Source organism: Nannobrachium achirus (assembly GCF_963921795.1).
Source record: "Nannobrachium achirus genome assembly, chromosome: 17".
Taxonomy (NCBI): domain Eukaryota; kingdom Metazoa; phylum Chordata; class Actinopteri; order Myctophiformes; family Myctophidae; genus Nannobrachium; species Nannobrachium achirus.
Genome location: NC_137824.1, coordinates 5,080,173 through 5,152,261, shown reverse-complemented (window position 1 = coordinate 5,152,261; position 72,089 = coordinate 5,080,173). Strand labels below are relative to the sequence as shown.

Sequence of the window (72,089 nt, the reverse complement as noted above, 5' to 3'; positions counted from 1 at the left end):
TGAGCTGTTGGATTTGTCAAGAGAGATGTAGCTTTTAACCAATCCCCCAGAGCGGCTTGTACATAAAAGCCGTCAACCATAGTGGCCAAAGCTGGAACTGCAGGCGGGGTAAAAATTACATACACGAGCAAAAGAGCGCACATCTTTCTTAAGTTACTCACTTTATCAAAGTCCTTTATCATAACTAACCAGTGATCCACTATAGTTTTTTGAAAATTAATTATATCTGTATATTTTTTTCATAATCGACACTCTGTGTGAGGCCCATGTTCATGATCTTACAACACATTTTAAATGTATTCAAAACTTTCTCTAAAATTACACAAATATTTGTGACTCTTCCTGATAATATTCTCTATGTAATCCACATTTTGGTTTAATCATTAATAAAGGTATGATTTTTCACTATTTGGAATGTCACACCAAATGATTTAGTGTCACACCGTATGATCATATCTTCATGTGTCAAAGCAAACTGTGTTTTAACCTACCTATTAGTGAGTACTGAACTTTACTGATTGATTAAACAATTACCCAGGATAACATGGCCTTACTATTTCTGAACAGGATATTATTGTAGGGCTTTAACATGGGATAAGAAAGAATTGTAGTAGTAGATGGATGATGAGGATGTGCACAGGAATGCTACGCACACCTAAGTCTTCTGCCGGCCCACGGCAGAAGGATCCTAAAGAGACAATAAGGCGCATAGCCACACTTGGAGCCAAGGCAACATTTTATTAACACCAATTAGTGGAAACAGAACTCAGCATTCAGGTAAATTGCTTTTTTCCGAAGTCTCCTGAACTTGAACACAGCATTTTGTGTTGAACAAATGTAATTAGGAATCATGACATTACACCACATCTCCACTAGCTAAAGAGTGCTGGGTTGCGCAACTCCGAAAATAGCTGATCTACAAGCTCTCGCAGCACAACGTGTTGAGAGCTTGTAGATCAGCTATTTTCGCTAGTTTTGTCTCGGGTCCTACACTTACTGCCAATTAAAAATGCCCTCGAGTGGCATTAGTGCCAGCCCTCTCCATAGACTTCCATGTAATTTGTAGTGCACAGATCATGCACACCCATGCACAGATCATGCACCATGTTTGTGCAGGCTGTTCACAGCTTTCAAACAAAAAAAAAAGATTGGAATTCCGTTCAGGCATTCTTGAGATAATAGCCATTATGTTTTCCTAAAATGTAAACAAAGATGGCTGCCATGTTTGATAGATGGGGTTGCTATGGGGGTTAAACATGCAATTTCGCGATTTCTATCATGCCTACTACATTTTTTGGGGTCCAAAAATTTTTTTTTGTTTTTTTTCTAAGTAAAAGTCGCCCAAAGTCGCTTGGCAGGGAAGCCCATAGTGAGAAAGTTGCTCTAAAAGTCGCCTGGCACTGTATGAGTTTGTCCACTGTCCAGTCCAGTGAGTGAAAGTACAAAAGTATTAGATCAGATTAGATTATACATTTAGACTGTATTGTACATCAGCCAGTCGTATTTGGTGAGGGTAGCAAACCGGCTGCCTTGTTGCGGTTCTGCTATGCCACAGACAACCTCCTGCTCTTCGTAGAAAATGCAGTCTCGCCCCTTTGGCTCCTCTCTCCTTGCTGGGTCATTGTTTAGTTTCTCCCTGTACTTTCTCGTTCTCTCAGCACTTGTCATTTTCCAGCTGACAAAAGAAAATGTAATGTATAGTTTAAGACAAAGAGAAAATATTGTTTAGATTGAAACAATATGTTAAGGTTTCTGTGAAGGGGTTTCTGCTCTGTCTGATGAATTTGAAGTATCACTGAATGAAGCTAAATTACATTTTATGTAAAAATGTTTAAAACAAATGTTTAAATGTACAAAAGAAACATGGAACTTTGTTATTTATTGTTATATCTGTAGTTAAATACAGTATAAATCATATGGTGTGACAATCAAGTCATATGGCGTGACAAGCAGACATGTCACACCATTATGATTAAGTGTCACACCATATTACGTTTTCTGCATTTAGGTTTACCTTGAGGCTACTATGTACACATTAGCATGCTAACAGCATGCTAGCTATAACAAAGCAACCTAGATCTACATGGAAATATGACCAAAACTTCAAATAACTTAAGCTTTTTTTAACGAAAAGGTGTCACACCAACAGACATCCAAAGTGGTGAGTTTGTCAAAGTTTCAACAAGATGGCATTTCATGAAAATGTTAAAATCATAACTCACCTCAGACACCTGTCTTGCAGTTGTGCTGGGAGTGCTGAATAGCCTTACAGAAGAAGGACCTCTCTAGCCAATAGGTGTCCAAATAATTGCCTGTTTAATTTGTCCAAACTAGTGTCACACCAAATGATTTTGGTTTGGGGGACAAAATGTTTTTGATCAGAAATTACTGAAAACATTATGCTTTGAATTTGAAAAGATATAGGCTCACAAATAGACATTTTTTTAGCAATTCTTTTTCTTAGTTTTATTCAAGTTCCCACTTTGAGAAACAAGGTCAGGACAGTCACACCAATATGAGTTTTGCCATGTTTGGTTGAAAATTCTGAAGAAATGAGGAATGAAATGTTTTAATCTTGAGTAAGTTCACATAAAGCTTAATGTCCTGCACAATATTCAGAAGGTTTTTGACAAATATATTTTTTATTTATACATGTTTGACACCGAGGACAGCGAAAACGTTACGCCACGTCACCCACCCATATATATATATATATTGTAGGAGCCAAAATATACATTTTGTTTATTTGCTATTGATGTTTTGTTTTTGTTTTGATTTCCCACGCTCTGTTTTGATTGCCTGCTTAATTGATTGACTAGCTGCTGTGTGTCTGGTAATCAGGGGAGTTTATGTCAGGTGTGTGGCTCGGGCCCGAGTCTTACTGTGGGTTAGACAATGGGGGTGAGCTAGGCTCGATATTTTCTGTTGACCGTTTCATTTTGTTACGTTTACATTTACTTTATACACCTTTCATATCATTTTATTCTCAATACAGCATTTTTGGACCTTTATTATTTTGTTCAATAAACCACCTTTAACTGCAAGAAACTCTCTGCTTTTGTTTGGACAACAACGAGTCACAGTTACAGCCGACACTCAGCCTCATAGCGCTACTTTTAAATGGTTTGATAGAAGTAGTCGCTACAATATTGTCAACAGAAAATTCTACCCGCACGCACACACGATCAATCAATGGACCGGGATTCAGCGTTGGATTGGAAATGAATTGACATTTAAGTCACGGGAGTTCTGGATATTTGATCGTTGCGTTTTCGGGTTAAATGAAAGTGGAACAAGTTCTGGAATGAATGAATTTGGATCCAAGCTTTGGAACAAAATGGAAATGGACATCGCAACATTTGGACATTATGTTGCCCCAGTTTGAAGCCACATTCACCGCGGCTGCCGTGGAAAAGTTTGACTGACAGCAGCGCAGCGCATCACAGCCATCTGAAGCGGTGAGCAATATATTTGCATTGCAGTTTCCTTCTGTGTGTTTGCTGGTTGTTGTTTGAACACAGTTGGAAGTGCTGCCGCTTGTCCATTTGGGGACTATTGTTATGGATTGTGTTGTGTGCGCTCTGCGCTGGTTTGACGCTGTTGCGGGAGGCTCGGCTGCTGTGCAGGAATCATTGTGGCTATATTGTGCTCTGTTGAGTTGGAAATCGCATGGCCAATGTTGAAATGTGAATGCATTATAGGGTCCGTGTACCCTCATGTTCACTTGCATGCTGTGTATTCTCGCAATGATCAATGAATTATGTTGGGAAATGGAAATGTCAAAATGAGTGACACAAACGTCACACGGAAGGTTGAACTTGGAAACGAAATGGATCAGAATGATCAAACGGAGGAGGAGGAGTCACGGAGGGTGGTCAAGCTCACGGCCAAAGCGCTGGCTAACAAAATTGAAAAGCTTCAGAAAGACCGCAGCTCATGTGTGAAACAAATTAAAGGGATCACAAATGAAATGAAAGAAAAAATGAAAAACTTTGACAATGCAAAGGATGTGCAGAGCACAATGGAGAAACTGACAAATGTGTATAAAAACGCAAAAGCAGCACATGAATCACTAATTGCATTGATTCCACAGGAGGAACTGGAAAATCAAACTTTGTGGTTTGCACGTGTTACAAAACACAAAACAGATTTCATAAATGATGTGAAACAATGGCTTGTTGATGTTGGAGTGCCAATGCATGAAATAAGAAATGTGGATGAAGCTATATCACCTGAAAAGGAGGTGCCTGTTGTACAGCCACAGGAAATGCCATCCACTACTCAGCCATCACACAAGGCAATATCTGCAATAATTGACCTACAGGAAACAATACAGCCTGGTGACAGTGTGTCTCAAACAAGCAAAAACACAAAAGGATCCAAAGCGTCAAGTACAGCATCTGCACGTTTGAAAGCTGAGGCAGAAATAGCTGCACTCGTTGTTCAACAAAACATGATTAAAGAAAGACATGCCCTGGAAGAACAAATGGAGAAGCTAAGAAGGCAAAAAGAGCAATTGGAGCTGGACACAAGCATGTCTGCTCATCTAGCAAAGATGACCGTGCTAAGTTCAAGGAGATCTGGTGCTTCTGTAAAAGCCAAAGTGAGAGATGGAATGTTGGAGTATTTTGAGAAGGAACGGCAGGCAGCTGTTTCCACACCACAGCCACAACCCAATAGGGGTCAGGCCCCCTCGCAACCCAGTGTTGCCAGGAGGGGACCATCAACACCAACTGCCACAGCCACAGGTGGCGCTGTGGCTCCACTCCATTCACCGACAGCAAACAAAACAACAGAAGGAGCTGTTGGGACATCAGCACCAGTGGTCACTGCCATGGGCGGAGCTGTGGTTCCGGCCGTCCGGCCTCGCACTACAGCACCCTTGGCAAGCCAGATGAACACCAGAGATCCAGTTGAACAAGACAACAACAACATCTACTCTGTCATGGATAAACAGAACGAAATTACAGCTTTGCTCATTAAACAAACGTGTCTGTCTTCTATGCCCAAGAAAGAGATACAGGTTTTTGATGGTGACCCACTTCAATATCATACCTTCATAAAATCATTTGAACATTGCATCGAAACCAAGAACTCAAATCCCACAGATTCTCTCTATTATCTCGAACAGTACACACGAGGACAACCAAGGGAACTTGTAAGGAGTTGTCTACACATGACGTCGGATGGAGGATACAGAAAGGCTAAGTCTCTGCTGAAGGAGCATTTTGGCAATGAGCATAAAATCGCTACAGCCTACATGAAGAGTGCTCTTTCATGGCCATCAATTAAACCCGATGACACCAAAGCTCTGCAAGCATACACTCTCTTCTTACGAGGATGTTGTAATGCCATGCAGGATGTCAGCTACATGCATGAGCTTGATATGCCATCTAATCTACTCATCATCGTTAAGACGTTGCCATACCGACTGAGAGATAAGTGGAGAACTGTGGTATGTGATTTTCAGGAGAACCACAACCGAAGAGCAAGTTTCAAGGACATTGTCGTTTTTCTTGAAAAACAGGTCAAGATTATAACTGATCCCATTTTTGGAGACATCAAAGACACTCCAGTGAATAAAGACACAAGAAGGTCCAGGTCACAAAAAGAAGGAAGTACCTTTGCAACCACTGTGACAGTTGCAGAAGTAAAAGGAACAAAGGAAAAGGAAAGTGTGAGGAGCTGTTTATTCTGTGAAGGTGGACATGCTCTAGAACTGTGTCCGGAGTTGGAAAAGAGGACACATGAGGAGAAATTCACTTTTCTAAAAGAAAATGGAATATGTTTTGGCTGTTTGTGTAAACACATCAGTAGATTCTGCAAGAAGAGACTCAGCTGCAGTATTTGTAACTTCAAGCATCCCAGAATGCTACATATCCCAAGAACAAAAGAATGGAACAAAGACCCAGCTGAAGTGAAGGAAACCACTAAAGACACTGCCATAGCTTCCGTGCTGACAGGTGGTCTTACTGGGGCCGGTGAAGACAACTGCAAGCTTGCAATAGTGCCGGTTCAAGTAAAGGCCAGAAAAGGAAACAAAACGGTGCATACATATGCATTCCTTGACCCAGGCAGCACCGCGTCGTTTTGTACGGAGGGGCTAATGGCTAAACTCAACATTAAAGGAAGAAGATCAAGTATCTTGTTGAGAACCATGGGTCAGAAGAAGGTCATTGAAACACACATTGTTTCAGGCCTAGAAGTGGCTGGAATGAACAGCAGCGACTTTTGTAGACTTCCAGGCATCTATACACAGAAGACAATGCCTGTGAACAAAGGAAATATCCCACAGCAAAATGACATTCGTCAGTGGCCTCATTTGAAGAATGTTCACATACCTGAACTCGATTCTGAGGTGGAGCTGCTGATTGGCTCAGATGTACCAAAGGCACTGGAGCCAATAAATGTCATACGGAGTGTGGGAGATGGACCGTATGCTGTAAAGACCATACTTGGTTGGACAGTTAATGGACCATTGGATAGAAAGACTAAGACTCACGAGCAGTCAGAAATGAATGCCACAGCTGATGAGGAAAATAACGCTTTAGTTGTGAATGTTGAAACCCTGGCCGCACAACTGAAGCAGGAAAACTGTCAGTTGGCAGAAGATAAAGAAAGCTTGTTAGCTAAGCTTCAAGACATGGACAAAGAGATTGCCAGTGTTGCTAAGGAAAAGGAAACTCTTCTAGCTACACAAAGCATGTTGGAAAAAGACATTTCTTTGCTGCACAGTATCCAGGAGAGTAATGATGAAGAACGTTCAAGGCTTCTTAAGGAGATGGAGAAGTTGCAGGCTACACAGAAACAACTGAAGCTTGATGCTAAGTACCAACAAAAGGATAAAGACCTTATGGAAAAACAGTATGGCACTGCCATTAAGGAGGCATCAGCTACAAGCCAAGAACTTTCCATCAATGTGGATAAACTAAGAACTGAGAGAGATGCTCTGCAAATAGAGAGAGATGATGCTACACAGCAAATCGCACAGCTTGAGTCCCAACTGACAAAAGAGAAAATCAGTCTGTTGCAGGAGAAGACTGAAACTCAGGCTTTGGTGGAGCAGCTACAACATTCTAAGAAGGAAATGGAATCTCAGCTGGAAATGTTGAAGCAACAGAATTCCAAGTACCAAGATCATGTCAATGTATTCAAGGAACAGCTTGGCTCTGAAGGCCAGAGGATAACACGTCTGTGTCAGGAGAATGAAGCTCTTAAAATGGAAAAGTCTACAAAGTCCCAGTCCCTGGAGTCTCTGCAGGTGGAGAATAACAGGTTGACTTTGGAGCTTGACAGCAACTGCAAGTTGGAGGCAGAGTGCTCAAAACTCAAGAACGAGTTGCTGAAAGTGCTGAAACAAAGGGAGAGCTCTTTGAAAAAAGATTTGGACAAGGAACAGCAGTCTACGCATAAAAAGAGTGAGTTTGAGACTCTAAAAAATTAGCTGTCTGTATTGCGTGAAAACAGTGCCAAGTTAAGATACAACAGTGTGCTAATCAAGACTTAAAGGATAAGGCCCGTCTACAGGAACACGTTCACAGCCTGGAGAAAAACCTAGATGCAAGATCAGATGCCATCAGTAAATCCACAGGTGATGCAGTCTTGGACCAGGTACACTGTGGTTTTGTGATGGCGAAAGTGGCTCAGTTGAAACCAGCTACTATCCCTAGAATGGAAGTGACTACTGTTACAAAGGAAAGCAGAATGGACACACTATTGAGAAAAGAGCTGCCAATGGAACTGGCAGATTCCGTATTTTGGACCGACAGCACATCCGTGCTCAAGTACATCAACAACAAGACTGCAAGATTTCGAACCTTTGTGGCAAATAGAGTTGCTGCAGTTGTCAAGGTCTCAAATGCACAACGGTGGAGATATGTTGACTCTGTTAATAACCCAGCAGACAAGGACTCTGAAGTCAAGAGCATAACTGTAAATGCTACTCAGATTACATCTGAAGAAGAGGATGCAACAATTCTCTTCACTACTGGACTGGTTTGAAGAAGGCTGCAGCATGGATGCTCAGATTCAAAAGACTGTTTCTCAACCGCAGCAGAGGAAAGAAGAAACCAAGCAAGCAATGTCACAGCTGCGCTGCACAAAGAACTTTCTGAAGAAATCTACTTGCTGAAGGAGACGGAAGAAGATTGAACATTGACTTTGAATGACTTACCCCTTGCCATTGACCTTTGCCCCTTGCCACTGACTTATGCCCCTTTTGCACCCTACACACACCGCGCTATACTGATAGAAGAACGAAGAAAGAAGTTTGCGCAAAAAAAACGCTATTGCTTTGATTGTTGCTTATGATTATGTAATTATTATTTTGTTGCATAATAATTAGGGGCCGGTATTGTAGGAGCCAAAATATACATTTTGTTTATTTGCTATTGATGTTTTGTTTTTGTTTTGATTTCCCACGCTCTGTTTTGATTGCCTGCTTAATTGATTGACTAGCTGCTGTGTGTCTGGTAATCAGGGGAGTTTATGTCAGGTGTGTGGCTCGGGCCCGAGTCTTACTGTGGGTTAGACAATGGGGGTGAGCTAGGCTCGATATTTTCTGTTGACCGTTTCATTTTGTTACGTTTACATTTACTTTATACACCTTTCATATCATTTTATTCTCAATACAGCATTTTTGGACCTTTATTATTTTGTTCAATAAACCACCTTTAACTGCAAGAAACTCTCTGCTTTTGTTTGGACAACAACGAGTCACAGTTACAGCCGACACTCAGCCTCATAGCGCTACTTTTAAATGGTTTGATTTTTGATAGAAGTAGTCGCTACAATATATATATATATATTCTATGCTTGTAACACTTACATAAAAAAAAGAATACCATACATAACAGTAATACCCAAAGACCAGTATCATTAAGGAATAGGGTGTTGACACTAGGATGTTAATGTGTTTACAGTACATTAAATACTATATTCTCATTGCCTTTGAGAATAAATAATGCTCATAAATAGTGCTCATTTATTTTGATTATCCTCTTAAGGTAAACACAACAAAACAGTGCAAGACATGGACACAATTTGACATCATGTATTTTAACATGTGAATGATGTCTACACATACGGTATCTAGATCATAAGGATGTACAATAAACATATTGATTGTACCAGAGATGGTAATGTTGATGGATGGGCTGACTTCTCCTGATCCAGACTGACACCAGTAAACTCCTCCATCTGGACGATACGGGGTTACTTTACAGGATTCTCCTACACACAATGACAATGAAAACAAAGAGAGATCAGTTGTTAGTTATCAATGTTGCATTTATATTGGGCTTTGGATGCATTACATCACCCATTCACACACACATTCATACACCAATAGCGGAGGAAACCATGCAAGGGGGCTCTGGAGGAGCCTGGGATCGAAATGGGAACCTTGCGGTTCTCCATCCAAACACTCTACCGGCCACTCTCGCCCTACCCCACCCTATCCATCCATCCATCCATCCACCCCCACCTCTCTATCTCACCTATGATGGTTCCAAAGTCATTGACACCACAGGTTCCAGTCTCTCCATCACTGCTCTGTCGTCTCACAGACCATCCCACAGTAGAGTTTCCTTCTTCCTCACAGGTCAGTGAGATGATCTCATCTTCAAAGAACTGTGCTCTTTCAGGAGAGACTCTGATAGACACTGGAAGTAGAGAGGTGACAGGGAGAAATAACAAAGAACACATGGATGAGAGGGAGAAATACAAGCAGACATGATGTGTTGAGATCATATGAGCTTCTACTGTATGTGTCACTGTAAATACCATTAACATGTGATGAGAGAACAACTGCAATACAACTGACTGAATGTAACTTCTTGTCTGTGGAAGTGCGTTGAGGATGTCTGCACAGTGCCCATCGTTGTCATGTTTTAATGACGAGTTACATCTTCATCATGAGAAATCAACCTTTGTTTTTTCATAAAAGATCACCTTTACTAACTCATGACATAAATGCAATTAAAGTGTATTACGCATCAACAGCATGGTTGGAACAACAATCAGAGGCATGTCTTACACTACACTACCCATAATGCAATGCACTGAAGTCATCTCACCTTCTGGTTGAACAGGTCCACAACAGAGGCCGAGAGACACCACTGTAGAGAGAGAGAGAGAGAGAGAGAGAGAGAGAGAGAGAGAGAGAGAGAGAGAGAGAGAGAGAGAGAGTCACTGTCTGTCCTGGTCATATTTAATGATGTGTCCTATAGGTCATTATTTAAGTTGCAAAGTAACTCAGCTCTGTTTACACATTTATTTATTTATTCCTGTTGAATTACTATGATGTTTTGTTTTGATTGTTTTGTTCCACTTTTGCTGGGGCATAATTATTCTCTTGCCAATAAAGCAATTTGAATTGAATTGAATTGAATTGAATTGAACGTAAGGCAGAGGGAGCATATAGGGCCTAATTTGGAGGTGTACATAATGGGGGTACATGGACTGAAGGATAGACCTGGGTTCCCAGAACTTTCCACACACCAAAGAACTTCCAAAACCTTTCCAAAGAAAAAACTCCTTCTAAATCCTGACCCAAGTTTTCTGAAAAACTTCAAATATACATATTTTTTGATAAAAAATGTTGATGGAGTATATTGTATATAGCAACAAGTACCCGTCTTGAATGGTAAAACCCCCAAAAGGAGTTCCGGTCCTAAACTGGTTAACCTGATTTCCAGCCTACTGTAGCAATCATTTAGCACAACATTGACCATCTTACTCCAGTATGTGCAATGTCTAAAGACAGGCATAGAATATAGAATACTAGAGGAGAGGTGGGTTTCACCATGGACGACGCATCGAAATGGTGGATCCTCTTTTGTACTCCACACCTTGATTTGATTTAGACCAGTAAATATTAACCAATCAATTAACCAACCAAAAAAAAAATATATATATATCGTTGGACATATCGTAATAGATTACAACTCATTATGCCATAATGAGTTGTAGGCTACTCTATTACGCTATGCCCTAGGATCGTACACAGAAACAGTACTGGCTGATTACGGAGCCTGTTCGGCGTAAAACTAGTTTATTATGTTACGTATTTCATGTTTTGGAAAATGTTTTGATTGTTAACAACATCAATAGCTCAAAACAATGGGTTAATAATGACCTTGTTTGATAAGACATAACTGATCTCTGTTTCATTTAATGAACTGATAGTCAAATCAAATAAAGTAAGAATTTAATATACTCACATGATACGAGGTAGGTTGGTGCAAATGCCATGGTGAAGAACTGCATGAAACAGAAAGACTGACAGACTGACTGCATAGAGGAACCCTCTGCTCTTTGTGTCTAAACGCCTATTTCCTGCTTGCTTGGTAAGACGCTCAGCCACACACACACACACACACACACACACACACACACACACACACACACACACACACACACACACACACACACACACACACACACACAGCCTTGTACGTACTGTATGATATTTACAATTCAATTCACAACTCTTGACACAATGCTGTACCCCTCCAACTTATGTTCTGTTTACACAATGTTCCCCTTTTTCTACTGTTTTTATTGTATTTTGATACTTGCTTTGGCAATGTAAACGTATGTTTTCTCTTGCCAAAAGCTCCTTTGAATTGAATAAGTACCAGTAAGACTCCCTAATCGGGAGATAAGTGACCGTCAGGTCGCAGCGTGATTTTAGGGCAAAATGTGTAGGAGCAGTGTCCAAAAATGTGGTTCAAAAAATCGGCCTGATGGTGGCGCTATATGGGACATCCATATTGATGAGATGAGTGTAGACATACTGTGTACCGACTTGCGTGATTTTAGGGCAAAATCTGTAGGAGCAGTGTCCAAAAATGTGTTTGAAAAAATCGGCCTGATGGTGGCGCTATATGGGACAGATCCATGTTGATGACATGAGTGTAGACATAGTGTGTACCGATTTGTGTGATTTTAGGGCAAAATCTGTAGGAGCAGTGTCCAAAAATGTGTTTTGCAAGAATCGGCCTCATGGTGGCGCTAGAAGAGGGCCATGTGAGAAATGAGGGGTGGGGTCTCCGCATTGCCTTGGCGGACGAATAGGTACTGGCCCCGGCTCTCCCGGACGCTCCTAGCCCGAGTTACGGCATTTTATGTGAGCTGCAGTGGAGGCGGTCCTCCACTGGGGGTGCCACCACTTTGGCATCCGTTCTGGAGCACCAGGAGTCGGTGGTCCCCGGGAATTCCCTGTGAGCAGCCCCGTTGGGGTGTTCATTTGGTCATTTTTGCACATTTGGTCATTTTTTACATCTGGGGGTCCCCCAGGGACCCGCTCCGGGTGTCCTTGGAGGTTGTAGTTTGGCAGGCAAGGAGTGTGTGTGCAAAATGTGGCATGGATCGGGGCAACGGTTGCGGAGATATGAGCAGGGTAATAGTGTGACGTGTGAGGTGTGACAGACAGACTGACGGACGGACGGACGGACGGACGGACGGACTGACTGACTGACTCACAGTTTGTGGAGGTTTTGATAGTAAGTGCGACCTGACGGTCGCAATAAATGACAAGAAAATGTTGAGAAAAATATTAAGCATAGAGGTGGGGTTTAGGAATGTAAGGAAGATCCCATATGGAGAATCATAGCCTATTGTCCCAGACTCCCAGTCCCATATAAACATGCTAGCTAAAAAAAACGAACAAACAAATACAAAAATAAATAAAGGGAAATTCACTAAATTTTAACTGGGGCTGCTCCATGGTCCGACTGGGGATGCTCAGCAAGCCTCAGCAACCCCATGGCGCCGGGCCGGCCTGCCACCCCACGCTTGACTGATGAGTAGCGGTGAGGTGAGTCTGATAGGAAAGGTTAAGCAGGACCCTAGTCAAAGTGAGAGGCTGAATGATTGCATCATTTATGGTCTTCAGTGTGTTGACATTGACCATCGGGCGATCCTCTGTAGGAAACAAGTAAAACATTTTTGTTTACCTTCGAAGTCATTTAGCTGGAAAGATTAGTTCAAGGATGCATCCTAAATAGGAAAAAAGTGTGACAGGGAGTGTATTGCACAGCTTGGGGGCCAGGAGGGCAAACTGTCTCGGACGAGTGGATTTTTGTCCTGGGGCTTTTAGCGAGGGTTCTGTCAGCATCCCTGTGTTGGCTGATCTAAGGGTACGGTCACACAGTCGGCTCTTCGGCTCGTTGAGATCTCGTACTCGCGCCTGGTGTAATTCCATATCCTATCATCTTCGGCTGTTCCTGTGAGCCCCGAGCTGCATTATGGGAGAGTCAACATGGCGCTGGTCAGAAGGACGTGTAGTTCTTTTGACTAGCGCGATTTGCAGAAGGACAGATCAAGGAATATATTGCCCACCCTACAGTACTCAACATGAGAACAGTAGCCTAACCATGGGCGTTGATGTTTCTCTATTCAATGGGGTGCCTACATTTGCATTTCTATGGGAGTGAGGTGTGAAAATCGATCGGCCAGGTAGCAGGAATGTGGATGAGTGTGATGACTCAGATGAGCACTTATATCAATGTAAACATGCATGTGCAATAACAATAATAATATGAATTCCACAGTAGGCCTATCCAGCAAATATAAACATTAGTGCACAACCTGAAACTATAGACCCTTTTCCTTTGTAAATGTCTCCTATTTCAATATTATTTTTTTCCCCCTGTTATTTTATTTTTGTTTTTATTTGTCCCCTTTTGTTACTGACAATTCTGTTCTTTTCGTCTCTTTCAAAGTTATATGAGTACAAGTACAAGTGGCTCCTGTGTAAATTAGCCTAAAAGCTTACAATGATATCCTTTTAGTTGGCCTTGTACCAGTGATTTGTACTGTCATGAACTGTACTGTTTCCTATGCAACCTTCTAATAAATTCTTCAATCAATCAATCAAACCAAATATGAACCCCAGCTATGCATATTCTGGGGGGGAATAAGCAAAAATAGCCAATCTACAAGCTCACAACGTGTCGCCCTGCTTCGCGTTGTGAGCTTGTAGATTGTCTATTTTTTTGTAAAGATGTAGACCTATATAAATAAAGCAGTCAAAGAAATGTGGGTCCGTTTTTACTGAGAATAGAGGGTTTAATAGGCTATGTGATTTACATCATTAATTATTAATGACAGATCCATATGGTTATTTATGACAATAAAATAGATGTTTCGTTTTTATTTGTTTTTTTGTAGCCCACGTTTGTGTGTGATTATGTGTAACTGGAGAGTTAATAAAAATATATATTTTGGATAGTAATAGTCAGTCTACATATCATTCTGCTGTTCTTCCTAATATGCTCACATAAGCTATTCAGTGGGGAGAAAGAGTGGAAATTGGTCTGTAAATTCAACAACAATTGGATGTTTACATTTATTGAAACACTCATGCATGTGTCTGGCCGTTTGTTTTGAGTTATTTTCCATACATTCCCTCTGTATTTGGAGAGCTGGGTGACTGAAAGAAAACTACAAGGTAAAAACCAGCTCCACAGGACGTTCTGTCCCATTGGATAGTGTGCATCACTGCCGGGTGATAGTAGAGCAGTGCTGAACCATGAACCACCAGCTCGTGGCCGGAAACGCTCGGCCGGAAACGCCTCCGACGCGTCCCCGGCGGCGCGTACTACGTCATGTCCGTATTTTCCCTTAACATGGGAGTGAATGGGGGTTACGAGCGAAAGAGCCGACTGTGTGACCGTGCCATAAGTGAACAGGTGGGGGTGTAGGGGTTGATCAGGTTTTGGAGGTATGGAGGAGCCAAACCTTTGGCAGCTTTGAAGGTCAGCATCAGTGTTTTATATTCAGTGCGGGCCGCAACCGGGAGCCAGTGGAGGGAGCGGAGAAGGGGGAGACATATGAGAACGGCTGGTTGAAGACCAGTCGTGCTGCGGCATTTTGGATCAGTTGGAGAGGTTTAGGCTACTGAAGTCACCAATGCATTGTCTATGGAAATACTGAGATCTTGCATGGGGCAAGACTTAGCATACCCGCGAACCTACCTTTTCCTATCAAACCTTCTAATAAATACTTCAATCAATCAAACAATCAATCAATGACATTGATGTTCCAGCAGATGTCGCTGTAACCCTACAAACCAGGCTTTCCAACGCTGAGCACTCCCACACAAAAATACAGTAGTCAAACAGTATGTAGGCCTATACAAAGAAGGGGCAGGGGAGGGTAGGGCTGGGCTGGGCTAGGTTTGTTTGAAGCCGTCTCCTGTCCAGCGCCCAATTTGTAAAGGCTATGCACTCCAGTGAACTGCATTTATAATTATTTTTTGTTATTAAAACATTTTATTTATGTATTTATTGTTTACCCAGAAACATAATTAGCATTGTGTATGTTCGTTTAAATGCTTAATCTATATTTGGAATGTGCATATCATGGGAAAATCTATCGTTTTTTAATCGTTATTCAACATTTTTCAATTGCCTCAGGGGTACTCTTATTTTGAAGAGATCGGCCACCGGAAGTCTTATTGCTGCTAAGTTAGTGCTGCTCACCTCACGTAGGCCGCTCGGTGGATGTAGAAATCCACGGAGGATGAAACCGAAAGTAAAGTACCGTCAGTTTTAGTCTCCATTAAAAGAAAGTTTAATCACAACTATCCACGGATCGAGGAGCAAGAAGAGACAAAATGGCGGCTCGCTCGGGCTCACGTTTGTTCTTCCAAGTCAATCTGTGGACTCTGAAGTCATGGATGGTGGTTTATCTCTACATGATTTGGATCGACTGTTGCACTGCTTCTGACACAGGTTGGTAAAGTTTTTCTTTTACAGCATTCATTGTTGTTAACTTTTAGATTTGCTGAGCCTGAGCTCCTTTCTTCTGAACCTCTCGCTGTCTGATCTGGGAGAGTGTTTTTTGCAGGTCGTCCCCTAGGGTCGATTCAGATAAGTTCCCAAATAAGTTAGGAGTCTAACTTTAGTTCGGTTCGGCACTGTCCAGACCCAAATATGGTTCAACGTGTAAACTAACAACAGGTATGCCAATGTTAGGAATTACATATCCTTTCAATAGCAACGTTACATTAGCAACTGCTTTTCAGAAAGTTTACCTTGAGTTCAGAGTGAAGCGCACAGCTTCCTTTGATTGATTGATTGAAGATTGATTGAAGACTTTATTAGAAGTTTGCATAGGAAAAGGTACAGTTCACTGGTACAAGGTCTACTAAAAGGAGATCCATGAAAAGACTTAAGCTTATTTCCACAGGAAACCATTTTCCTGTTTACTGGTCGTTCGTAAATAAGCCACACTGAACGCACCCTACAACGTCACGCCCACTGCACTCACTACACTGAGGGCGGCTTGCACCAACACGGTTTAAGCCTTTAAATCAAGGTTTATCTTTTAATCAGCTCCAAACCTTAAACCTAGTTTTCATTGATCAGGTTTAGTTTTTAACCCTTGGATGCATGACCAACCAATACCTACACTCTTCCATGAGTGGGGTCAAAAATGACCCCAATTAAAATCAATGCGTTTTTGCAATAAACTACTTTGCTCTCACACATAACTCTGCCATACTTTTGCCTAGCAACGTGATTTCAACTTTAAAACGCTCACACAACTTGGGCCTTTTTTCCGCCAATAGGGATGAGCTGTAATTGTTGAAGCCCCGCCCCCTCTGTCCACTAAACGCGTGCATCAGCCGTCACACTTTGCTGTCACTTTGCTCTCACACCTAACTCTGGCATACTTTTGCATATCAACGTGATTTCAACTTTAAAACGCTCACACAACTTGGCACTTTTTCCGGCCAATAGGGAAGAGCTATAATTGTTGAAGCCCCGCCTCCCTGTCTTCCTATTGGCTGGGCTTTAAACAGCCATAACTCCAGTTTGCAGCATGGTACCGTCTCGAAACTTGGTGTCTGGACTTAGACGGCCAATATGGATGAGCTGTAATTGTTGAAGCCCCGCCCCCTCTTACAAGTCTGTTGTTTCCGCCCGCCCTGACGGTTGCTTCTCGCCCTTAGGGCGTCTTACTGGTAATAGTAGTGATAGTAGTAGTAATAATATAGTAATAGTAGTAATAATAGTAATAATAGTTGCGACCATAGGTCGCAAGTTTAGTATGTGAACGCTCACAGCTTGTCCGTATGTATGTATGTATGTATCTCTGTCACGCCTGACACTGTGGTTCAATGGGTTTGCTGCTCTGACATCATGCTCTGATGTCACTGTGATGTCAGGGGAACCACTCTAACAAAATGGGTTTGCTGCTCTGACATCACACTCTGGCTTCACTGTGATGTCACACTAACAGAATCCCTTTTATGCCCATACATAGAGATCCCTGTCTGTAGAACCAGCCACACAGATATGATTGATTGATTGAAGACTTTATTAGAAGTTTGCATAGGAAAAGGTACAGTTTCATGACGGTACAGTTCACTGGTACAAGGTCTACTAAAAGGAGATCCATGAAAAGACTTAAGCTTATTTCCACAGGAAACCATTTTCCTGTTTACTGGTCGTTCGTAAATAAGCCACACTGAACGCACCCTACAACGTCACGCCCACTGCACTCACTACACTGAGGGCGGCTTGCACCAACACGGTTTAAGCCTTTAAATCAAGGTTTATCTTTTAATCAGCTCCAAACCTTAAACCTAGTTTTCATTGATCAGGTTTAGTTTTTAACCATCCTTTTAATCTTGGTTTGAATTTTCACTGTAAACCTGGATTACTGTTAATCCTGTTGCACCACTACTTTAAACTTTGATTTAAACATCAGTAAGGGATTAATTTTAAACCTGCTGTAGAGGTGGGTGGTTTAAATGCAAACATGCCATTGACATGAATGGGGGTCCCCCTCCTGTGAGGGAAGCCTCACAGCAAGCCCTGCAGGCTTGCAACTGTAAGCTGTGGACAGCGTTTCACAGCTGAAAACAAACATCTCATCATATTGTTGTCTTCAATACATCCTTGTAGTACTGTACATCGGCTATTTTAAATTAGCGAACATTTAAATATTTACAGGGACATAACCAGTAAGACTCCCTAATCGGGAGATAAGCGACCGTTGGTCGCTTATCTCCACAAATATCACAGCCTCCACCTCTCACGTCATACGGGCAGCCATAGTTACACCTGGAATGTTGAATCTCCATATATGGAGATAACCTACCCATCACACAAAGTCTGACCTCACCAGCCCATACCTGGGCATGGACGACTTATATCTCCATATACGGAGATGGCCATATATGGAGATACGATGACATCACAGAGTCCACAGCTGATGATGTGGCGTGATGTCATACAATATACAAACAAGCCCTATATAAAGGGGCAATTCTCACCAGGGAAGAGAGCATTCCCCACTAGCTGAGTATCTTAAGATGGTTGGATGTGATGATAAGCCACAAATAGGCCAAAAGTTTGTTTTACCAATTATCAAGACATACGGGCAGTTGACAGTTTGCCATTGTTACTCATTGAAGTTGAATCTCCATCTGAATCCCTTTTATGCCCATATATGGAGATCCCTGCTCTGAGTATCTGACATCACTAATCCCTTTTATGCCCATACATGGAGATCCCTGCTCTGAGTATCTGACATCACTAATCCCTTTTATGCCCATATACAGTATGGAGATCCCTAACAGAATCCATTTTATGCCCATATATGGAGATACCTGCTCTGAGTATCTGACATCACTGTGATGTCACCTGTTTATGCCTAAATATGGAGATCCCTGCTCTGAGTATCTGACATCACTGCGATCTCACCTGTGATGTCACAGTGACACATCACCTCAGTATCTGTGATGTCACAGTGACACATCACCTCAGTATCAGGCGTTACACGTATACATTGAGCAGGGCAAAGGTGTGACGTGTGTGACGGACGGACGGACGGACGGACGGACGGCCGGTGGAGGTTTTCATACTAAACTGCGACCTTACGGTCGCAATAAAGACATTTGTCATGACATTTGTGGACTTCCCAAGCAACATGGAGACGTTTTAATTTTCGAAATCGCTTCATAATTGACTCAAATGTGAATGTGATCAAAACTGTGGAATTTTCTTGCTTCCTAGATAGCGCATCGCCGCGCCGCACCGCACTGTGTAGCGTCCGAGCGTCAACGTCGTATGACGGAGCGTTATATCGTTTTTTTGTTTTGGCTGCAGGTGCTCTTCTTAACATAGGCCTGCCCGCATTCTCCTAGAAGTGAATAAAAGAGTAACGCTAATGATATTATGCTCAAGAGAGTAGCATATTCCAGTTTGTTTACGTCGAAATCCAAGATGGAGGACATTTAATCCATGAATTAATCACAGTTTATGGTTTTAATCACAGGTTAAGGGTTTAATCACAGATTTGTTAAGCAATGCTTAAATTTAAGTGGTGCAACGCACCTTGGTTTAAAATAAAACCTCAACAAACGCTTGATTAACCCTAAACTAAGATTTATTTAATCCCACTTGGTGCAAGCCGCCCTTTATGTGCGCTGCTGCGCAACTTTCAGACAGTTGAGCGTGTGAGTGTGCTCCCGTGTGTGTGTGGCGTGTGCATGCATGCACTGCCTGCAGCAGAGCGGAGCGGAGGAGATCGTTGAAAAACCATTCAGACACTTTTGTATATCCTAATATATTATAGATGTAGTGTGAATGTTGCAGTCTGTACACCTGCTTCCTGATTTAGCGGCGGCCGTCAGCTCAGCTGTGTTTTCCAGCGAGGCGCCGATGTTTATTTGTTCCATACGGTAATTAGGATCTATCTATCTTTATCTATCTATAAATGCGACAAATCTCTGCGTGCATGCGTGTCTGTCTGTCTGTAATCCGCGTAAACGAGAACCGTTCGTCCCACCGGCTTCAGATTCGGCACGCGTGTTCCCCGCTGCGGCGCGGAATGCAGTGCAGTGCCGGGCCTCGACCCGACGCGCGGTTTTCCAGAACCGGCGCAAAACGTCGGAATCTCCTTATGCAGAGCTGATTGTCAACATCAAGCTGTTCCGGAGGAAATCGGCGCAAGCGCTGACTCATTGTGACATCACTTCATAAAAAGCTCTGACATCACGTACTGGGCCGGCCTTCCAAAACACCTGACCCAGGAACTGGAGTGTCTGCAGAGAAGGTGTTGCCGCATTATTGGGGTACCAACTAATTCCTTCCCTACTCTGGAGGCGAGGAGAGAGGAGGCCACTCTTAGAGAATTCAACCGACTACTGAGAGAGGGGACCAGTCCGATGATACAGAGCCTGTCTGCAAACACAAGTCGCTACAACCTGAGGAACGGGAGGACACTCACACAACCTGTGAGTCACACACAAAGGCACCAGATGTCATTCCTCCCAAGAGCATACAAGCTTTACCAGAAGTAATATAAATGTTTTTATTGTTGTATTTTCATATTTGATGATTTGTTTTTATTTTTTTAATAGAGCGGTCCTCTTGTTTTATTTTTCTGAACTGTAAGAAACATCAAAATTCATACTGTTATGCTATGATGTTTTCTAATAAAACTTGAACTTGTTCTTCCCACCAGCTTCGGCATGCGCGTTCCCTGCCGCAGCAGGGAGTGCAGTGCCTGGCCTCGACCCTACCCAATAAGTGATTTTCCGGAACCGGCGCGAAAGGTTTGGATTCTCCGTATGCGCTGATGTCCGCTAGGCAATAACCGAACAACGGGTATGATGGGTGTTGCCTAACACCCGGAGGAGCATCATTCCCCACGGGTGGCAAAGCAAGCAGGCTGCATATTATTGCAGGGTCCTTAGACAGACGGATACAGAGATATCCATATAGGCATAAAATGGACGCAGACAGAAATATATCTCCATATATGGGCATAAATGGACACAGGCAAACAGATAAATGGGTTTTGCGTTAAAGTGCGAGGCATTCATTCCTATTTACATCGTTCCCAAGTAGGCCGGTCCCCGACTAGACGATTGGCTGCCCGAAGGGCAGAGATCTCCATATATGGGCATAAAATGGACGCAGACAGACAGATATCTCCATATATGGGCATGATATCTCCATATATGGGCATACATGGACACAGGCAAACAGATGGTCAAAACGGGTCCCATGACAACAGGTATAATGGGGTTTGCATTAAAGGGTGGGGCAATCATTCCCTATTTACATCATTCCCGAGTAGGCCGGCACCGGACTAGACGCTTGGCCGCCCGAAGGGCAGAGATCTCCATATATGGGCATAAAAGGGACACGGAAGACAGATACAGAGATCTCCATATATGGCATAACATGGATGCGGACCGACAGATATCTCCATATATGGGCATAAATGTACACAAGCAAACAGATGGTCAAAACGGGTCCTATGACAACAGGTATAATGGGGTTTGCATTAAAGGGTGGGGCATTCATTCCCTATTTACATCGTTCCCGAGTTGGCCAGGTCGCCGACTAGACCCTTCGGGCGGCCGAGCTTCTATATATAAAGACAGTTGGAAAATGGTAGAATTACTCTGTTCTTAACGAATCACCAATATCTTATGAGGAAAAAAACCTGCTGCCGCCTGCATCAAACTCAATTAGTGCCGATCCTGCGATATCTCGCGAAATATTAAAAGGTATCTAGAGTACCGATCGCGGGATGACTCGCGAAATATACTGTATATACAGTAAAGCTGGCACTGAACACCTACCGTCCGGTGAAAAGCCCTGGCACGGGTGAAGTCGCCGATTCATCATCATTGCGCATCCACTTGCACACAATAGTGATCCCGTCCCATAGAAACCAACGGTCTTTCTCATCTTTATCGTCCATTTTCTCCAAAAAACACTTTTGATGCCAAGGATGGCATTGGATTCTCGCTAAAATAGCACAAGCATAAAGGCATCCATCTTCCATCACTGTTTACGTTTCGGACCAGAACTAGTTCCGGGTCAATCTTGAAAATCGTCAAGTAGGAATTGTTAGCTCGATCTACTTCCGGCCTGCAAAATAAGAGACTGGCCGTGGACGGAGAAAGCGACCGGCACGCTGGACAATTAACCCTTTCATGTCGGCGGCACTAAATCGTTTTTTAAGCTAGTTTAGAATGTCGGGCTTTGTCAGTCTCCAATTGTCAATTATGTATCGGGCTTTAGGCCGAGCTCGGGCTGACTTTAAGCCAGGCTGGGCTGGGCTGCTCACATATTTTGGCCCGATTTAAGCTCTAGTCTTAAGTACCAGCTCTTATGCCTTAACTTAACACACGGGTGACTAACCGGTCTTTTAGGCCGATTTTGAGATTGCAAAGTGCAATAACTCTCCCCGTGAAGGTCTCAGAAATGTCCCCTTCCATGACTTTTCCTAAATACTCAAGATATATGTTCTCGTTTTTTTCCCCTTCTGAAACGTTTCCTAATTATGAAATAAAATACAATTATACCACTCTGACGTTAGTTATCGGACACGAAAATAAAGAACCGTAACGGTTCATTATTTCGTGTGCAATGGAGAATGCAGGCATGCAGTGGTGTAAAGTTATGTTACGTAGGCCTACAGTTTTGAGGTATTTAGGACTTGAGTAGGCTATAATATATACAGTATACTATATATAATTCAAGATTAATTTATTTGGTCCCGAAGGAAATTTGTCTTGGACATGCAGGCTGCTACATAACATACAACAGGACAAGACAGACAGAAAGAAAATTACAACGAATAGTGCACAACACACAGTGCTGACATACAGGTCAAGCGCATACATTACATTACATTACACTAGAGTCATCACACCCTACTAACGGCCTGAGTTTAGCAGAGTAACAGATATGGGAATATAATGAGCCAAATGAAACCAAATGGAACCGTACTTTACACTCGCAAGCTCAAGCTAATGGATCATCATTGCCGTTCTCTGTCTGTCAGCTTAGAGACTAAAACAACTAGGCTTGAAATGTTTTATTTCTATATATATATATATCTCGGGACATAAAAGCCTAATAAATGTCAAATCCATATTATCGTCTGTTCTCGCTTATTGATTGAGTCCCGTTCAGCGCATCCAATCTCAAGCGTTGAGCTGCTGCTGAAGTGAAAATCATGGAGGGCTTTTTTTTTTTTTTTTGCGCAAGGTGAAACACAAACAAAGGCCACCTGGCTGGAAGATGCAGGTTGGAACGTCATTTATATGGAACATGTTTCTGGACATAATCTGTGGAGACGGGCGACATAAAGTCGGCAAAAATCTGTCTATCTGCAACACAAACGCACCGACGCACGCAAGCCAGCTGAGTCTCATCTCAGTCTGTGATCAGCCACGTGCACACATAGACATTTAAGGGGGCCTGAGCCCCTGCCCTTGTATCCGTCTGTAAAAAGTGCCCTCTTCAGACCATGAATGCATTTTTTTACTATGGTAAAATAAATGCAAATGTCCCCGGGCCCTTTCCATACCATAACTGAAGGCTGCATTCAAGAGAATGCAGCCTTCAGTTACATTTCTAAAAGGCCCTTTTAGAAATGTCTGCCCCTGCCTCTCTAACATTCTCTGCACGTCCCTGTCTGTGATTATTCTGATGGGCAGCCGAGAGCGCAGGAGGAGGAAAGTTTTGTGATGCGAGCTGTGGTGTCGTGGACACTAACTGGACAGTAACACTCTCACTGGACAGGTTGGTGTTTGTTGTGGATATCACTGTGATTGTTCATCTTGGGACTGAGCTGAAAATCTAACAAACTGCGTGGCTTTGGTGAGCTTGTCCCGTGTCTAATCCAGGGGGTTCTCAAACTTTTTTATACCGCACTCTTCAAATAACAGGAATAAAATCCTTAGCGTTTATATAGTGTAATTTTCACAATCTGGGTTCCCAGAAGTTTTTCCTCTTTTTCCCCACTAAAGCTAGAGTATTTGAGAGGTCAATTGAAATGCTAATTCATATTTGGAAGACAATAGAACCCCCACTGGCAGCAGGGGGAGGAGGTGTTGCTCTCCTGGCCAAAAGGGAGAGAATTTAACAGTCAAAATGAACGATAAATGCAGTGGTAGTTTTTTTTTATTCTCAGTCACCCGAGTGTTAAAGGCCTGTCCATACTGTCTCCGACCATTGAACTTTTCGTCAGAGAGCTCCGACTTTCTGACGTGCAGCTTTCCGAACTCTAATTCGGGGTTATGCTTTTCAGAAGATGTGAGTGACGTAATTTTGTACTTGAACCAGACTTTTTTGTTGAAAAGTATGGACAGGCCTTTAAGTTAAGGCATAAGAGCTGGTACTTAAAGGGCCACTTCACCTCTGGGACAACCCTATCTTATTTTATTGTTGTTTGGGACTCAATCAACACAATCCCGAGTTATTTTTAGTTTTCAATCTGTTTTTTTATAGATATTTTAGTATTTCAGCATGTGTGATGCGTTTTGCATCATATGATGCTAAAAGCATCACTGAGGAATTTTAAGCTCCCGGCAGCCATCGTGGACGCCATCTTGAAAATGGTGCCTTTCCGGTAGTTATTTTTACCTAAACTTTTATTATGTTGTTTATCATACCCAATAGTAACAGAATCCATTGAAAAATCTCTTTCATCCTAACCCTAACCCACTAGGGGGTGAGCGCAACTTGTTTGCGATGTTTTTTGAAAACCTTATACCCATACCTAAATCCATACCAAAAATCAAAAACTCTTCACCAAGTGCAGATTTATTATAATGTTTTACACATTAAAACCCAGTTTATAGGCATTTTCAGCTCCCTGCAGCCATCATGGACACCATCTTGAAAATGGTGCCTTTCCGGTAGTTATTTTTTCCAGAATTTTTAGTATGTTGTTTATCATACCCAATAGTAACAGAATCCATTGAAACATCTCTCTCATCAATTATTTGGGGTTTGAACCATATGCTGATGTATCTAATATTTGATTCATTGCAAACAGACCACTAGGGGGCGAGCGCAACTTGTTTGCGATGGTTTTTGAAAACCTTATACCCATACCTAACACCATACCAAAAATCAAAAACTTTTCACCAAGTGCACAAACTTTACTAGTTCCTCCTCAGCTATTATGGGTCACAAATGGAACAAAATGGACCCATTCCCTTTGTACTCTAGTAATTTAATATGGATTTTATAATCTGTTGTTCCTTATACGTAAAAGTCATGGCATCTGTTTGTGACTGCAGCCTGTTCCTGTTCGCGGATGATTCGGCTCTCCTAGTCTCAGGCAAGGACCACTTGCAGGTTGAAAAGACACTTAACTCTGAACTAAGTAAGATCTGCACATGGCTTAACGACAACAAATTATCAATTCACCTGGGAAAAACTGAATCCATCCTCTTTGGATCAAATCATAACCTCAAACAAGTCGATAACTTGACAATCAAAGTGGGTGACAAGGTCATAACACGAAAAAACGAATATCCCCTACTTAGGATGCATGTTTTCCAGCGAAAAGATGACTTCTAAAGTAATAAATATACTTAAAAACGTTAAGGATGTCCACAAAACGTGTCCAACAACAACACCAGAGGCAGCGCCACAGATCACGTTCAACCCAGAGTCAACTCAAACAAAGGGTCAAACTCGTTCTTCTGCTATACCACAAAAATGTGGAATGCCCTACCGAAGGTCTTAAAGGAGTGTGGATCACTAGCATCCTATAAAATCGCCCTGAAAAAACACTTACAGGCAGCAGCTGTTCGCAACTGGTAAAACAAACCTAGCCCAGCCCTACCATCCCCTGCCCCTTCTTTGTATATACTTACTGTTTGTATAGACTTACTGTTTTTTTTGTTCTTTTTTTTAATGACTATATCTACTGCATAGTACTGTGTTCTATTTGTCTGTCATTCAATGTTATATGAGATACTTAAATGGTTTCCTGTGGAAATAAGCTTAGTCTTTTCTAGGATCTCCTTTTAGTAGACCTTGTACCAGTGAACTGTACCGTCATGAAACTGTACCTTTTCCTATGCAAACTTCTAATAAAGTCTTCAATCAATCAATATCTACAAATGGTAGGTTACATTTGTGAAAACCTGTGAAATGCAGTGGCGGCTCCTGGTTTTCCCTCCAGGGGGTGCGCTATAAAATAATAATAAAAAAAATAATAATAATAAAAACACCAAATGGAACCAGTCAAAAGGAAACTGTCCGTAGTTCACTGTGCCCTTTGCATAAGGGCGTTTTTAACTTCTTGTGAATGAATCAAATGAGTCTCTTAAATACCTCTGTGAAGTTGGCACCCCATATGATGAAAACATAATAATAAAAATCAAACCTCGTTTCGAAGTGAAGCGGTGAACTTTTATTCTATGTGTTCTAGAGCTATGAACTCTGTGATCTATCCACCTGTTTCCGCGGGAGTTTACTGGAGATTATTTGGATCTGTTTGGACCACACTTCCGGTTTAACAGCAGATATACAAGCACACGTTGCGTCGCAGATGCAGCCGTTGTAGATCACACTCTGCTGCGACGCCGGAAGCTCCGTCCAGCTAATGCACAATGCATGATGGGATGTTGGAAACTTGTGGATACATTTTTCCAATTCTGAATGAATGAATGATTTTATCTGGAGGGCCGAATTGTCATGTGAAGCTTGACCAATCCTTAATTCTGGACACACATATTTTTCAAGAAAAAATTAGGGATGAGGCCGAATATTCGGCACCGAAAATTTTCGGCCGAAAATGGCTAAAAATGCATTTTCGGTTTTCGGCTGGATAGCTTTTAAAACCGAATAGTTGAGCACCGAATAGTGTGAAGGACAGGGGTCTAGTTGGGGTCCTCAATAGGCGGACCGCAGTCCATGTCCGGACCGCGGCGCACCTCCGTCCGGACCGCGGCACATTTCTGAGAAATCTCCGCACAGTTGTATCTGACGATCGGACTGACTGTGTGTGATGTGTGTTTGTGTGTGTGTGTGTGTGTGTGTGTGTGTGTGTGCGTGGGTGTGTATGTGCTCATTCGCTCAAACACATACACAGGCTCACAAGACACACCCCTACGCCAATTTGCAAGCCCACAAAGCGTCGCGGGTGCAACGTGCTGTGGGCTTGTAGATCAAAGGTTTTCCTTCCCTCCGAGCTCCGACGCAGTCTGCTCTCCATGCTGCTCCCTCCTCCCCTCCCCTCTTCACACACTCATGCCGCTCGCTGCCTTAAAATAGTTGCTAAAACCTCTTGGAAACCATTGCTCCCACTGGATTAATAACTTAGAGATCTTCTACCTTTGGCTGTTCAATTGGAGAGGACAACAGCAACACATTAATATCCACGATGTAAGGCTCCAACTGCTTGCAGACGAGAAATGGTCGCGAAACTCGCGATGCGTGATGATGCGTCTTTAACAATGTGATGTGTCGTCGCATATTATTGCCAGCTATCCTAGGCTGTTAGGTTAATAACTATGACTCGTTGACCCTGATTTGACTGGTCATTTGACATAGTCAATCAGCACAGTCTGGCTTGTGCAGTACGTGTGTCAACTAACTGAATGTCAAGTAATCCTCTCCCCCTCACGCTAAGTTCCACTTTATTTTCCATTCTGAACGACAAGCCTAATATTGCATTTATGCTCTTTAGTTTCCAATAATTAAACTATAAGCCAGTGTTTTATTGCTACACAATAAATGTAAATAATGTAGCCTACTCTACATGCATAAATAATTATCCATTCATCCATCCATCCATCTTCAACCGCTTATCCAGCATCGGGTAGCAGGGGTAACAGTTCCATCTGAGATTTCCAAAGTTCCAAATAATAATAATAATAATTGCACTATTTTGACTTTGTTTTATGCTAACATTGCAAAGAGAAAATATTTTATTTTGTTATGTGTGCATTCAAAAGTGAGAAATAAATGTTTTATGGAACCATATGGTGATTATTATTTAAGTTAGGTTTTGCCATAATCAGGTAGCTTTACAACAAAGGTACAGCAATGGTACAAACATTTATTATACAAAATAAATTATATACATGTATTATTCGGCTATTTGGTATTCGGTATTCGGCGGAATGTTTCCAGTATTCGGTATTCGGTTTCGGCCAAGAATTTTGTATTCGGCACATCCCTAGAAAAAATAATTGTCATGTGAAAGTATGGTCTCATTGGACATTTGTAATCATCCAATCATCAGACCGGGACGGACGTTACACACATGTTCTGGATGTACGGGACAGATAAAACCTGTTCATTCTGGACTGGAATGACCATATATGGACATTGTACGGGACACACAAAGCCACTCCTTGGAAAACCTGTTCATTCTGGACTGAAATGACCATATATGGACATGAACGGGACACACAAAGCCACTCCTTGGAAGCGGCTTTCACCGCTTAAAAAATGGTGTCATTCTTTAGTGCTGAATTTGTGCTGAATTGTGCCGTAAATGTTATAATTTGTGCTGGTATCACTTTTTAGTTGTTCTACATAACACCACTGTTCTGCTCCTATGTTCTACTGTTAAGCACTGCTGCTCTCCATCGCCCTCTGTAGGCCACGCCACTGTAATGCTGATAAATCTGCTAATTCAGAACCAAATTTAGCACTAAAGAATTACACCATTTTTATATATGTTTTCATCATATGGGGTGCCAACTTCACGGAGGTCAGTCACTAAAGTGAATAGTTAAAGGTAACAGAGTGAAGCTTGACTTTGACACTATTCCTTATAAGCTTCACTCTGTCACCTTTAACTATTCACTTGTGACTGACCTTAAAATGTCTTCTTCAGAATGAAGCCTCTTCTTGGTGAACTTGTAAAAAACAATAAACAATAACTGTGTGTGCTGCTGTCTTGGTGAGCCGTCCACCGGCATGAAGGGGCGAATCTTTTGGAACGGCTCTTTGAAGTGAACGATGGGATCCGGTTCCCGCAGTAGAGAGCCGTTCATTCAACATCTCCTTGCTACTCCCCTGAGTACTGACTGAGTAAAGTGATTGAACGGCGGTTTTAAGTGAGCCAGATCCATGGTGCGGGCTCACTTCAAATAAGCCATAAATCCCACCAAACTGCGAGAGGCTGAGCCGACTCTGCTACAGCACATTGTAACCGTGCGCTTCAAACCAGCGCTCCTCGCCCTCCTATTATCTTCTACTGAAGAGGATTGCATAAGCCAGTACGCAAATAGCGCCATCTTGGATATTGAACAATGCATTTTGGGTATGCGTGAAGGTTTCTGGGATTGTTTGGGTCCATGCACATCCAACACTAGAGGGCGCATCTCAGAGACGCAGTGGGTTTGATAGTCTTGGAGGATGACAGACGCAGATGACCAATTTTTGTCGGTAGACTAAATTAATTTAAATGCATGGAAGAAGGATTTAGTTGCCCGTTGCCGTGCAGCATGTCTTTTCTTTTTAAGTCTGCAACCTAACCAAAACAATATGCTCTATGCTACAGAAATAGAGGACCAGAGGAGGTCCAAACTAGGCTACTTTTTGCTTGTGCGATGCGTTCGTACAGTAGCCTACCAATTAATGATTTGGGCTTTTACCTCATTCAACCGTAATATGCAAAAATGTTTTGTTTTGTTAATTTTATGCCATGATGCCGATGGTGCAAGCAACTTGCCTGCATCGTGAATCTTGTCACCAAGTCACCAACTTTCACCACTTGGCACTAGCCGCAAATTGCAACACTAGATTTTTTTATACTTGGATGAATCTAGGGTTGCAATACCTCCCATAGGCAGCCAGTGCATCAAAACAGTTTTTTTTTGTATTAAACGGCGTCAAACTCATCAATATTGGGGCTCCATGGAAAGCTTGGAATTTACTCTGGCTATCTGCAAAGTGTTTGTTTCTGAAAAATCCATCGTATAATTGTTATGATTTATAAGAAATCCGAGCAGACATGGTTTATTTTCTAAGTGTTGAACTTAAGAGCGCTCGTCTTCTATTACGCAGCGTCCGGCTGCCTCCTGCATTGTGACATTTAGAACCAGGTGGTACACAGAACCGCTGAGTGACTTCCCACAAGCGCTTCCAAACTCCAGCACTTAGAGAAAATAATCACCTGAAGCCAATTTCTTGATAGAAAGTAGCTCCTAACATGTCTACTGTGGATTTTTATGAAACAAACACTTTGCAGATAGAAAGAGGATACTCCAAGCTTTCCATACAGCCCCAATATTGGTGAGTTTGACACCGTTTAATTCAATCAGATAGCAAAAAACTGTTTTGATGCATTGGCTGCCTATGGGAGGTATTGCACCCCTAGATTCATCCGAGTATAAACAAATCTAGTGTTGCAATTTGCGGCTAACTTGGCACTTAATCCATTGCTACGATCAGACAGTCACTGTGCTTGCTCATATCCAAGTTATTCCACGACCCATAGAAGGTTGGACCCCTGTTTTATTATCGTCAACTGAGTCTGGGCATTGGTTCTTCAGATCACGCCGGCCGGTTCTGTTTGTCATAACAGTAAAGCTAAACCCCCGACGCTGAGCGAACCAAGAGTCCCGTACACAGCGCTGATAAACTGGAGAAGCCTTTGCCGTACAACAGTGTTTCTGCATATCTAAATGTCAGACACACAATCTCACAACCTGCCGCGTTGCGACGTGCTGTGAGCCCAGTAGCTCTTATATATTATGTCTTTATATATTACTATGATGCAAGGCTTGCGAGGAATGCGAGGAGCAGCAGCAGCATAGATAGAGTATGAGCAGCAGCAGCAAGCTGCCAGGCACTAAACCAGCTAGTGTCCGATCACGATACAAACTTGATTATGATGTTTTAATGGTTGTAATACTTTATCCAAATAATAATATTAATGATGGGCTTAAATTATAAAGTAGCCTAATAACAGCATTTCCCCAGGCGGCAGTAGCCGGTGGTCTTTATAATTAAGGGCCAATTAAACATTTGAACGGCCAATGGCATATAGGCCTATGCCTATTTATTGCAGCAAACCTGATATGATTCTTATTAATAGACTTATTATTTATTTATTTGTTTGTTTGTTTGTTTTTATGCCACGATGTTATAACCCATGTTTCACCCGGTGTCAATTATCCTAATGTTATCCTGGGCGCTACACTTCCTCTGCCGACCTGGAGTAGGGATGTCACAGAATTAATGTTGGTAGACGAATGGTAGACATTTAGTTATGCTCCTTTGAAAGACAAACTAAAAAGACGGATTTAACAATAAAAATAAATTGTTCTAGGCTTAATCATCAATAAACAACAAGCATCGCCTGCGCGTTTCAACAAGTGGTCGGCGGCGGTGCCTATTCTGCCTTTCAAACAAACAAGCTCTAGCCTAGGCTGAGCATTTTTATTGAGAACCATTAACATGACGACGAGTTCTGTTGTGTACGAGTCTGTTGACTCGCGCTGCAGAGAAAACTCTTCCGAGATGAAAATGGCAGATCTACAAGATCACAGCGCGTCGCGTTCTGCGACTCACGGCTTGTGATTGAGCATCGCTGTTGCCTCATGTCGCTGCTGTATTTGAGAAAGATACTGTTGTCTACACTCCTTTCCTTTTGAAATGCTCCCAGACCGAAATACCTCTGTTGGCTACGTGTTCTGTTTTGTGTATTCCGACGCTCGTTGCCTGATCCTCCCCGGACCACACTGTGGCACAGACCCCATTGCGTAACACTAAAACAGCTGTCTCTCATTCACTGTTCGATTGGACTACTTACTCTCTTGCGCCTCCCAGAGTCTGTTTGACAAAAGCACATCTCCATAGCCAAAAACACTATGCAGGTCCAGGAAAATGCGATCATATTATTATGAAAATTAACCGTGAAACCGTTAAGCATGACCGGTTATTTCTTAACGGTCGGCTAACCGGTTAACCGGTTAACCGCTGACATCCCTAACCTGGAGAGACAATAACGGACTATTATTACTTATAGCTCACTTAACAACAACTGTGGATAACATCCCAGCCGTTTCGGAGGGTATCAGGATCGGATCGGTATAAGACAAATTATGTCCCTATGACCCAGTAGTTTGGACCTCCTCTGGTCCTCCTATTTCTGTAGCATGTTGTTTTTGGTGTATAGGTTGCAGATTTAAAAGACATGCTGCACAGCAATGGGCAACTAAATCCTTCTTTAATGCATTTAACACAACAATATCACGGTCTAATAAATACCGTCTTAGCTGAGGAACAGTTAAATTACTAATATTGGTCATCTGCGTTGCTGCGTCCGTCATCCTACAAGACTCTGCGATGCGCCCCCTAGAGTTGGGTGCGCATGGACCCAATGCATCCCAGAGACCTTTGCGCATCCCTAAAATGCATTGCGCGATATCCAAGATGGAGCTATTTGCGAACTGGCTTATCGCGCATGTACAAATTAATGCGAGACTCAATGGAATCAGATCTTTTTTTTGCACACAGAACTGTCACCTATCAGTAACGTTCTACAACATAGGAAATTTTTATCAACAAATTGAGTGGCATTCACAGCAGATTATACGTTTACTCACTGGTTAATCACTATTATATGATATTTACCTTGCTGGCTTGCTCATTTTAAATAAATCACAGAATGCAGAATTCAAAATATATTTTATTCTGGGCGTTTGCCTCGGGGGTTCGGCGCACTAGCGCCCCTATGGGCCGGCTGCCGCGGTAACGGTTTTCCATTGCGACGTGTTGCCACTCCGACATTGACTTCTTATTGTCGGAGTGGCGACACTCCCCATGGGCCTAAGGTTTAGGGTTAGGGTTAGAGATAGGGTTAGTGTCGGAAAGGAGACATGTCGGAAAGGAAACATGTCGGAGTGGCGATGTGTAACCGGCTGCCGCTGGTGAAATGGGACATTCAGCATAATGACTATAAGACTACGTTTTAATTATACAGCCTACATTAAGTAAATTTTGATACCAAAACGTCATTACTCAAGTACATTTTGAACATGGGACTTAACAGAGTATTTCTACTTTTACTTAAGTAAAACGTGTGAGTAGCCTACTTTTTCCATCACTGACGGGCTTGCTGATTGACTCCATTTCTCTTCTCTTCTCTAGGCAATTTTACCGGGTGCACGGTCGGGAACGTAACTTTAAACAAGAGAATACCAGCACTCACGGAACTGTCATTTAAGGCACTTTTTATTGTCTCCACCAGCCGAAGGCATGGGGGAGAGTATGTTTTCCCCTCCGTCCGTGTGTGTGTCCTCGCAGTTTGTGTGCACCTAATCTCAGTCACCGTTGGCCCGGTCGCTGCCAAAGTGAGCACACACATTCCCTGGATGCCAATCTAGAACCTCTGCCCTAATTTTTTTCAAATGGGCCTTTTCTAGCGTCACCTAGTGGCCGACGTTCGCAAAACACATTTCTGTGCACTACTCTTACAGATTTTGTTCAAAAATCCTACAAATCGGTAGGCAGTATCTTGACAGTCATGTGATCGACACGGATCTGTCCGATTTTGCATATTCCATCCTGATTGGCTAAGATTGGCTTCCAAAGTTTGTAGGATTGAGCCGTTTTGAACAAAATGCCTCACATCACAAAGGCAAAGTGCAATTATCATGAAATCGCGCACACATGTTCCCACTAGGCAAAGGAAGAAATACCACATTTTTTTTAAAATCAGCCTCATGGTGGCGCTATAACAGGCCGATTTGTGGTTTTACCTATAACTCCACCGATCAGTTTCAAACTTTGTAAGCGCACTCCCTAGAGGCTAAGGATAAACCTTTGCCCTGCATTTGTCACATCAGCCTTTTATAGCACCACCTTTGGGCCGACTTATGTAAAACACATTTTTGGATATTACTCCTTGAGATTTTATCCAAAAATCTCGCAAATCGGTACACAGTATCTCTATAGTCATGTGATCAAGTCCGATCCGTCTGATATTTCATATTACATCCTGATTGGCTAATATTGGCTTCCAAAGTTTGCAGGATTGCTCTGTTTTTTAACAAAATGCCTCAAATCATCAACGCAGCTTGCGATTACCGTGAAATTTGCCACACATTCCCACTAGGTCAAGGAACAAATGCTACCTTTTTCACATTGGCCTGTTATAGCGCCACCAGCAGGTAGACTTTAGCAAAACACATTTTTGGAACACAATGCTTCAAATCATGCATGCTGTGTCCGATTGCCATGAAAGATCTAAGGTGAAGAACATATGCCACCCTTTTTATACAGTAGCACCACCAGGACGCACGGCCTGGTGGAGAGCTGTGCTCGGAAGAGCACTGCTTCTAGTTATATATAAGTTGGCGTGGCACTCCGCAGAGTAAACAACGTACGCGTTTTGGCGTTAAGCCTTCCTCAGCGTTGTATAAAACAGTTACCGGTAAAGCCTCTATCAGAGTCCATGGTGAAGAGCTATTCACTTCACCGCGTTGTAGTTTCCTAGCTATAACCTAGGCTTTGTTATGTATCTTTAGGTGATAGCTAGAAAACTACACCGCGGTGAAGTGAATAGCTCTTCACCCTGGACTCTGATGGAGGCTAAAGTGTCACATTTCCGCAGTAAAGACATTTCCCGTTTCTGTGTAGACACTCCCAACCTCAGACCAACTTATACCCAAGTGCATTCATAAAGCAAATTCATACAGCTCAAAATTCATTCATTATACATAGATGCACACACTGTGCGACTGAGATTAGGTGCACACAAACTGCGAGGACGCACGCACGGACGGACACATGGACGGACGAAGGGGAAAACATACTCTCCCCCATGCCTTCGGCTGGTGGAGACAATTACTGTATTATGTGATATTATTATTGTCTCCACCAGCCGAAGGCATGGGGGAGAGTATGTTTTCCCCTTCGTCCGTCCGTGCGTCCGTGCGTCCGTCCGTCCGTGCGTCCGTGCGTCCTCGCAGTTTGTGTGCACCAAATCTCAGTCGCCGTTTGCCCGGTCAATGCCAAAGTGAGCACACACATTCCCTGGATGCCAATCTAGAACCTCTGCCCTAAATTTTTCAAATGGGCCTTTTCTAGCGTCACCTAGTGGCCGATGTTCGCAAAACACATTTCTGTGCACTACTCTTACAGGTTTTGTCCAAAAATCCTACAAATCCGTAGGAAGTATCTCGACAGACATGTGATCGACACGGATCTGTCCAATTATTCCATCCTGATTGACCGAATTCATGTTACGCAACTTCCTGGCGCTGACGTCATGGTAGAGGGGGAAAAACTACTAATTTAACACAGAAATCGCAAATTTAATGCAATTTCCGAATAGTAATGTATAAAATACGTCTAGCATGATCAAGAACACAAGATAGTAAAAGGCACAAAGCGGTATAGTTTACTTTACCGTTCGAAATAATGATTTGTTGGCTTAAAGTCCAGCGATTTCTATTAGAGTTTCCCCTTCTAAATTGACAACAGCACCCGGGGAAAGCTGAGAAATCTGCTGAGTGCGCATGCATGGGCGGGCTGTGAATTCGGTCAATTGGCTAAGATTGGCTTCCAAAATTTGTAGGATTGAGCCGGTTTGAACAAAATGCCTCAAATCCCAAACGCAACGTGCAATTATCATGAAATTGCGCACACACATTCCCACTAGGTCGAGGAAGAAATGCCACTTCAAATTTTTGAAATCAGCCTCATGGTGGCGCTATAACAGGCCGATTTGTGGTTTTACCTACAACTCCACCGATCAGTTTCAAACTTTGTAAGCGCACTCCCTAGAGGCTAAGGATAAACCTTTGCCCTGCATTTCTCATATCAGCCTTTTATAGCGCCACCTTTGGGCCGACTTATGTAAAACACATTTTTGAATATTACTCCTTGAGATTTTATCCAAAAATCACGCGAATCGGTACACAGTATCTTTATAGTCATGTGATCAAGTCCGATCCGTCTGATATTTCATATTCCATCCTGATTGGCTAATATTGGCTTCCAAAGTTTGCAGGATTGCTCCGTTTTTGAACAAAATGCCTCAAATCATCAACGCAGCTTACGATTACCATGAAATTTGTCACACATATTCCCAAATGCTACCTTTTTCACATTGGCCTGTTATAGCGCCACCAGCACATAGACTTTAGCAAAACACATTTTTGGAACACAATGCTTCAAATCATGCATGCAGCGTCCGATTGCCATGAAAGATCTAAGGTGAAGAACATATGCCACCCTTTTTACATTGGCATATTATACAGTAGCACCACCAGGATGCACGGCCTGGTGGAGACCTGTGCTCGGAAGAGCACTGCTTCTAGTATAATTATTATATCATGTTGTACAACATAGAAATGGTACTAGTTAGTATGGCTTCACAGTAGGTATATATTGTATGTATACATACATATGTAAGTATGAATGCATGTTTATGTACTGTGTGTGTGTGTGTGTGTGTGTGTGTGTGTGTGTGTGTGTGTGTGTGTGTGTGTGTGTGTGTGTGTGTGTGTGTGTGTATATGAGTATGTGTGTGTGTATCTATGTATGTATGTAGGTATCTAACTTTTGATATTTTGTATATGAAATTTAAATTATTTTTATTTTAAGTTGATATTTTGTATATGAAATTTAAATTATTTTTATTTTAAGTTTATCTGAACTAAGTCAGGTACAAAAGGGGTGGGAGTTTCTAAATTTGACTTCTTTTCACTCCTTTTTGGATATGTTATTATTTAGTTTCTTTTTTTGTTGTTTTTATTACTTGCTATGTTTTAATCTGATATTCTTTACTGGTTTTTTGGGGGTTTGCAAGTGCAAAATTGTACTTTTTAATTTGACATATTTGAAATAAATATGACTAAAATTAATAAAGCTCTGTTTGATTTATTGTACAGTGGTTCTTTAATTTCAAGGACCCCCATAACTCTGTAGAAATGGAAACAACAAATGGACCCAAAACGGACCCTTGCAGGTCCATTTGCTTCCATTTGTACACTCTCAGAGTTACACACCTGTATGGGGACATTTGGAGACCACTCAAGGACACTTTGAGACCCACTGGTGTAGCAGAGTGTTTCCAGTGATATTCATCAGTAACACCTGTGAAGGAAGTCGAAAGATGCCCGGAAGTAGAACAAAATGGCATATGTGCATATAGCCTATACCATGTGTCAAGTTAGACGATCGTCAATTCTTGACTTCGTCGGTGGACTTAAAAATAAGTTTGTATGTTTTAATTTGTATTTCTTTTTCATAACACTTTTTATTTTTTTACCAAATGGACCCTTATTTGGTTTCATTCCATGCTCAAAAAATCGTGAGAGAATTGTGATCTAGATTCTTGTGGAGTAAAATCGAGCTTCTCATTTGAGCAAGAATCGCCCAGCACTAATCACCACCACCTGACCAACCAGGCATACTTAATGTACTGGTGGGTGTGGCCACATAAAACATACTTTTAACTCTTTCTACACTAACGTCATTCTGTTTTGTTTTCAGAACAACATCAGGTGATCGGGTCCTCTCATGATGTGCTGGCCAAGGTGGGAGATGATGTCATCCTTCCATGTCACATTGATCCACCTGTCAACATGGATAAGGAGACGGTGAAGTGGACCAGACCTGACCTGAAGCCAGAATATGTGCACCTTCGCAAAGATGGACGTCACGCGTACAAGTATACCAACCCTTTGTACAAAGAAAGGACAACCCTGTTTCATGAAGAGCTGTCTCATGGTAACATCTCACTGAGGCTGTCCAGGGTGAGGCTCTCAGACGAGGGGACCTACCAGTGTTCTGCAATAACCAAGGACGTTCTACCCCAGCGCAGCAGCAGTTTGATCCAGCTCCTTGTTGGTAAGATGTAGTGTTCAAAACATGGATGGGGAACCAGAAAGCTGTCATTTACCCTTTATTCCCCATCTCATATAGAGCTATTTAACACGGTTACTGAACAAACACTCTATAGCAATGATTACTGTCACAATATAGAACTATTTAACACTGTTACTTTAACTCATTGACTGCCAAGGCCCGAGTTTCCCGAGTTATTACAGTAGTCCCAGGCTGCCACAGCCCTAGTTTCCCGAGTTGGAAGCCATTTTGGAAAAAAAAAAAAAAAAAAATCAACATTTTTTTTTATAAAAGCATTTCTAAAAATGCCTCAAATGTATTAGGCATGATCGCAATTGCGAAATTGCTTGTTTAGCCCCATAACAAACACATCTTTCAAAATGTCAAAAATGGCTGTTTTGTCTGACTTTGAAGGCTTGTATCTCATGAATGTATGAACGGATTTCCAAGCGGATTTTTTTGTTTGAAAGCTGTTAACTCACTTAGCGCCGAGCGACTTTCGGGGCGACTAACTAATGATGGCGTTTAGTGCCGAGCGACTCGGAGCGACTTTTATATAAAAGCATTGTTTAAGCTTTTAATTTGGGTTGATAGACGGAGCGGAACGGTTAGCTTACCTTCGACTAGCATACAGATGAAAACCGTGAAAAAAAAGGATACGATTATGACGTCACCTTTAAGCCATAGCTTCCTGTTTACGTAGGCCTCTGTTAGCCGCTAGGCTCAATGCAAACCATCCGACCCTCACGTAGCTTCACTAGGTCGGATTTTGATTCGGAAACTTTCTGTGTGGCATCTATATACGTTCCGATGCCCATACCAATGGTGGTTTGAGACGATCTAGCACGAATTGAGCAGTATTGAGCTCAAATGGCGGCCCGCGGCCTGTCCATTGAATGTCAATGGAGAGCATGTCATTGTACCATCCTGTTATGTCCTGAACCTTGTTTTTTATTCTGACTTAACATGGGACCATGGAAAGTCTATGGGCTATGGCTCACTCTAGTGGTCATCTTGTGGCATTCGCAGGCACGTGTACCTGGTTATGTAATGTGATTTTGGGGATTCAATATAGCTATTTCCTGGCGTTATAAGCGCAGATTCATATTGAAATCTGGCTCGCTCGGCGCTAAGTGAGTTAAAAAGTACTACACATATGGTGCATGATCTAGGCATGGACGTGCACGATCCGTGCACTAAAAATTGATCTGTGCACTAGAAATTTAGGAAGGTGGGAGTGTTTGTTTTGTCTGACTTTGAAGGCTTCTATCTCATGAATGCCTGAACGGATTTCCAAGCGGATTTTTTTGTTTGAAAGCTGTTAAAAAGTACTACACATATGGTGCATATATGGTGCATGGGCGTGCACGATCCGTGCACTAAAAATTGATCTGTGCACTAGAAATTTAGGAACGTGGCATCCTGGTACTTGGCGGCCATCTTGAAAAGGGCATTCAATGAGTTAAATGAGCTAAATTAGATGGATATTTTTTTGTTTATGAAAACGGTCCACTACTGCTAATTTATAGTGCAGATAAACCAAAACAAATTCACTAAACAGGAGTAGGCTCTTTGAAGGACCCACATACTGTCCTCCTCCAATCATTCCCTTGCACAAATTGTTGGGCAATTTCTCTCCTGTCCAGTTTGTCTAACCTCTCTTTTTGAATATGGCACACAGCAACACCATGTTGTTAATACATTATGTTTGAGAAACGATATTCACCTGGCGGCCATGTTTGAACATTGCATTGAAAACTGCACCTACATAGGGTGGCAAAATAACTTAATTTAGTTAATAGAAGAATTAACAACTTCAGTTCAAGATAAGAAATATGCAGTTGGAGTATTTATTGATCTAAAGAAAGCTTTTGACACACATTAATCACGTACCACGCAACAAACTTTTACAGAACTCGGTAAAGAACTGAGTATGGATACTGGGACATCAATTGAAAAGGAAGGAGGATTAAATCACAAATAAAGGAAGAATTGTGACATCGAGTGACAAGGAATTAGCAAGGATAAAGCACGCAAGAATATGGCTGCGAAAGCAGCCAGACAAAGACGCGGCCCGCAGCACAGCACACCTGAACCTGAACTTGAACTTGAAGTGGAGGAGGAAGAAGGCACCCCGCCGGGGCTTTCTGAAGTAATGCAAGAAATCAGAGCATTTCGTAAGGAATCGGCCGCAAATTTTGGAGCATTAAAGAAAGACGTAAGTGAACTAAGGCATAGCTTTGGTGAACTGAAATCACGAGTGGATGAAGCAGAGCTGAGAATAACGGCAAACGAGGAGCATGAAACGAGCATGGCTAATGTGCTTGTACACAGCCTGCGCCTCCAGAAGCAATTGGAAATGAAATGTGAACTACTGGAAAGTAAATCCAGAAAATGTAACCTGAGACTTTTCTGTACCAGAGCATTGTGACAGCAATGGAAGTGACACGGTGGGGTTTGTGAGGAAACTTATTGAAGAAAAGTTAAACATCAATGATGCAGAAGCCCCCATAGAAGTGGCACATAGAATTGGACAACAACCGGGAGCAGACGACAGGCCCAGGCCAATAATAATGCGTTTCCAAAATGAGACGGCGAAACAAATAGTGCTACGGATGTCCTGGACAAAGAAAGATATGAAGATTGAAGACACAAGGATGTCGATGATGACTTCACAGAAAAAGTTTACAAGGAGAGGGGACAATGCTTTCAAATAAGCAAACAATTATATGAAGAAAATAAAATAAAATCAAGAGTTGTGTATCCCGCAAAACTGAAAATATTGGAGGGAGAAGGTAAATTCAAGATGTTTAACAACCCGCAAGCGGCAGCAGAGGGGGTGCGTCGTGAATACGGCCTTAAAGTGAAAATGCCACCGGGCGCGTTGGACTTGGAGGCTACACTGAAGACAGCGGGATGGGAGACAGCAGGCTCTGGGAGGAGGAGAACGCCAGAAAACGAAAAGGAGCTGATGAGAAGTGTGAAGACATTAGTGGACTCTATGAATCGACATGGGAAAAGCAAGGATTCTCTGGATGGAGAAGGAAAAGACAAAAGTTAAAGGTATGGATTTATACAGTAGACAATGCCCATGGGGGGGGACCGCCTCCCTGTTCATAGACAATTATGGCTGAGTCGCTTGGGAATCAAATCCTAACAGGGTCTGATATGGAAGACAACATGTATGATTTAAATGACGTAGACCCAGAGAGTCATGTATTTAATTATGTTGGCGACAAGTGTAAGTATTATACTGAGGACCAAGTCAAGAACAATGTTGAACTGGAAAAATCATTTTCACTAAGGGACGTATCGTTAATAGTGGGAGGGGCCCACTAGGAGAATTTTAGGGGAGGGTGATGCTATTTTGATTTTAGTGTCAGGGAGGGTGATGCTATTTTAATTTTAGTGTCAGGGAGGGTCATGCGATTTTGAATTAAAAATAGTCTGGGTTTTTATAGGTCTATATGTATTCCTTTCAATAATACTATTATTTAATTAAGGAACGCTGTAGTAAAATACAATAGTCAATGATACCCCCCTCTGCTTTCTCTTCAATGGTACAGCCGAGCTATCGCTGACGCGCTTCACAGAAGTGCAAGTGCGGAACTTCAGTAGTCAGTGCTTGAATGAGCGGAGCGGAGACACTCTCCGGTCTCTACAGAAGACAAGAGTTTGCGCACGACCAGATTTCATGATTATTTAATCAGATCGTATGAGCATTTACACTGCACGATTCACACCATTCACACTACAATACATGTGCACACATAGACATCATAGGGGGCTTTAGCCCCTGCCCTTTTATCCTTCTGTTAAAAAGTGCCCACTCCAGACCATGAATCAGTGGCATCAGTTCAGAAAAAGAAGGCGCGCGTGCAAGACACCAGTCATGTTGCCATACCTTAGCAACAGGCATGATACAGTACGTTTATTTTAAGAAGTAAAAGCCCCTGCCTCTCTAATATTCTCTGCACGTCCCTGGCTGGCACACAGCCGCACGTACAAGGAGCAGCAGCAGGCGACGGCCACAGTGTTGTTAATGTTTTTTCCTTGTGTCGTCGTCAAGTTGTCTTGGTCGGATGCGCAAGCTTAAGTGATGTCAATCTTACTACATAGGCGAGGATAACTAGTTTGTGTCATGGAGGATGAAAGTTTACTTTACACCGCTGGGGTCGAGCTGTTTTAATCCCAACGATAAAGGAGAGCCCAGCAAGTAATGTGGAGGAAGCACTGCCATAAAAAGGTGCTATAGTCAGACGTGCTGCTAATACAACACATCTACAGATCCACTGCCCACAACAATACGCCGAACTGGGAAATAAAACGGCAGTAGACAGTCCAACAGCAGCTGGTCTAGCCCGTCAACGCGACGCGTTCTGAGCTTGTAGATCTGCTATTTCCAGAGCGCAACACCCGAACGCAACTGGATTGATCTCTTTTTCCACTAGTCCCACTCTAACATTTTAATCTTTCTTGGTGTTCAAAAAGCAATTAAATTGATAATTTTCTTAATTAAGGAGTACAGTATGTGGATTATAGGAGGTTGATCATAGTGGTATACATATAGCCTAATGAAGGGGGGGGGGGGGGGGGAATAGACAATATAGCCTATTCGTCAATCGCAGTTATTTTGTATGATGATTAATCGTCTCCAGAAATTCCTAACCGCGACAGCCCTAACTGTAAGTTAAAGTTTTAGATTTTACTGTGGTAAATGTCATGTTTTTAGGGGAGGGTCAATCATTTTTTGTTTAATGCCTGGGGAGGGTCATTGATTTTCCCCCAAATTGAGAGGGAGGGTCATGGCATTTTATATCAGGGCTTATATATTTGCTCCTATAACTACCTTCAATAAAAAACGAGTGCTCCCTAATTCATTTTAATTCTAGAAGCATGTATAAAAACTTTTCAGAGATTAGGAATTATTTGGATACATTTGGGAGGAAATTCAGGGTGATTGCTTTATCTGAGACATGGCTGAAAGAAAAGAGAGGTTTAGATTTTGAATTGAAGGGTTACGACTTACATTATACCAATAGGGCTAACAGGAGGGCTGGGGGTGTGGCCCTGTTTGTTGATAACAACCTGAGGTGTAGAGTGGTCGAAAATATGACAATCACAATTGATGATTTAATGGAATGTTTAACGGTGGAAATAGAATTAGAAGGGAGGAGGAATATCGTCATCATGTGTGTATACAGAACTCCTGGGACTAATATAGAAATGTTCAAAGAAAGTTTAGAAGGATTAATGAATGGGTTAAATGAAAATAAGACTTGTCTGATTTGTGGTGATACTAATATTGATCTCATTAATGTATTGAAACATAAAGCTACATCAGATTTTTTGGACACATTATATAGTAGAGGGTTCTACCCATTAATCACTAAACCCAGTCGAATTACTGAGAAAAGTGCAACATTAATTGACAACATTTTTATCAACAAATTAGAAAACAATGTTAAGAGTGGATTAATAATAAAGGACATAAGCGATCATTTACCTGTATTTGTAACGTATAATTGTCAAATAAAGAGTAAGAAAGAGGAACATTGTTATAGATATGTTAGAGTAAGAACAGAGGAATCAATAAATAATTTAAAAAAATACCTTCTAAATGAAAAGTGGAATGGAGTTTATTCAGATGGGGTAAATGTTGCATATGAGTGTTTTTTGAAAAGTTTTTTATCACACTATGATAAACATTGCCCAATAGTACAAATCAAAAATAGGAATAGTTACAATAAAAAACCTTGGATAACAAAAGGATTACAGAATGCATGTAAAAAGAAAAATACACTTTACAAAGACTTCATGAAATTTAGGACAAATACTGCTGAAAGCAAATATAAGGTTTACAAAAATAAATTGACAATAATAATGAGACGGGCAAAGAAAGAATACTATAACAAGAGATTAGAGGAAAATAAAAACAACCTTAAAGGTACTTGGAAAATCTTAAATCAGGTAATGGGGAATAAAAAGGCATCCACTGATTGTCCTACTTATTTTACAAAAGATAATAATACAATTATAGAAAATATGACTGAAGTGGTAAATTAATGTAATTCTTTTTTTGTAAATGTTGGGCCTAGTTTGGCTAGTGCTATTCCACAACAAGATGAGCATAATGATGGGGAATTGGAAGGAGGAAGTAAGATTATGCAGTCCATGTATCTAGGAGAAGTGAGTGAAAGTGAAATTAAATCCATTGTAGCAAAATCAAAGAATAAAACATCAACTGATAGTGATGGGATAGACATGATTATTGTGAAGAAGACAATTGACTGTATAATTAAGCCTCTGACCTATATCTATAATCTTTCTTTTAGTACAGGAGTTTTTCCAGAAAAGATGAAAACGGCTAAGGTAATTCCACTTTTTAAAACCGGAGACAAACATGATTTTACCAATTATAGACCAGTGTTGTTGCTATCACAGTTTTCAAAGGTGCTTGAAAAGTTGTATGTACAGAGATTGGATTCGTTTATTGAAAAGAATAATTTGTTGAGTGAGAGCCAATATGGCTTTCGGAGCAATCAATCTACAGCTTTGGCACTTATGAAAATAACAGATGAAATAACAACAGCTATAGACAATTATGAACACACAATAGGGGTATTTATCGATTTAAGGAAGGCGTTTGACACAATTGACCATCAAATATTAATTTCAAAACTGAACAGATATGGTGTGAGAGGTATAGTTTCAGACTGGTTAGTTAGTTATCTTCATAACAGGCAACAATATGTACAAATGGAGGGTTATGATTCGGAATGCATGAAGCTTGAATGCGGGGTCCCACAAGGTTCGGTTTTAGGACCAAAGCTCTTTATTTTATATATTAATGACATTTGTGAAGTATCAAAGATTATGCAGTTTGTTTTATTCACAGACGATACAAATTTCTTTTGTTCAGGGGTCAATTTAATAAGTGTAGCCAAAATTATTACTAATGAAATGTTTAAACTCAAAAATTGGTTTAATAAAAATAAGTTATCATAAAAAAAAAAAAAAAAAACAAGTTTATGATTTTTTCTAACTTGAAAAAGGATGAAATTGTACTTTCTATAGATGGTGTGAATATTGAGAGAGTTTATGAATTTAGGTTTTGGGGTGTTATTTTAGATGACAAATTGACATGGAAAAATCATATAGCATATGGGTCAGTGACGTGACGCCCCAAAAAATGTGTTTTTAAAAAAACTTTAAAATGCAGGCATAAAAGTTATTTACTTTTGTTCTACTCACTCTCAACCTTATGGAAATACATTTTGTTTTTAGATATTTTATTGGAATCAGACTTTATTCAGCAGTTTGTTGTACTTGTGCCTAAAATCGTCATATGGTGTGACATGAAAATAATTGTTCATAAAATGAAAATGGAGTACATCTTTCTTAAGTTACTCACTTTATCAAAGTCCTTTATCATAACTAACCAGTGATCCACTATAGTTTTTTGAAAATTAATTATGTCTGTATATTTTTTTCATAATCGACACTCTGTGTGAGGCCCATGTTCATGATCTTACAACATATTTTAAATGTATTCTGTCAAAACTTTCTCTAAAATTACACAAATATTTGTGACTCTTCCTGATAATATTCTCTATGTAATCCATAAACATTTTTTTGGTTTAATCATTAATAAAGGTATGATTTTTCACTATTTGGAATGTCACACCAAATGATTTAGTGTCACACCGTATGATCATATCTTCATGTGTCAAAGCAAACTGTGTTTTAACCTACCTATTAGTGAGTACTGAACTTTACTGATTGATTAAACAATTACCCAGGATAACATGGCCTTAATATTTCTGAACAGGATATTATTGTAGGGTTTTAACATGGGATAAGAAAGAATTGTAGTAGTAGATGGATGATGAGGATGTGCACAGGAATGCTACGCACACCTAAGTCTTGTGCCGGCCCACGGCAGAAGGATCCTAAAGAGACAATAAGGCGCATAGCCACACTTGGAGCCAAGGCAACATTTTATTAACACCAATTAGTGGAAATAGAACTCAGCATTCAGGTAAATTGCTTTTTTCCGAAGTCTCCTGAACTTGAACACAGCATTTTGTGTTGAACAAATGTAATTAGGAATCATGACATTACACCACATCTCCACTAGCTAAAGAGTGCTGGGTTGCGCAACTCCAAAAATAGCTGATCTACAAGCTCTCGCAGCACAACGTGTTGAGAGCTTGTAGATCAGCTATTTTCGCTAGTTTTGTCTCGGGTCCTACCATAACACTGTCCACTGTCCAGTCCAGTGAGTGAAAGTACAAAAGTATTAGATCAGATTAGATTATACATTTAGACTGTATTGTACATCAGCCAGTCGTATTTGGTGAGGGTAGCAAACCGGCTGCCTTGTTGCGGTTCTGCTATGCCACAGACAACCTCCTGCTCTTCGTAGAAAATGCAGTCTCGCCCCTTTGGCTCCTCTCTCCTTGCTGGGTCATTGTTTAGTTTCTCCCTGTACTTTCTCGTTCTCTCAGCACTTGTAATTTTCCAGCTGACAAAAGAAAATGGAATGTATAGTTTAAGACAAAGAGAAAATATTGTTTAGATTGAAACAATATGTTAAGGTTTCTGTGAAGGGGTTTCTGCTCTGTCTGATGAATTTGAAGTATCACTGAATGAAGCTAAATTACATTTTATGTAAAAATGTTTAAAACAAATGTTTAAATGTACAAAAGAAACATGGAACTTTGTTATTTATTGTTATATCTGTAGTTAAATACAGTATAAATCATATGGTGTGACAATCAAGTCATATGGCGTGACAAGCAGATGTCACACCATTATGATTAAGTGTCACACCATATTATGTTTTTCTGCATTTAGGTTTACCTTGAGGCTACTATGTACACATTAGCATGTTAACAGCATGCTAGCTATAACAAAGCAACCTAGATCTACATGGAAATATGACCAAAACTTCAAATAACTTAAGCTTTTTTTAATGAAAAGGTGTCACACCAACAGACATCCAAAGTGGTGAGTTTGTCAAAGTTTCAACAAGATGGCATTTCATGAAAATGTTAAAATCATAACTCACCTCAGACACCTGTCTTGCAGTTGTGCTGGGAGTGCTGAATAGCCTTACAGAAGAAGGACCTCTCTAGCCAATAGGTGTCCAAATAATTGCCTGTTTAATTTGTCCAAACTAGTGTCACACCAAATGATTTTGGTTTGGGGGACAAAATGTTTTTGATCAGAAATGACTGAAAACATTATGCTTTGACTTTGAAAAGATATAGGCTCACAAATAGATTTTTTTTTAGCCTAAATTCATTTTCAAATGATTTTTAGCAATTCTTTTTCTTAGTTTTATTCAAGTTCCCACTTTGAGAAACAAGGTCAGGACAGTCACACCATATGAGTTTTGCCATGTTTGGTTGAACATTCTGAAGAAATGAGGAATGAAATGTTTTAATCTTGAGTAAGTTCACATAAAGCTTAATGTCCTGCACAATATTCAGAAGGTTTTTGACAAATATATTTTTTATTTATACATGTTTGACACCGAGGACAGCGAAAACGTTACGTCACGTCACCCACCCATATGTAAAAAGCAAGGTGGCTAAAAGTCTTTTTATTTTGAATAAGGTAAAATATGAGCTAGACATGACTATATTGAGGATGTTGTATTGCACACTGGTCTTACCATATTTTGTTTATTGTCTTGAAGTATGGGGCAATACATATAGGAGTAATATCGTTCCCTTGATAATGTTACAAAAAAGAGCTTTAAGAATTATTCACAAAGAAGACTTCAGGGCGCATACTAATAGACTCTTTATGTTATCAGGGTTGTTGAAAATTATGGATTTGATTGAACTTAGAACATTATTAGCTGCGTATAAAGCAAAAAATAGAGAATTACCAAAACAGCTGCAACAGTTATTTGAGTTTAGTTCCGAAAATGAGGACCATAGAAGAAGATATGATTTCAAACACTTGTTTGCGCGGACAACATTAAAACAAATGTGTATCTCTGTTACAGGTATAAAGTTATGGAGTGCCCAAAACAAGGAGTTGAAGAGTTGTACATCAATGTTTCATTTTAAGAAAGTGTTTAAAAGGGGGAAAATTAGAAATTATGAGCTAGAGGGTTAATATGATTATCTTTCTTCTTGCCATGTGGGTGTACGCATGTATGTTTTTTTTTTGGGGGGGGGGGGGGGGGGGGGGTTGTGTGCGTTTATTTGTTTTGTTTGTTAGTCCTTGATTGTGTTTGGTTTTCTTATTCCTTGAATTTGATGTACTGTATATACAGAGGCCATAACAAGGGTGTTAAAATGTTTTTAATTTGATGACCGGGGCAGGCTTAAATCTTCTGCCTGCTCCCTTTCAGTTCATTTATGAATGATGTATAAATAAAATAAAGTAAATTGTATGTAATGTAAAAAAAAAAAAAAAAAAAAAAAACATGAATGAAATGAAATAAACAAAATGAAATGAAATTAAATATGTAAAGTTTCAAATATTTTGAAGTTTGTTATTTTTGCAGATGACACAAATGTGTTTTGCTCCGGGGTGAACCTCCAGCAACTGCTGAGGGTTGTCTCTACTGAACTGGGGAAATTTAAATTATGGTTCGATTCAAACAAATTATCACTTAACTCATTCTGTGCCTATCCCGAACATGTTCGGCTTTATTTCAATCCAATACAATTTTTTTTTATTAATTGACTTACCCTGAGCTGCTTGTAGAGTCGTGGGTGGTCCTGGCTCGTCCTACGCTAGCCAGCTAGCCATTTTACATGGTCCGACGATATATTCCATTAAAAATGGTTTAAAATACATTTTTGAGCCCCCCAATGTTCACCAAATGTTCAGCGCCGCTTCCGGAACGACGTCCAGTGTGCCTATCCCGAACATGTTCGGCTTTTTTAATGAAATGAATAAAATGATCCGAGGCCTTCTGAAGCCTGAGCCTAAATTTAAAATCCAGTGTTCCAAATCCGGGGGCCGCCATGCCGGCCGTTAGCCGCGAACCGCCGCCGAATCCAATGAAAAACCACATCTTTGGAGGCCCATATCTCTGGATTGTGTTTTTAGGGATGTGGCGCGAGGTTTATAAACGGCGAAATCGCCTAAAAATGATCTTTTAAATGACAAAATGCTAATAGCTATTCTGTAGCCATTTTCATCCGGGACCTTTCCATGACGTGCACGAACGTGAGCACGCGCGTCACTGCAACGTGAGTCCCCGGATGCTAATGCGCTCGCCTATGGGACAAACCCTGGCATTCTTTGGTGCCCTCTAGGGGCTGGCACTGGAAGCGTTAACCTTAAAAATATATATATATATATATGATTTTTGGAAACAAAAAAATCGAATTAAACACAAATGTTGAATTAATGATAGATAATGTAATGTTGGAAAGAGTATATGAGAACATGTTCATAGGAGTTGTAATTGACCATAAGTTCAGTTGGAAAGCCCATATAAATCATGTACTAGCAAAAGTGTCTAGGAGTATTGGGATATTGTACAAGGTTAAGAATATTTTGAACAACAATTCACTGTTCATGCTGTTTAACACACTAATACTGCCTTATCTATCCTATTGTGTGGAGGTGTGGGGAAACACCTATCAAACAAACCTAAATCCATTATGCATAATCCAAAAAAAAGCAATACGTATAGTTCATAAGGTAGGTTATCATGATCACACAAATGCATTATTTTTAAATTCCAAATTATTTAAGTTTCATGACCTAGTTGAATTTAAAACATTACAGATTATGTATAAGGCAAGGTATAAACTACTACCTGGACAGGTACAGAGTTTGTTCAAGGATAGGGAGGGGAGGTATGAATTGAGAAGGGAAAAGAACTTTAAACATATTGGGGCTCGGACGACCATGAAGAGCATGTGCATATCTGTCAGAGGAGTCCAATTATGGAACGGTTTACCGGAGGAGGTCCAAATCTGCAAACATTTGAGACAATTTACAAAACAGCTAAAGGAGATTGTTTTGGAGAAATATAGAAATGAAAATGTAGTGACTTAAAGGAATTAAATTATGAAATTATTAAATAAAAACGAATAATTACATTATAAGTATAGTATTTAGATGAGCGACAGGGTGTGATGTGGCAGTATTGGTGTTGGTAATCAGCATACAGAATGTGGGTAGATACTATATATACTGGTGTACTGTATACAATGTTAAGATATTTTATTTGATTTGATTTTTGACTCTTATTTTATTTTTTTGAATAAGTAATTTGGAAAGGTTCGTTTTATTACGAACAGTGACATTGTTAAAGTAAAACGGATGTTTGAGTGTTCATGAAATATGAACTTTTATTTTAAATTGAAATGTTAATTTTAGGGGAAAAGGATAGGCAGTAATAAGCTCTGAGCTTCGGCCTATGCCTTTTCGATCAGCTAGAAATTGCTGTAATGATTTGTGTTTGTGAAATTTCGAGGATCGAAATAAACTAAACTAAACTATGTGAAAATATCAGATCTACAAGCTGACAAGGCATGTCATTCTCAATGCAACCTGGTGTGAGCTTGTACTACTGTTGTACTGGGAGCTGACCAGTACGACCACAGTGTGTTACTGTTGTACTGGGAGCTGACCAGTACAACCACAGTGTGTTACTGTTGTACTGGGAGCAGACCGGTACAACCACAGTGTGTTACTGTTGTACTGGGAGCCGACCGGTATAACCACAGTGTGTTACTGTTGTACTGGGAGCCGACCGGTACGACCACAGTGTGTTACTGTTGTAGTGGGAGCCGACCAGTACTACCACAGTGTGTTACTGTTGTACTGGGAGCCGACCGGTACGACCACAGTGTGTTACTGTTGTACTGGGAGCCAACCGGTACGACCACAGTGTGTTACTGTTGTACTGGGAGCCGACCGGTACGACCACGGTGTGTTACTGTTGTACTGGGAGCCGACCGGTACGACCACAGTGTGTTACTGTTGTACTGGGAGCCGACAGGTACGACCACAGTGTGTTACTGTTGTACTGGGAGCCGACCGGTATGACCACAGTGTGTTACTGTTGTACTGGGAGCCGACCGGTATGACCACAGTGTGTTACTGTTGTACTGGGAGCCGACCGGTACGACCACAGTGTGTTACTGTTGTACTGGGAGCCGACCGGTACGACCACAGTGTGTTACTGTTGTACTGGGAGCCGACCGGTACGACCACAGTGTGTTACTGTTGTACTGGGAGCCGACCGGTACGACCACAGTGTGTTACTGTTGTACTGGGAGCCGACCGGTACGACCACAGTGTGTTACTGTTGTACTGGGAGCCGACCGGTACGACCACAGTGTGTTACTGTTGCACTGGGAGCCGACCAGTACAACCACAGTGTGTTACTGTTGTACCGGGAGCTGACCAGTACAACCATAGTCTTATGTGTCGCAGTGAGCTTGTAGATTGGTTATTTTCCTGAACATCTTTGCTCAAGTGAGGTTTTTCTGCACTGCTAAATAATAAGTCCCAGTCAGAAGACTCTGTTCCTGACTGCTTTAAATGTTCAAATTGACTGAAATAATCTTTTCTCCACAGCTAAAGATGTGATTTACATTCCACCACAAGGAGTCCTTCGCCTGCTTCCAGATACCAGCTCTGTTACTGAACCCATCACTAGCATCCTGTGGAAACATGGACCCAATAAAGCAGCAGAATGGGATCTGGTTCTTGGTCCTGATGTGGATTACTACGGGACATTTAAAAAACGTGCAGAACTGGATAAAGAAACTGGACAGTTGGTCATCAACAGTATGACCATAGAAGACGGTGGAGAATACTCTGTGCACATCAACGGTCGACTTCTGGACAAGACAATGGTTAATCAGATGAGTGAGTATGAACTGTGTCCTGTAAAGGTCATGTGTCATCATGGGTCTATCATAATATACTATGTTTTCTCTCCACAGAAATGTTAATTTGAATTGAAGTTTTGGTTAATATAGTGTGTGGGAATGGGAAGATTATGTTTCATACAGTCGGTTACCGATGCTATTCTACAATGCTGTAAAAGACCAGAACCTGTTATAGTCAGGTGGGATTTCAGAAAAGAAAGTCCTTCTATAAGGAGGTTAATGGCATAAAGGGGTTCTACAGCACACCTCAGCCTACACGGCTAGTCTGGTGCATCACAGGAGCAGTAGTCTCGCGTAGCCAGACAACTATTCCACAATCTCTGAATGCTATATAGAGTCTGGAACAGCAGCTCCCGAACGGCGAGTATCGAAAACGGGCATTAACGTTCAAAAAATATATTTTAAAATGTCTTTTCTGCTAAGCAGCAAGCTAAACATGCTTATATGATTTTTATTTATATAATGATAAATATGTGTGACGTGAGACTGAAACGGAAGTGACGTGGGGGCTTCACTTCCGCTTCATCTCGCACTCATCGTTTCTATTTCCGGGAGCATTTGACCAAATCGCGGAGGCAACAGTCTGGCCACGCGAGACTACAGGAGCAGGGACAGATGTATGCAGAAGAGAGAGACACTGGAGCAGCTCAGACGGTTCTAACCTTTTATTCAGGTGCCAGAATAAAAAAAAGTTGACTAACGTTTCAATGTTAATGCATCACTCTGATGAAGATGCACTACAGTAAGTAGCATTGAAATGAGGCATTTTGGAGTAAAAGTGGGGTACCAGGCCATTTTACATAATTCAAGGGTGCTGAATCTGAAAAAAAACATGGTAAGCTAAATCTTTAGTTTTTAACCTTCTAATTTGCATAACCAAATGGCTGCCAATTTTGCACTATTTCTTCAATAACTTTATAACAAAGCAAGCTAAACTGACAAATAAAGTGTATATAGGCATATCTGTGTTCTGAGGATCAGACCATGTGTGTTACAGTAGGGATTTCTAATGTAATTAGTGGTAAGCTTACTCCTTAATATGCAAATTAGAGGCCACCATTACAGCAAACATTTAAATTAAATTCAACTTACCTTCCAACCGGAGGTGGCAAGGTGACCATGTGATAATCAAACACCTTGTTTCAACATAGTGTATTACCCAAAGTCAAATACATTATTGTTTTAATATAGCTCTGTGTGTATATATCTATTATATATAAAAAGGGTTAGGGTTAGGGTTAGGGTTAGGGTTATCTATAAAAAAAAAAAAGTACCAGGGGGGCTGTAGCACCCTCAGCACCCCCCCCCCCCCTTGCAGCGCCCCTGGAAACACCCTCAGCACCCCCCTTCCGGTTTTCCCTAACCGGCGCGAAACGTTCGGAATCTCCTTATGCGGGCTGATTGTTGACATCAGACTGTTCCGGAGGAAATCGGCGCAAGCGCTGACTCATTGTGACATCACTTCATAAAAGGCTCTGACATCACGTACGCCACATGAGTCAACAAAAAATCTCTGTGCGTGTGTATGTATGTATGTAATCCGCGTATCTCGAGAACCGTTCGTCCCACCGGCACGCGCGTTCTCCATATATGGGAATAAAATGAATGCCCGTATGCGGAGCTGATGTCTGACATCAGAGTTTTCCGCAACCGGTACTGTGTGTGCAGAGATCTTCATATATGGGCATAAGTGACCAAAGACAAACAGATGGTCAAAACGGGTCCCTATGACAACAGGTATATTGGGGTTTGCATTAAAGGGTGGGGCATTCATGGGGTTTGCATTAAAGGGTGGGGCATTCATTCCCTATTTCAAATTCGGCACGCGCGTTCCCCACCGCAGCAGGTAGTGCAGTGCTCGGCCTCGACCCGACCCGATACACGATTTTCTGGAACCAGCACGAAAGGTTTGGATTCTGATGTCTGACATCAGGATTTTCCGGAACTGGCACTGTGTCTGCATAGATCTCCATATATGGGCATACAATGGATGTAGACAGACAGATACAGATATCTCCATATATGGGCATAAATGGACACAGGCAAACAGATGGTCAAAGATCTCCATATATGGGCATAAAGTGGACGCAGACAGACAGATACAGATATCTCCATATATGGGCATAAATGGACACAGGCAAACAGATGGTCAAAACGGGTCCTATGACAACAGGTATAATGTGGTTTGCATTAAGTTTGTCTCCTCCTCCATCTGTTTGTCTGTGTCCCTTTATTCCCATTATAGAGATCTCAGATAAACAGATATCTCCATATATGGCATATATGGGCATACAATGGACGCAGAATCACAAAGATCTCCATATACGGGCATAAAAGGGACACAGACAGACAGATACAGAGATCTCCATATATGGGCATAAAATGGACGCAGATAGACAGATATCTCCATATATGGGCATATATGGGTATAAAATGGACCCAGAACTATAACTGCAGTGATCTCCATATATGGACATAAAATGGACGCCGACAGACAGATACAGATATCTCCATATATGGGCATACATGGACACAGGCAGACAGATGGTCAAAACGGGTCCTATGAAAACAGGTATAATGGGGTTTGCATTAAAGGGCGGGGCATTCATTCCCTATTTACATTGTTCCGAGTTGGCCAGGTCGCCGACTAGACGCTCGGGCGGCCCAGCTTCTAGTCATCAAAATGGGACAGAAATTGCATTTTTTTTTTGCGCGAGGCGAGGCAATGGTGTTGAGTGGATGAAGTGAATGTAAATGTATTTGTGTTTGTGTGTGTGCGCGTGCGTGCTTGTATGTGCGTTGCAAGGCGAAGCTCTCAGAACAGCCCCTGTGACATTTTGTATTCATTATATTATTTATTATTGCTGTGTTCAGGCCCGACTCAATCGGGATAGAATCCTGTTGTATGCGGAGTCCCCGACTTTTCAAAACGGCTAGTGTGAGCATGTTTAGATTATCTGGTCAGATAATCTTAAACAATTATCCTGTACTTTTTAATGCTACCCGATGTCATTGTGCCCGATGATCTGCTAATATAAGGCCAGCTTTAGAGTGGTTAGGCACACCCCTAACCACCCATCACAAGAGTGTGAGGGGGTGGGGGATCCAGAAATAAAATGCAAAAAATAGAAAGAAGTAACAATGGGAAGATTACTGTGGCAACCCAGGGGAATACAGGCAAGATTCACAATAAAGTAAGAAGCTCAGAGTCGGTTTGCATGTAAATGAACATAAATTGTCCTTTTATTCAATAATGGTGGGGGCATGGGGCATCGGGAGAAACTTCAACTTAGGGGTCCTCTTGTCGGGGTGTGGGCCTTTAACACTCACAGGTGGGGGCTCTGCTGGCCTGTGGGCAAGCAGAGAGAGAGAAATGACTGTCTGGTTCATATGGGGGAAGCTCTGCTTTCCCCATGGGGTTGGAGTTCAGTTGGCCTAGGGGAAGGAGAGAGATAAACCAGGTGAGCCACAATAGCGTAGGGACATCCACGGTGATTCCAAGTGTCTTCAGTAAATCTTGTACTCACTTGTAAGAAGTCCTTCCCACTAACCTCCTTGGATAGAGTGATGTTCTCAGCTTTCACACTCCTCCAAACTGACTCACCGAGCGGCTTGGGAGCCGGTTATTTATAGGCGTTCCTTGATTGCCTGACTGGCTGCAGGTGAGTCCATCTCCAGGATCCCATTGGCTGTAATACCTGGACAGGGTAATACACTCCCTCTATGACCTCCCCTAGCCTGAGCTTAGGGCTCTGTATTATGGGCCTGGTTACCCCTGGTTTGCCACATACCCCCCTTCCAGCTCCGAGCAGGGGCTAGGAGCGTCAACAAACAAGCAGCTCTCATCTCTCCTGGACAGGGCGTCTGCATTTCCATGGGCCTTCCCCGACCTGTGCTCAACCTTAAAATTGAAATTTTGCAGGTCTAAGAACCACCGTGTAATTTTTGCATTATGATCTTTAGCTGTAGACATCCATCTTAAAGGTGCATGGTCTGTCACCAGTGTGAATTTACGTCCCAATAGATAATAGCGCAGTTTGTGTAGAGACCACTTAATGGCCAAACACTCTTTCTCTACAGGCGAATAATTCAGTTCATGTTTCTGCAGTTTACGACTAATATAGACCACTGGGTGTTCCTCCCCCATCTGGATCTGGGACAGTACGGCACCAATACCTGTACCTGAGGCGTCAGCGTGCACAGTAAAGGCTTCCTTAAAGTTAGGAGTCTTCAGAATCGGCTCTGTGCATAAGGCCTTCTGGAGGATGGCAAACGCATCCTCTGCTTCTGCAGTCCAGACAACATGATTCGGGAGGCTTTTCCTGGTCATCTCATGTAGAGGTGCTGCAATGGTAGCAAAGTGAGGTAGGAAAGATGAATAATATCCAATTAAACCCAAAAACGTTTTCACCTGACGCTTTGTGTTGGGTTTGGGCCACTTTTTTATTGCCTCCACCTTCCGGAGCTGGGGTTTCACATTGCCTCTTCCAATCGTGTAGCCAAGATATTGTGCCTCCTCTAGGCCCAGGTGGCACTTTTTGGGGTTGGCCGTCAGGCCTGCTTGCCGTAGAGCTTCCAGGACTGCTCTCAGTTGGCCTAGATGGGAAGTCCAATCAAGACTATGGATTATTATATCGTCTAAATAAGCTGCAGCATACTCACGATGCGGTCGGAGTATTCGGTCCATCATTCGCTGGAACGTAGCTGGCGCCCCATGGACTCCAAAAGGCAGGACTTTGTAGTGATACAAACCATCGGGCGTGGAAAAGGCAGTCTTCTCCCTGGCAGCTTCAGTGAGGGGCACCTGCCAGTATCCTTTGGTCAGATCAAGAGTAGATATGAAGCGGGCGGGGCCTAAACGTTCAATAAGCTCATCCACCCTGGGCATTGGATATGCATCAACATTGGAGATCTCATTAAGTTTTCTAAAATCATTACAGAATCTCTCTGTGCCATCTGGTTTTGGAACTAGAACAATAGGGCTGGACCAGGCACAGTGTGATTCCTCAATTACCCCCAACTCCAACATTTTTTTAACTTCCTCTCGAATGGTCCCCCTCTTAGCCTCGGGGATCCGATACGGACGGAGCCTCACCTTCTTTCCTGCTTCTGTGACAATGTCATGTTGTATCACATCGGTCCGCCCAGGGAGATCGGAAAACACATCTTTAAACTGGCTGGTCAGTTCTATTAGACCTTGTCTGTGGGCCGGTGCCAGCTGGGGGCCTAGTGGTACCTGGGGGGTGACAGAGTCTGGAGTTTCTGCAACGAATGAAGTTACCGGCACACAATCTGGGGGATGCCATTTTTTTAGGAGATGTATATGATAGATTTGGCGGGGCTTTCTTCTCCCGGGCTATTTCACCTTGTAGTTGACCTCACTGACCTTCTCTATTATCTCATAGGGCCCATGCCACTTTGCCAGAAACTTGCACTCGGCCGTGGGGATGAGGACGAGGACCAGTTCCCCTGGCTGGAACTCACGTATTTGGGCGTTTCGATTATAGACCCGGGCTTGAGCCTGTTGTGCTTGCTGCATGTGTTCTTTCACAAGTGGCCAGATCTTACCCATACGCTCTTGCATCTGGTCCACATACTCTATGATGGAGCGATGAGGTGATGGCTGTTGTTCCCACGCCTCCCTGGCAAGATCCAGCATGCCTCGGGGCCTCCGTCCATACAGCAATTCAAAAGGGGAAAACCCTGTGGACGCCTGGGGAACCTCTCGGATGGAAAACAACACATACAGTATTAGCTGGTCCCAATTTTTCCCATCAACATCCACAACCTTCTTCAGCATTTGTTTAAGAGATTTTATAAAGCGTTCCGAAAGCCCATCAGTCTGGGGGTGCCAGACTGATGTTCGCATCTGTCTCACCTTTAACAACTTGTACATCTCCTTCATCATCTGTGACATGAAGCAAGTCCCCTGGTCGGTCAAGACCTCCTTGGCTATGCCTACCCGAGTGAAGAGAAGGAACAGCTCCTTGGCCACTGTCTTAGAGTTCGCTGCCCTTAGTGGGACTGCCTCTGGGTAGCGAGTGGCATAGTCGAGGATGACCAGGATATAACGATGCCCCCTACTGGACTTTGGAAGTGGCCCTAATATATCCATGCCCACTCTCTGGAAGGGTGTGTCAATTATAGGTAAAGGGATCAAGGGATTTCGATAATGGACCTTGGGGGCAGTTTTCTGGCACTCTGCACAGCTTCTACAGTAATCCTGGACCGCTCTCTTTACGCCGGGCCAGTAGAAGCGGCCCGGGACACGAGCATCTTCATCTGTCTCAGTACCAGTTGAACGGGAGTCCCCAGTTGGGGCGGCACAGGCATGCACCCGCTTCACTTTAGTCGGGCGTCGGGTTCTTTTCTTTTTACCATCTCTCCGCTGGCCACCAGGGTTACGCCCCCATAACCGCCAGAAAATGGGGCAGTCTCGCCCAATCAGGACTGGAACAGGCAGTTTTTCCACCACGCCGGCCCAGACCTCAAAGGAACCCCTGGTGGTCTGTATCTTGACGTGAGTGGTTGGATAATTCTGCGTCTCCCCATGGACACATGAAACGGGGATAGAGGGCCCCGGGGTGCCTTTTGCCAGTTCGGGCCTGAGGAGGGTCACATGACTGCCAGAGTCTAACAAGGCTTCGGCGTCTCTGTCCCCTATTTTAACGGGGAGCCTGGGGGCCTCCGTGCCCTCATGGGCCCAGCAAGTGGTGAGGTAACTACCGCCCTTCTGTTGTGGATCCGGGGGGCCCTCTGTAGGCATGGACTCCTCATTTCCTGGACAACTCCAGGACAAATGGCCCTCCTGGCCACAGCTGAAGCACCTTCGGCGGTCCCGAGTTGCTGGAGGGGGCCGCTGTGGTGGAGTACCTGGCCGGGCTGTGTGGAACTGGGTCGCGGCCTCCATGTCAAACTTCCTCTGCCGAGGTTTATCTCCCCGGGGCTCCGGACGGGCTGGGCGTGTGTTCTCCAGTCGACTGCTCCGCATCAGCTCAACTGTGACTTGGTGGTTTTCCAGCAACGATATGAGGGCATCCACAGTGGCCGGGCTGCTTTGTGCTGCGTGCCGTTTGGCATCCGCCGGTAGTGCTCTGGTGCACCGGTCCAGCATGATTCTATCCAGGGCTGCGGGTCCATCCCCCGTAACCAACCAGGCACGGGTCAGGCGCATGAGGGCGGCAATCTGAGGCCGAACAGGGCCGGTGGGGTCATAGGCCCAAGTGTGAAACCGTTGGGCTCTGGACTGGAGGTTGTGCCCATAGTGTGCTAAAATGGCCGCCTTTAATTTATCATAACTATTCACGTCTGTGAGCGGGAGGTCACGGTAGGCCTTCTGTGCCTCCCCTGTCAAGAATGGGGCCAGAATTCCCGCCCTTTCCCTCTCAGGCCACTTCTCTCTCTCTGCTGTTCTCTCAAACACCTCAAGGTACGCTTCAATGTCGTCATCGGCCGTCTGTTTGGTGAGCACCTTGCAGGGTTCAGTAAGCTTCTCCGACCTGACCATATGTTGGCTTAGTTTGGTTATAGCCTCTTGTAAGGCATCAAGGCCCTTAGCCTGCTGGGCCTGGTTCTGGATGAGCTGAGTTACGGCTTGCTCCATTAGGCCACGTGCCTCACTCACGGAGTACTTATTTTATTGTGAATCGTTTACGTTGGACCGAGGCGATACCCGTATTCTCCACCAAAAATGTGGCAACCCAGGGGAATACAGGCAAGATTCACAATAAAGTAAGAAGCTCAGAGTCGGTTTGTATGTAAATGAACATAAATTGTCCTTTTATTCAATAATGGTGGGGGCATGGGGCATCGGGAGAAACTTCAACTTAGGGGTCCTCTTGTCGGGGTGTGGGCCTTTAACACTCACAGGTGGGGGCTCTGCTGGCCTGTGGGCAAGCAGAGAGAGAGAAATGACTGTCTGGTTCATATGGGGGAAGCTCTGCTTTCCCCATGGGGTTGGAGTTCAGTTGGCCTAGGGGAAGGAGAGAGAGAAACCAGGTGAGCCACAATAGCGTAGGGACATCCACGGTGATTCCAAGTGTCTTCAGTAAATCTTGTACTCACTTGTAAGAAGTCCTTCCCACTAACCTCCTTGGATAGAGTGATGTTCTCAGCTTTCACACTCCTCCAAACTGACTCACCGAGCGGCTTGGGAGCCGGTTATTTATAGGCGTTCCTTGATTGCCTGACTGGCTGCAGGTGAGTCCATCTCCAGGATCCCATTGGCTGTAATACCTGGACAGGGTAATACACTCCCTCTATGACCTCCCCTAGCCTGAGCTTAGGGCTCTGTATTATGGGCCTGGTTACCCCTGGTTTGCCACATTACGTTTAGTACAGTCTGTTACTTGTGATAATGAAGATAATCTTTTTTTTTTTTTTTTTTCTTCTTTTTTTTTTTTTTGAGAAAGCTATAAAAGACCAGAAACTGTCAGGTTAAGCTGGTCTGGGAACAGCTGCATATGAATAGAACACATATTGTGAGTCATTGCAGTGTGACTATGGCTTTAACCATAACAGCACACATACATGTCAGCAGTGAATCACATCGTTTGATGCTGGTGTTGATAAAATGCAAGCTGTGTTCAAAATGTGAATCCCTCTAGATCAGCGGTGTCCAGTCTGGCCTGTGTGATGATTTTGTAAAAACATACAACCTTTAATGATGCCATGAACCGCCCACTGCTTCTATAGAAAATGAACATAAATATATCTGCACCATAACCCTTACCTGAGGAAGATCACACAGCCAACATATGTTTTGTTTTACTGTAACTGCAGTCTGGAGAGTGGAGACAACATCAGCACTAAGTTATATTCATTGTGTTTGCTCAACAGAGAAAGTTCCAAAGCCGGTGGTCACCAGGGCACCGTGTGATTCTAACTCCACCAGCTGTGAAGTGCTCTGTGTCTTTCTGGAGAACGTCACAGAGTCAGGTCCAATCACCTATCGCTGGAAGAAAGATGAAGGGGAATGGAATGTGTCTGACTCTGGACCAAACTCTAATCTGCTGATTGTCACCAAGAATGAAGATGAGAAAGTTAAAACATTAACCTGTGAAGTGAAGAACGAGTTCAGCATGGAGTGGAGTGATCCTGAACCCAACCTGCTCTATGAAGGTATGTAGTTTACTACATCATGTGAACACATTGAATCACTGTTACAGTCTTTATCATGAAGGTATGTAGTTTACTACATCATGTGAATACATTGAATCACTGTTACAGTCTTTATCACGAAGGTATGTAGTTTACTACATCATGTGAACACATTGAATCACTGTGTTACAGTCTGCAGTGTTGACCTTTTGACATATTTAGGATCCTAACAAGAAAATCATTAAACCTCTCCTCAGGACCTCCACCCGAACCTACACCATGGGTTGCTGTCATTGTTGTCATTGTTGCTGGTGTTATTGTTGCGTTCATTGCTGCGCTGGGGGTGATATATGGTGGTAAGTTCCTCATCAGATTTGCAGTTCCACATAACAAACAACATGCTTACTGAGTTACTGCTCAGCAATGACATGCAATTAACCCATTAAGACCTTAGGACGATAAAAAAAAATAATCTTTAATCCAACAGTTTTCTGAAAAACCTATGATATCAGTTTTGCTCGTTCCATGTCAAGAACCCCAGAAATTATATGAATTTGGCCGTGGACAATTGATTTTGTTCCACTGACCCAGGACCCCAGATGCAAAGATTTGAGTAAAAAAAAAAAAAAAAAAAACACATTGGGCCTCATTCACTAATAACTTCCTACATTTTCTTCTTAAATTTCTTCCCAAGTGAATTCCTTGTCGAGTCAGATTCATGAAACATTCTTATAAAGGCAGAATTGTTCGTAACTATGTTCTTATGATGAATCCCAATCCTCGTAACTTGAAGGGGTGTGCCAGTTAATCCTAATCATCATTGGTACACGCCCCGCATATCCCAATTTGCATCCCAATTACCTTTAGGAGGTTCCACCCAATCCTCATATAAGGCATGACATTTCTCTGACATTAACTCATATGCTGCTATTTTAAACATAGGCTGAACTGTTTTCCTGCCAAATTGTCCTTACCTTTTAACATGGGCACGTGCACGCATAGTGCATAATCTGTGCGCGACTCATGTAGTAGACCGGTAGACAAGATGACAGCTTTTGAATAAAAAAAAAATCCATTGGAATAGACAAATCCGTTGCCAGGCAGTATCCTGCTGAATCCGCCAGTGTTACATAAGAAAACATTGGAAACAGCCAGCTGTGCGCTATGGTAACACGTGGACACGTTCGTGCACATAGCAGACGATATGTGCGCGGATCATATGCCAGGCGGGCACAAGAATCAAACAGCTATCAAATAAAATAAAAAAACACGTGAAAAAAGACGATGATATGGCCGTGCAGCTCCTTCCTCTGTTTACGACGCAAACCTAATGAGACAACATTAACTAATTAAATTTCCGGGATCGACGGGCATCGCAGAGTGGTACAGCGGGAAATCTCCGGTTTCAACGGGGATCGCGGGAAATGAGTTAATCAACATATCACCACTAGACATCAATGTAAATCAAACATCTAATTTTCCGAATGTCTGTCTGAGTGTCTGTCTGTCTGTTTCTCCTCGGTGGCTGGAGCAATTGATCTGAATCCGCATGACCATTAGCATATGAACAGACCTGACTTAACTGTGAAGCCCGTTTGTCACTTTCACACATTGTATGCTGTATATTAGCATATTTATGGTGTGAGGCACATCTATTCTGCATCTAGCATGAGGCATATCTATTCTGCATCTAGCATGAGGCATATCTAATTCTGCATCTAGCATGAGGCATGTCTATTCTGCATCTAGCATGAGGCATGTCTAATTCTGCATCTAGCATGAGGCATATCTATTCTTTATATAGCATGAGGCATATCTAATTCTGCATCTAGCATGAGGCATATCTATTCTGCATCTAGCATGAGGCATATCTAATTCTGCATCTAGCATGAGGCATATCTATTCTGCATCTAGCATGAGGCATGTCTAATTCTGCATCTAGCATGAGGCAACATTTGGGGGTCCCCGGAAGAAAACAAATGAGATTGAGATGGGGGTCTGCAGTGTGTGTTTGTGTGTGTGTGTGGGCTTCATCCCAGTGTTTGCGTCGGGTTGTAATTTTCAGACCTGTTGAAAACTCTAAAGCCGTGGTTGTAAACATTTTCACAAAAGGACCCCCACATTTACATGCATTCGGCAGACCCCCATCTGAAAATATTAGGGCTGTCAAATGATTCAAAATTTTAATCAGATTAACACTTTGCAAGCCACGGGGAGCCCCTTAATATTAAAACCGGAATATACCGGACATCTGAGCAAGGAGTCTCAGCCGTGCCGTCTTTTACCGTACTGGGTCATTAAAAACAAAATAAATTATTTTTATCCGAAAATCAGCGATCGTCTAACCTTCCCTAGTCACCACTCGTCGATCGATAGCGCATGGCTTGTCTGACATGAAGCAGAAGTGACGTCAGGTCCATTCCTTCCAGAGGCTTCCCAGCAGCCATCCGTTTACTGTTTAGACGATAACATTAGCATAGCTGGAGTGCTAAGGGCTAAGCTAGCCAAAATGGTCACATCGACTGTTCAGTCATTCTTCGATTATATGCGCACGGATCGCGCACACGAAACGCACAGGGAGAAGATTCCTCGGCCAAAACTGCTACTCTATCCCAATGGAGATCCAGATAATCACGGTGAGCTAACGACCTGGGGATTGAAAAAAAAAGAAAAAACAACTGCGCCGTCCAAGAAGGAGGGGTGGCGGGCTCATGTTTATAAACATAATATTATGTCTCAGATCATAATACAATAATAGAAATTTCACGGCTAATCTATCAACAGCCATTCTATTTCGGCTAGCAAAGTGTTAATCACAGCTTAAAAAATAATTAATTATGATTAATCATGAATCGAACTATGTCCAAAATATGCCATTTCTGTCTGTATATTGTTGTGGAAATGGAAAGATAAAGATAGAATAAGGCGGATACATTTATACAGTATGTACTGTATGTATGTATGTATGTTTATTATAATCATTAGTATTGTTTATTTTCATTATTATTAAAGGGGGCGTGACACGGCCAAAACAGATAATTATGGCTATCAAATTAGCCAGTTTTTTTAATGATGTCATGTTAAACTAGAAATACTGTTCCTTCGAAACAGTGTGGGCTCGCTTCCAACCCAACAAATAGGATACTTTAAGGTACTGTAAGGTACAGTACCTTACAGTATTGTACTGTACCTTACTATACTGTACTGCACCTTACTGTACTGTACTGTACTGTACTGTACTGTACTGTAACTTACTGTACTTTACTGTACTCTACTGTACTGTACTTTACTGTATTCTACTGTAACTTACTGTACTTTACTGTACTCTACTGTACCTTACTGTACTGTACTCTACTGTACCTTACTGTACTGTACCTTACTGTACTATACTGTACCGTACTGTACCTTACTGTACTGTACTCTACTGTACCTTACTATACTGTACTTTACTGTACTCTACTGTACTTTACTGTACTCCACTGTACCTTACTGTACTTTATTCTACTTTACTGTACTTTATTGTACTTTACTGTACTCTACTGTACCTTACTGTACTGTATTGTACTTTACTGTACCTTACTGTACTGTACTCTACTGTACCTTTCTGTACTGTACCTTTCTGTACCTTACTGTACTTTACTGTACTCTACTGAACCTTACTGTACTTTTACTGTACTCTACTGAACCTTACTGTACTGTACATATTCTATGTGTTCTAGATCTACATTTTTGATTCTGTGTTTGGGAACCAGCAACTGTCAAATGGACTCCAACTGTAGTGGAGTATATTGAGTGCATATACTGTAGGCTAACAATCCCAGATCACATCTGTCCTCCACTATGTCTATAACCAAGGCGTTCTTCTATGTGGCCACTCCAGACTGAGGAGTGGAGCATGGCTTTTATTGTGTTTGTGGATCTGACTTGGAAATGCATTGGTTTTGATATCTCCCTGACAACCAACAACAACCACTAATATGGCTGACTGTCCCTGCGGGCTCTAGGATATATGGCTATGGGATTTACATCCCATCGCCCGGACTTGATTCTTGATCACAGCTGTGTAATCAGTAGAGTGGAGAGGGACATTTATTTATAGTTTTAACTATAACTATAGTTTTATACATCACACAGCTTAGACATTTGGATCAAATCAGAGAGCAGACCTGTGTGAACGCAATGATATAGATAGCATATCTGAAGTGTGAACACTGCAGCCACAGCGCCTTAACATAAACATGGGTCTATTATCCTTCTCTCCACTCTGTCCCCACTCACTAAACCCATTGGAAATGCATTGGGTGCTTAAAGTTAAACATTTTTATTTTTTTATATTTATACTACAAAACATTTCAAAACCAAAAGTACAAGCACATGTGTCCTCAGTAAGCTGAACACATACAAATTTGAATGGTGTTGAAAGGTGTAAGCGTTTAAGAGATGAAGCGCGCCAAAGTTTTGAGGAGATACTGACTGACTGATAGATAAATAATGAAGATAACATACGTGTGCTCGCCTTCCAGGCGAGCCCACAATGACCCAATCAAATTAATTTATTGAAGTTACTGTACTGAAAGTACAGTAACAGTAAGTTTTCACGCCGACATGCCCAGGCGGTTAGTTAGTAGTGAATCCGCCTGGGCATGTTGGCCCCGCCTCCTTTTCAGACTGTTTGAAGGAACACCACGTGACCTACTGTATCATAATGTTAAATTGGCGCCACTCCTTTAAGGAACTCTAGAAATCTCAGTTGGAACTGTTACCCCCGTGACCCGATGCCGGATAAGCGGTTGAAGATGGATGGATGGATGGATGGATGGATGATTTTGTATGCATGTAGAGTAGGCTACCTTATTTACCATTTATTGTGTAGCAATAAAACACTGGCTTATAGTTTAATTATTGGAAAATAAAAAGCCTAAATGCAACAATAGTAGGCTTGTCATTAATGATGGAAAATACATTTTGGGGAGAAGAGGAACTTAAAAGTAATTTTAGCATGAGGGGGAGATGATTACTTGATATCTGTCTGGGCTACAGATAATTCATTCAGTTGACACACGCAGCACAAGCCAGACTGTGCCGATCGCCTATGTCAAATCCTGGTCAAATCAGGGTCAACAAGCCTCGTTAACCTATGTTCTACCACTTTTTCGAGTCACGTGTTCAAATACTGGATTCTGATTGGCTAAATTCCGGAGGTTATTAGAGGACAACTGCCGCAAAGTTGTGTGTCCGAGATCAATGCGCCTCAGTGTACATCCGGGGACTTCCCCCAACCAACAAATGACGGTGGCAACGGTCCTATGTTTACTAACGTGCATGCTATAGTCGCCGATTTATTTGGATCCAATGCAATCCGCCAACTTTAAAGCCCCTTTTCTCTGAACCTATGCCTTTCTGGAAGCGAACAGCCTCTATTTACGGCCGGAACGGTACTTCTAACTGACGTTAGCTTAGCTGTAAGCTAGACGCATGGATTAGTATGGAGTTGGCGCCATCTGTTGGTGAGTAGAAGATGTTGTTTGTGGAACTATCTGCTGTCTCGCGGAAGTTTTATAGGCAATAATGATTGTAACTTAAGATCCTTGCAAGTTACAACTATGTGTTTTCTTTCATGTATACGGGAAAAAGTGGTAGAAAAGCTATTTACCACTCGGGGTCGGACATTATGCTCTCATAATGTCCTGAGTGAGGTTGTTATCGGACTCGGCTGCGCCTCGTCCGATAACAACCTCACTGCGGACATTATGAGAGCATAATGTCCTCTCACTCGGGGTAAATTGCTTACTTACACAGCCTAGGATAGCTGGCAAATATGCGCAGTGTTGACACATGATTAGGGATGGTTATCGATTCTCTTATCGATTCTCAGCCCCCTCGCCATGCTGGGGGCTGGTCAGAAATAGTGGCCAATTACATTTTCTACCTCCTCCACTGCTTATTCTCCTCCTGTCGTTTTCTTCTTTTTGTAGTTTTTATATTTTTCACAGAAAAAAAAGGTTTATTTTTTACAGTGTGCTCAATCCAACGTCCCGTTTTTGCAGTGCTCAGAACGTGAAGGCACAACGTAATTTTTGTAGCCCAGGCACGTGCACACATAGACATCAAAGGGGGCTTAAGCCCCTGCCCTTTATCCTATGTTAGAAAGTGCCCTCTCTAGACCATGCATGCATTAATGCAAATGAAGAAAATAGCTGACCTCCAAGGTCACAAAACGTGAGCTTGGAGGTCTGCTATTTTCAATATTTTCACCAAAAGGCCCTTTTAGATATTTCATCCCCTGCCCCTCTAACATTCTCTGCACGTCCCTGGTGTAGCCTACTCTAACGTCGGCTGCAAAGCTTGCGGAGGCGGAGCTGCTGCTGTCCACAGCTAAAACAGACGCACTGTTTTCTACAGTTTTGGATCAACGGATTTACATGCTTTTCTTTCTTGCACATGTTATTTATAGGGGAGCATTTAGCAACACAGAGCACAATGGACACGTAGCTCATTTTGTAGTAAGAACGTGGGAGGCGAGCTTGCAAAACAAACTTTTTAGGGCACTCTAGCTCGGAAACAGATCGGGGAGACTTGTCCGTTCATACAGTGAGCTTGAGTACAACTGAACTAGGAAAGCTGACGCCTCATTATCAAAACATGAACATTCGCGTGAACTATACAGCCAGACTTTAGAACGCTTCTGCTTAGACAGCATTTGGCTGCGGTCTAACAAAACAAGGCACTTGAAGGCAGCACATCACGTATTTGATGTCATCGCGCATATGCAGGCATCAATAGCGGAATCGTTAAGGACTTTGGCTAACGATTCCATGGAATCGATCCACGGGGAACCGGTTCTCAACAAGAACCGGTTCTCGATAGTCGATACCCATCCCTACACATGATCACGCATCCATCGCCACCATTTCTCTGGATCTAATGCAAGGTGTTGGAGCCTAAAATCGTGGATTTTAATGTGTTGCTGTTGTCCTCTCCAATTGAAGAGCCAAAGGTAGTAGTAGATCTCTATTTGAGATGTATTGATGATCAGTTATTAATCCAGTGGCAGCGATGTTTCCAAGAGATTTAACAACTTTTTTTCTGCTAACGTCTCCCACCTCTCACTCAGTGAGTGTGTGGAAGGGGGAGGGGGAGCAGGCTGCGTTGCAGAGGGCAGCTGTGTTCTCGGCTGCAGTGAATGCGTGAATGCGTGAATTGCGTTAAATATTTTAAGGCAATTAATCCCAAAAATGAATTACCGCCGTTAACGCGATAATTTTGACAGCTATAGAAAATATTTACTGCCAGGGAAGATGTCAAGGTCAAAATGGGAATTAATGGGACCCGTTGTGAGCTTGTAGATCGGCTATTTTCGAAAAAATAAAAATAAATAACATCTTACAATAAATGTGAGAAGTCTGCGTGTGTGTATGTATGTATGTATGTATGTAATCCGCGTATCTCGAGAACCGATCGTCCCACCGGCTAAAGTTTCGGCACGTGCGTTCCCCTTCGCGGCGTGGAGTGCAGTGCACGGCCTCGACCCGATATGCGGTTTTCCGGAACGGGCACGAAACGTTCAGAATCTCCGTATGCGGAGCTGATTGTTGACAACAGGCTCTGACATCAGTGCATTCCGGGAACCGGAAAGGCTCTGACATCACGTGTGACACATGAGTCAACAAAGACTTCGGCACGTGCGTTCCCCGCCGCAGCAGGTAGTGCAGTGCCCGGCCTCGACCCGATACGCGGTTTTCCGGAACCGGCGCGAAAGGTTCGGATTCTCCGTATGCGGAGCTTATGTCTGACATCAGAGTTTTCTGGAACCGGCACTGTGTCTGCAGAGAATAATATGGGCATAAATGGACACATGCAAACAGATGGTCAAAACAGATCCTATGACAACAGGTATAATGGGGTCTACATTAAAGGGTGGGGCATTCATGTCCTATTTACATTGTTCCTGAGTTTGCCGGCCCCCTGCTGGCCGAGCTTCTAGTATAGTTAAAGTGATAAAACTGTTCCTTGTTTTGCATGGACCCCCTGGAACTAAGAAAACATTGGTGCATGCCAAATTCTTCTTAAAAACTTAAAAAGTGAGTCTAAGAAGAAATGTCTTCATAAGAACCGTTGGTGAATGAGTCCCATTGTTTTTATATGTGGAGGTAGACTAGCTGTGCCTTCAAACACAGCTAATGTTACTGTATGTCATGTCATGTTATGTCATTGTCACTGTGTTTGAATTCTTCTCAGATCCTATAAGGAGGATGTTTTCACCTGAGTCTATCCATGAGCGTGTTCCTAAAGGTGAGTGAGTTTGAGACCTTTATTTAAACAGTTGAACCTAAGACTAATTAATAATACTAATAATAATAATAATACAACTTTTCATTTCAATCTTTATTTATTTCTCTGAAAACACTATATATATATATATATATATATATATATATATATATATATATATATAGTATGTATGTATGTATGTGTATGTACAGTATGTGTATGTATGTATGTTACAGTTAGTTTGGGTAACTCAGTTAGATTGGGGTAAGAGCGCTTGTTTTGTAGTTCACCACAAACCCCTACCACCACCTGGATCAATTCACTTTGATAGTTACTTACCAACACACCTGTGTAATTTCACGATGGCGACCACAGCCGTTCACTTGTGCAGTCGGTGACATCACAGGTCTGCAACGACTCTTTGTTTATCTACTAGCCTATCTCATCTGTGTTTAGCCATTAGCTTACTATGCCTAACCTTAACCTCAGTAAAACTATGCCTAAACCTAACCCTAACCTCCGTGGGGTGAGGCGCTATCCTGCCGACGCTACGTTGTCTCGTTGTGGATCAAAGCGACCGCTTTGGAAAAAGTGAGCGTAACAAGAGAGCTATACTTAAGTGAAGTCTGTAGTATCTGAGGCACAACCCTCCAAACCTTGTCGAGACATGTGGTAAAGAGGATAAACTCCCAATTAAAAACAATATAAAATACTATACTAATGTATGGCCTCTATATTTACTAGTCCCCCCAGGAATCCGCAGAAAATAAGTCTTGATTCCGCAGAGAACAATCCTGATACTGCGGAATTCTGCGGAGAACAATTCTTGATTCCGCGGACAAAACAACCTAAATTAATCAAGCTGAAAATGATATAGTTCTAATAATCAAGTAAAACCCTTCATGAAATATCTATAATTAATTGTAATTAATGGTTAGAATAATATAATATTCGAATAATCATTTTTGAGAATAAAAAATCTGATATTAAATCTATTTTTTTTTTTATTGTTATTGTTTTTAATAATTACTTTCTGTTGCAAATACTATAGTGTCATCCAAATCATGCCCATAGTAACCACATTTTAGAGGATAGCCTACCTACTACCTACTGTAGTATGGGTGTAATATTTATTTATTCTATTCTGCATTAGCATTGTTATTGCCAGGCATAGAGAGGAACTATAGTTCAGGTCAGGACACAGTTTCTGTCAGGAATGTGGAGACAGTGGGACCATCCAGCGCCAGTGCAGCGTTATTGGAAATGACACCGCAGTTCTGGGCGGAGCCGTTTGATCATAGTCCACGACATTGCAAGCGGCGCGGTGCCTGGAGCTCGGGTGTCATTTCCAATAACACGTCAGTGCAACTAGCAGGAGGGAAGCTAAGCTATTCCCCCAGGCTCTGTATGAGGTGGCCACTGGCCAGACCATGTACACATTATATCTGGAGAAGGTATGGCTCTAATGCCTCATTCACATATAGCGAAGCCAAGCTAATGATTCAGCTTGGTAATTCACTGTTTGTCCGCCTTCTGATTGGTCCCTGAGACTCCCTGACTGGCCAACCAGAAAAAATCATTCACTTTTGCTACCGGGGGTGGAGTTATGCAGTGTAGCTGGTGAAGTTTGTGCACTTGGTGCAAAGTTTTTGATTTTTGGTATGGTGTTAGATATGGGTATAAGGTTTTCAAAAACCATCGCAAACAAATTGGGCTCGCCCCCTAGTGGTCTGTTTGCAATGAATCAAATATTCGATACATCAGTATATGGTTCAAACCCCAAATAATTGATGGAAGAGATTTTTCAATGGATTCTGTTACTATTGGGTATGATAAACAACATACTAAAAATTCTGGGAAAAATATCTACCGGAAAGGCACCATTTTCAAGATGGCGTCCACGATGGCTGCCGGGAGCTGAAAATGCCTATAAACTGTGTTTTAATGTGTAAAAATTCATAATAAATCTGCACTTTGTGAAGAGTTTTTGGTTTTTGGTATGGTGTTAGGTATGGGTATAAGGTTTTCAAAAACCATCGCAAACAAGTTGGGCTCGCCCCCTAGTGATCTGTTTGCAATGAATACAATAGTAGATCTGTCAGTATATGGTTGAAACCCCAAATAATTGATAAAAGAGATTTTTCAATGGATTCTGTTACTATTGGGTATGATAAACAACATACTAAAAGTTTAGGAAAAAATAACTACCGGAAAGCCATCATTTTCAAGATGGCGTCCACGATGGCTGCCGGGAGCTAAAAATGCCTATTTAAAGCTATACTGTGTAAGATGCTCAACTAGTGGTCAGTAGCCCTATAGCAAACCGCGGTCGCGTCCGCGTCTTTCGGCCGTTTTTCATACCTTCACACCCCCGCGTCTGCCTCCACCTCGCCGAGATCGATCTTTAGAGGGGTCCCTGGTTCCTGTGTGTTCAGGCATTCCGGAAACGGACTACTTCACCCTGCCTGGTAGGCGAGATTACCTTTTGAGTATAGAGACACACGGACGACTACAAATATGGCCGCCATAGCGACCCCACTTCAAGATGCGCTGTGATTGGCCGGCAGTGTATAACCCTCGCTGTGATTGGCCGGTAGTGTAATGACGCAATTTTTCCGCGAAAACCGGTCCCCGGTAGGGATCATAGAAAACATATAAAGAGAAGGCTTTAGAAGCTGAAAATAACCGAGTGGGGGTTCTAAAACTTTAGCGGTTTAACAGTTAGGACAATTTTAAGATTTGTTTTATAAAAAAAGTTACATGGTATAACTTTAATGTGTAAAAATTCATATAAAATATGCACTTGGTGAAGAGTTTGGTAACACTTTATATTAAGGATGCCTATATATATATTATATAATGCATTATAATGCATTATAAGCTCATTTATAATGCATAATAACGTGCTTATAAGGCATTATAACACTCGTTATAAATGTTTATAATCATGTATAACAGCTTATAACAGTTTATAACCACGTTTATAACGCATTATTATGTGCTGTTATAATGCGTTATAATGCAAAGTGGAACAGCACATTATAACTACCATAACTTACTTAGTTATAAAGGCACATAGTGAAGTGCTATAATGTGTCATAATGCATTATAACTTATGTGTTTATTAAATATAATAATCACCTATGATGTGCTATAGCATGACTTTGAGACCTTTAAGTAAAGTGACAACATTTATTAACAGTTATTAGCAATTGTATCATACTAT

The 72,089-nt window shown here is 42.1% G+C and overlaps 1 protein-coding gene across 1 annotated transcript; it reads left to right on the top strand.

The window, feature by feature from the left end:
- Nucleotides 1-15,616: 15,616 nt before the first annotated feature.
- Nucleotides 15,617-66,971, top strand: LOC308301978 (CD276 antigen homolog; the record flags this gene model as incomplete). The annotated part of the gene is made up of 5 exons (XM_080746123.1): nt 15,617-15,740; nt 37,254-37,610; nt 51,177-51,470; nt 60,332-60,613; nt 66,913-66,971. The coding sequence occupies exons 1-5, from the start codon at nt 15,623-15,625 to the stop codon at nt 66,969-66,971; spliced, it is 1,110 nt and encodes a 369-aa protein (XP_080602249.1). The 5' UTR covers nt 15,617-15,622.
- Nucleotides 66,972-72,089: the final 5,118 nt, after the last annotated feature.